The sequence below is a fragment of the Mauremys reevesii genome, linkage group 3 (assembly GCF_016161935.1).
Source record: "Mauremys reevesii isolate NIE-2019 linkage group 3, ASM1616193v1, whole genome shotgun sequence".
Lineage (NCBI taxonomy): Eukaryota > Metazoa > Chordata > Testudines > Geoemydidae > Mauremys > Mauremys reevesii.
This window is the reverse complement of record NC_052625.1, coordinates 196,199,004-196,271,092: the sequence shown is the minus strand read 5'-3', so window position 1 is coordinate 196,271,092 and position 72,089 is coordinate 196,199,004. Positions and strand designations below refer to the sequence as shown.

Sequence of the window (72,089 nt, the reverse complement as noted above, 5' to 3'; positions counted from 1 at the left end):
GATTTTCCCTTAACATATCTGAAGACTGTTACTCGTAGGTCTTCTTTTCTCAAGATCAAACATACCCAGTTTTTGGTTTGTTTGTTTTTTTACCTTTCCTCTTAGGTCAGGTTTTCTAAACCTTTTATCATTTTGGTTGCTCTCTCCAATTTGTACACATCTTTCTTAAAGTGTGGCATCCAGAATTGGGCATATTCTCCAGCTGCGGTCTCACTAGAGCCAAGTAGAGTGAGACAGTTACATCCTATGTCTTGTGTAGATCACACTCTTGTTAAGGGACCCCAGAAAGATATTATCCGTGTGTGCAACTACATCACATTATTGATTTACATTCAACCGATAACCCCCAGGTCCTTTTCAGCAGTATTACTGTCTATACCTGTGGTCCCCAAACTTTTCACATCAAGCCCCTCCCTTACCCCTATCCATGCCCTGCCCCAAACTGGGGCCAGGAGCGGGTCCAGGACTGGGAGGGAGGGGGAAGTGACAGACAGGAATAAAGAGGGAATGAGTCTGGGGCCTCAGCTGGGAGCAGGTCTGGGGCCAGGGCCAGGAGGCAGGACTGGGGGCAAAGTAGGGCTGGGTGGCACTCCCTCTCCACCCCCACGGGAGCTGGTCTGGGATCTGCTGTGCCCCCATGAACATTCCTCCACACACCCCTAGGGGAGCGTGCTCCACAGTTTGGGGACCATTAGTCAACACAGTTATTCCCCTTTTTCTGATGTGTATTTGATTTGTTCTTCCTAAGTGTAGTACTTTGCGCTTGTCTTTATTGAATTTCATCTTGTTGATTTCAGACCAATTCTCCAATTTGTCATGGTCATTTTTAATTCTAATCCTGTCCTCCAAAGTGCTAACAGATTGGTGTCATTGGCAAAGTTTATAAGCATACTCTTCACTCCATTATCCAAGTCATTAATGAAAATGTTGACTAGTACCAGACCCAGGACACAACCCTGAAGGACCCCAATAGACATGTCCTCCCAATTTGACAGCAAACCATTGATAACTATTCTTTGACTATGGTCTTTTGACCAGTCTTGCACCCACCTTATAATAATCTCATCTATAATGTTATGTGGTGCAACAAACATACATTTTACAATTAATAACTGATCATTTGGATAATAATAACTAATACATTCATAAAGAAAGCAGGTCAAAAATTCTCACAGAACAGTTTTCCAATGGAAAATGGAGATTTTCCAAAAATTAAAACGTCATGAGAACAAGTCTGTTCCAAAAAAATTTCAACAGGAAAATATAAAAAATAATAATTTTCACTTTCTTGTTTCATTTATTTTGCTTTGACATTATAGTATTATTAATGTTAACCCTGTAGCATATTTATATTGATTATATTTAATTTTGTAAGTATGATATTCCATATTATATTATCAAATATGTTATATTGTCATGTTTTGACAAAATTGACATGTAATATTTGAAACACTTTGATGTTTCTAAATTTATTTTATTTTTAATTTCCATTCCAGGAGAAAACTCAAAATTTTGACTTTTTGGTCTGATTCAGAATGGAAACCAATTTCAAATTGTTGGAATATCCCATGGGAAGGAAATTTTATTTTCTCACCAACTCTGTTCATATATTGTAAGGCCAGAAGGGACCATTTTGATCATCTAGTCTGAGCTCCTGAATAATGCAGACCATAGAATTCCTCTATATCCACCTAGTAATTCCTGCATTGATCCCAATAACTTGTACATTAGAGCACCTCCCTTAGAACAACATTCAGTCTTGATTTTAAAGGGATGGAGAATCCACCACCCTTGGTAAGATGTTCCAAGGGTTATTAATCCTCTGTTAAAATTTTGCTATTTTTTTCCAGTGTGATTATTTGTTTCTTTGTTTGTTTTGTTTGTTTGTTGGCTTCAACTTCCAGCCACTGGATCTTGCTATACCTTTATGGGCAATATTAAAGAGCCTTCCAGTATCAGATTTCTTCTCCATGGGTAGCCAGCTCCTTATCTAGTATGGATATAAAGTTGCAATATAATACATTCACTAACTTGTTTTGGTTTAAACCCCCTCAAAAAATATTCCCCTAAAAATGGCAACATTTTGTTTTGACATTTTCAAAATGAAACATTTCAATTTTTTATTTGAAAAAAATACCCTTAAAAATGAAAGAAAATGCTTCTTTCATCCAGAAACAATCTTTTAAAATCTTTTCTGTTCACAAAAAAAATCAAAAAATTTCCATTTTGGGTCAACATGAAACAATTCCCCCCACCCAAATTTTCAGTTCATCCAGCAAACCAAAAAATCAGTTATTCACTCCACTCTGCTTTTGAGCTCTGTACTTTTAACAAACTGCTTATTTGTTGTTGATTTTTTAGGTTCCTCTGCTTTGTCTTTTTGACTGTGAGCTCTTCAGGACAGGGATTGCCAGCAAGTGGAGAACTTATTCTAATTGGGTGCCACTGTAATAGTAGTAATTGTTAGATAGATAGATAGATAGATAGATAGATGTGTGTATGGAGATAGAGGTGGTGGATGGTGATAGATGGGGGGGGGCTAATGACCTGATTCTGACCTAACATTAATTGATTTTACCCCAGAGTAACTTAGTCAATGGATCTGCCTTTACATCATTTTGGCAATGTAAAGGGGCCTTACAGTGCGTATGAATGTAATTTGCACTGCCAGAGAGGTGAAAGGGGCCTTAATGTAAATGAAAAGAATCTGGCAAAGCAATTAGACCTGACTTACACATTACATAAGTATAAGTGAAAGGAGAGTCAGACTCCAATTTTTAACGTATGAAACTGTTAAACTAAGGTATTGTTTTTCATGTTCCCCTTTAAATATAACACTGTATCTTCAGTCTCTGACATCCCTTTTATGGCAGAGGCACATCGATGTGAAGCTGCACACAGATGTCTACTGCAGCTAAAGATTAAAAAATGCACATCACACCAAAAAAGAATATGAGGTTAACAATAAAAAACAAAACAAAATTTCACTGTTCTAAAGATCGGTTATTTGCTAACAAAAAAGTCTTTACAAAAGAAATGTATATTATTCTGTTTTACGGCTTCAAGCACTTCAGACAATTAATGCTGATCCCCCCCAAGAAAGAAAGAAAGAAAGAAAGAAAGAACGGTGAGAGGGGAACTGATAGCTAGAGATGATGAAGGAAGAAAATCAGATAGAGATGATGAAGGAAGAAAATCCAAAATAGAACAGAAATGGCTGATTCTCTCTTTGTGACATATTTTCTCTCTCAGCCTTGCATATTTGCATTAAAGTGATTGTGAATAATGTACATTTGACCAGTGCTGTCTGCGGAACTAATGCCTATTAAAGTGATGGGAAGTAGCATATGTTGTGCCTAGGGCAGAGAAAGTCCAATCACCCCCACTGTGTGAGTCTCCAACTAAAATGCAGGACAGCCTGGGTTTTATCCTAAATGAACCCAGCAGGAAGAAACAGGGCATAGTCCCTCATTCTACATTTAAGCTTCTAAACTAAGGTTATAAGAGTTGGCTTCAGAAAAGGGAACTGTAACATCCATCATTTAATTTATACTTGGTGCTAATGTTGCCTTTATCTTATACCTGCTCCATAAATACAAGGGAAACCATTAATGCAGAGAAAGGGGATACATGTATTCAGTTGTTTCAAGAATCGAGATGCATTCACTTTATTGCCACCAAAGCAAAAACCCTCCTCTGCTCCAGTTATTCCTTCATATTTTCTGCCAGTGCACAATTTTGTCAGTAATTGCAAAACGATTTGGGTTTGTGGTTTCACTTTTATGTTCCTGCACTGTACTAGAAATGTTCTGCTATTTGAACAGTTTGGAAAGCTTTTTGAATTCTATTACATAATCTCTCTAACAACCTCCAGCATCAAGTTCAGCTCCAAAGCAGCCTTTCTTCTACCTGTGTGAACTTGATAGCTGGGAAAAAAAGGCAATTATAAAAATGTATGAGAATAACAAATTCAGCTGAACTAAGGAAATAAAAGTTGCCGAATTGTCATGTTTAGATCTGTAGCGATGCCTTTTGCCTCATTAACTGCAGCATTACAAAGGGGGAAAAAAGTGCTGGGACTATTTTTTTTAATACAGCATCCGTCCCACAATTTATTTCTATCACCAGTGAAATAAAACTTACCTTAAATAGAAGCACATCAGTTTGTGATGTAGAAAAACATACTCTCCCAGTAGGCCTGTAGGAACTCCACTGAAGTCAATGGGCCAGAATCTGATCGCACTTTAAAGGTGTAAATCGAGAGATATTCCACTGACTTTAAATCAGTGCATTGAGGGGGAGACTAGAAGCCTTTATTAGATATATTGCAGAAATGGGCTAAGCTGAAAATTTAGGATCTTGAATCCAAGACGTCAAATGCCCCATATTTTGGGGTGGGAATTTCATATCTGAGGTTTTCAATTATCCTTCTACAGAGCCTGATCCGAGGACAGATGAAGTGAGAGTTGGCCCACATAAAATTCAGATACAGGTTTGGAATCTGAAACATAACCCCACTCCCAGTTCCGAAATGTTTAAATCTGGAATGATCGTTTGGGCTCATTTTGAGTGCACTCACTGTACTTAGACAATATAATTTTTTCCTGGTTATTGCTGATGTTATTTCACTTTTAAAAGATAATGGGCAGATAGTAAAAAAAATGCTACAAAATAATTGCAACAAGAATGTAGTCCTATCAGCAGAACTCAGAAATCTGATTATATTTCTATTATTGTTCTTATTGTTGCATAAAAAAATACTGGATAGCTTTAAAGGGATTGTTTTATATATCACTTCTCTTTTTTTCTTTCTTTCTTTCCTCTTGTCAATAATAACATAGGAATTGGAGAAACTTATTATTATTATTACCACTAGGCTTAGAGGCTGCAACTGAGATTGGGGTCCCATTGTATTGGGCACTCTTCAAACACATAGTAATGGACAGTCCCTTCCCCAAAGAGTTTACAATCTAAATAGACAAGAAAAATACCGATCCCCATTTTACAGATAGGTAATTGAGACACACAGAGATTAATTGACTTGCCCAAGGTCACACAGGAAGTGTGTGGCGGAGCAGAGAATGGAAACTGGAACTCTTGAGTCTCAGGCCAATGCCTTAACTACAAGACCACAAGCTGGAGAACAAGGGCTCTATACATAAAACGATGTCTATTCTCACTTTTACATGCTTGCCCACTGCTTCTCACATACCCGCACAGAGACTCATGCCGACACACTATTCGCACTCTACTTTTGCCTGTTGTGGTCTTAATGGCTAATGACGGTATTACACAAGATTCAGATAAGGCCAAACATAGACAGGCGGGTCATAACTAAAGCTGTGTGAAACCAAAATAGTACTTGAAATCAGCTTTGGTTCATGATCAAAATGCACCCATCCATCCATCAGCTAGTAGAGGTTGCTCAATTTTTTCCCCCACCTGCAAAGAGTCAACAGAAGCTTCTTAACATGTGGCAAACCAGAAACTGTATCAAACTTTTGTTGTCAAGGTATTTTGAGTTTGAGCCTGACACACTGGGATAGGTCAAATGATTGGCTCAATCTATACCATGCAATGAGAAGGATCAACCTTGTTCAACAGAAGCCAGAAGTGAATGCATTTCAGTGGAGTTCCTTGGTGCAATGAAAAGTCAATCATACAAAAACCGAACAAATCACATTTGCTTCTAGCCCCTATGTGATTCCCCCAGATTATTGGTAATTGGCTCCTTGCTAATTTGTATTTTGCCTAACATAAACATGTTAATTTTAGATTTTATGTTTTAGATAGTCCCCTAATATCAGAATTCTTTTGTTAATTCAGAAATGAAACCTAGACTCCATGTATCCTTGTTAGGGGTGGAGAACAGTCCTACAATTCTTTCCAGTTATTGGGAATTCTCTCCTTGTTAGTTTCATTTTGCTCCCATGAAATTTACTTCATATCCTTGTTTCACAATGGAAAATTTGTTTCCCTGGTTTAAGAGACTTTTCCGCCTAGATTCATAGAATTTAGGGTCTGATGGGACTGTTATGCTAATGTAGTCTGACAGGCTTCCTAATACAGGCCATAGAATTTCTTCCACCGATTCCTGCATCTAAGACAACAATCATCTATGCTGTGCCTTGTCCCATATCTAGCTCCGTTAAACCAATGTACTGTTGCACCTATATGAATAGCTATGGTCCACGCTTGCTCACAGATTTAAAAACCAAATTCAGCTATGGGGAAAACAAGTTCATTCAAACCCCAAACTTTAATTCTTCAGGATATGCAAGCCTATGCACCGATAGACAAAATATCATGACCCACACTGTGTCACACCACACTTGGAAGGTATGTCACTGTAACTAAAATATTGTTCAAGCATAAGATCCTGGCCCTATTGAAGTCAATGGGGCTTTTGCCATTGACTTCAGTAAGTACCAGGATCTCTTCCCATGTGCTTTAGTACATATACCACTACTTTCCTAAGGAAAAGTACAGATTTTGGGCCAGATCCTCAGTCAATGGAGGTACATTGATTTGCACCATTATGATCTGGCACATGGCCTCTGTTTTGCCCCAGGAAATGCCATTGAAAGAATAAATGGTGACATTGAACAACAGATTTGCGAGGCTACTACGTCAGTCTCAAAATCAGCATCTTCTGCAAAGATGCCAAATCTGGGTAGGACGATGATTGTGCATCGTTACTTTTTTTGTGCTGGTATTTTCAATATGTGTCCATTAAGACTTATGAGTGGATATGTGTCCTGAGTCAGCAAAGACATTACACGCAGCTACCACAGAGCACAGCTGTTCATCGTGATCATTGATAGCCACACATATAACCAGTCCAAAGCTGGATCACTCCTCTAAGGGAACTGCACATCTAGCTATCATTCAAAATCTTCATTCTGATCATTGATAGCTCAGTAACTCCCTGTTTTGCCAACAGGGCTGAAGCATTTACCATTATTCATCACACCAGTTCACTCTTCCCTCCAGTTCTTTTTATTGTGGCACAATACCCAAAACCCATGAATCTTGCAGTCCTAGCAGCCAAGTCTGTAACATTTTGACTATACAAAATCAGAGCTCATAATTCAAGCAAGCAAAACCAATGAAATGGAAAGGGGCATTCTGATTAGAAGCAAAAATAAATTGCTTCAAAGGAGACCTTTTGTTAAGTGAAATGAATATTGGGAAAACCAAGGCATTAGTGGTGATCCATTAATCACCCTGGTCAAATCAGAAAGCATCAATGTATTGATTACATTGTTACAATTGAATTTATTAATTACTTATCTCTTCTTATATATTTAACTGGTTTAGCCTATAGTTGATATTAGCTTTGTGAACAAATGGACACAAATGACTTTGCACCCCACTAAAAATGCCTAAAGCATCCAACCTCCCAGGCAAATATATATTAATTTTAACCATAGGCGCTGTAATTAGGCGTACTGGTGGGGGGGCTGCAGCACCTCCTGGCTTGAAGTAGTTTCCATTATATACAGAGTTTACAGTTTGGTTCAATGGCTCTAAGCACCCCCACTATAAAAATTGTTCCTGCACCCTTGATTTCAACTATTATCTATTTATCTATTTTAGGGTTTTATATGGCTACCTATCACCATCGTATCTGAGCACCTTCTGTGTAAAATTGAGAACAATAGAGAAGTCCCTAATGAACTTCGTGGAGTCTCTGGAACTTGTCTTTTTTCAGGGTAAAAGGTTGGCTTGGTGCAATATTTTTGTTTTTGACTTTTTAAATTAGTAAATTAATTAGCTTTTGTTGTTGTTAATAATACCTAGCTCTTGTATGGTGGTTTTATCCAAATCTCTCAAAATGCTTTACAAAGGAGGTAAATATCATGCTCCTTGTTTTACAAATGGGGAAATTGAGGCACCGGAAAGTGAAAGGATTTTTCCGAAGTCCACCACTAAACCAATGGCAGAGAAAGCAACAGAACCCAGGTTTATTGAGTTCCAGGTCAATGCTCTAGTCACTTGGCAACATTGCCTTGCAGAGTTGTGATAACATATGTCAAGCATTAACCATCTTATTCTTTGTTAACTCCAGAATATTCAATCTTTTTATTGTCTAACATCCTTGTCGCTTAATCTGAACTAAACATAATTATAGATTGTGCACTGGTGATTGTGATATCTGCTGGGAAGTTGGAAGCCACTTGGGGAACAAAATGAAAATTTGCAATATTCTAATGTTACAATATATAGCTCTTTTATAGTTAGTGTAATTATGTCTATTTTTATGTAAGAGACATGTGCTTACTGGGTTTTTTCCAGACGATGTTTTTACTAAAAATGGCCCTGATTTCAATATTTGATATCAGATCTGCTATTTAACATGAAATCATCAAGAGGACATACTCATTTTTAACTTTTGGTTAAACATATCCGAGCAGATTGGGAAGTGTGATTTGCTCCCTGCAAACTGTTTGGATTAGCTGTGCATATCATGTTGCCTTGTGGTTCCTTTCCAGCAAAAGACAGACACATTAGGAAACTGACTCCAGTCACTACCGAATTTCAGTTCCCTCATCTGGGATTCATTTTCAATCTTTTCACCTGATCTGTGTTTACACCCTTTGGAAGCTGAATCCAGATCGGCTATACCACTGGAAGCTTGTGCTGAGCAGACATTATACTCATCCTCCCCTCTTTGCAGTAAGGTAGTGTGATGGGTTGGACCCCACGCCCTCCTCCACACTGAGGGAAGAGGCGAATTTCATAATATATCTTTGGGTCTGTACTCCAAGGGAGGTGGACATCTGGGTACTGGAGCAAGTCCCTTAAGCTGAGTCTTCCCAGAGCTGATCTGCAGCGGGGTGTGGCCCTGGCTGTGTGTGTGCTAGAGGAGGTTTTAAGAGCCTGACTCAGTAAGAACAAGTTAAAGGGGGCCCATGCTGGCAGAACAGATAGACTCAGCGGTATTTCGGCACATCAGGTGGCTTTCCAAGGGGTCCAACCCGTCACAGGTAGAACAGGATGGGTGAGTTGCAATTGAAACACAATTCTCATTCCCCAATATAAGTTTAAGCCAATCCTGCTCACTGACATAGGAAGAAAATTATTATTCTTTGAAGAACGCAGCTTTAGAAGCCAATTTAATAGCCATGAATACCAGAGGATGGAAATATTTATGCATAACTCACTGTTTCTACTTCCAAAACCTCACCGGGGCATATATTTGTACTTCCACACGACCACATCCTGATTGCTCTCTCTTAAAAAGAGCACATACAAAATGTTTCAGCATTAAAGCAAGACACACAGTACGCCGTGGTCCTGAGTCTGAACACTGTCTGTAGCTAGCGCTAAACGAAGAGACCCATTGACAATGCTGCATACTCATCTAGGGGTTTGCTAGAGAGATATGATCTAGTCAAAGTATGGGACCACGAACCATGCACTTCTGAATTTCAGTCTTGATACTGACTTCCTTGGTGGCTTTGGGTAAATAGCTTAGCACTTCAGCCTCATTTTTCCAGCTGTAAACCTTACATACTAAAACCATGTCATGGAATGTTGTGATGCACAGGAATCATGAAGCAGGAATGAACCATTGCCTCATTAATCATAGACTCATTGATGAGACCTCTGGGAGCAGAACCTTCTAGTTTTTCTACCCTCTCCTCTTACCCTCATCCTCTACACGAACCCCATAAGAGTATTACCTAATCTACTCTTGACTATCTTTATTGAAAAGGGCTGGCCAACAATGCATATCCAACAGAAAGCAGATGAACCTTTGTCTGGTTTTACACCTAAACTCAAACCAGAGCTTTATCAAGATTTTGAAATGGTCTTTTACTTCTGGTTGTAAGCTGGGACAGGAACTGAAAATGCTAAAGTATCACAAATAGGATGAAGCTTGTGTCTTTCACCAACAGAAGTTTGTCCAATAAAAGATATTACCTCATCCACCTTATCTTTCTCATTTCCTGAGACCAACGTGGCTACTAGAACATTGCAAACAAAGTTTCACAAGGCAGGCAGCTCCCCTGGCAGGATGAGAACCAGATATGCCAGAAATCTCAGGAAAGAGGCTCTTCTCTCAGGAATTCCAGCCCATTTTTTGTAGACTCCAGGGATGAGATTTCCAAAGCATACATGGCTAAAGTTAGGTCTTAAAACCTTGCATTTTCAAAAGGGGCTAGTGATTTTGCATCGCTCAGTTTTGTGTGACACCTTAAATGGGTCTGATTTTCAGAAGGCAAATGCTCAGCACTTTCTGAAAATCAGGCCCCTCAAAGGTGGGCACCAATAACTTGAGTTACCCAGAATTACTAAGTCACTGTTGAAAATGTAGGCCTACATCCATATTTAAGTACCTATGCTGGAATTTTCAAAGAGACCTAAAGGAGTGGGGTGCTCAACTCTCTTAGAAAGTTTATGGGCCTATAAGCCCCTTTGAAAATCCCTGCCCTAAATAAGTGGCCTGATTTTCAAAAGTGCTGAGCACCCAGCTGCTCCCATTGACGTCAATGTGAATTTAGTGGTGCTCAGTAGCTTTGAAAATCAAGCCATCATTCAAGGGAGGGTGGTCCAGTGATTAAAAGTGCTACCCAGGGAGGTGGAAGACCAGTATTCACTTGCCTGCTCTGTTGTGACTTTGAGCAAGTTCCTCTCATTTTACAAATAGGTAAACTGAGTCAAGGAGTGACTGGGACTTTCCCAGGGCCACAGAATGAGCTGGTGGAAAAGCTGAGAGTTCACAGTCCCCTGATTTACATACAAGAACACACTTATAATAACCTACCAAAATAAATAAAGCATGTGTAGGAATTGTTCCTTCCAATCCCGTTTGCAGTCATAAATGAAACAATCTTCCCTCGTTTCCCTAATGGACATTACTTTGTGTAATACAAGAGAACATAGCATGGCACAACACAGCATAGACTCTACCAAGAAATGAACTACAGTACTATTGGGTTCTCCTACAGCTCTGTGGAGTTTATGATACTGAAACTGATCATCTGCACAATACAGGTTTATGGATTCAGAGATCACTGTAATGATTTGATGTTGTGAGTTACTTGATACTCACAAACTCCATTAAAGCCAACAGGAAAGGCAGACTCTTCAGCCCCAATTCAGCAAGGACTTAAGCATGTACAGAACTTTAAGCATATGCGTAATCCCACTGATGTCAATGGGGCTGCTCACGTGCTTAAATTTACTCATATGATAAGTACTCTGCTGAATCAGTACTTTACAGCCTAGTCCAATGACTGTTAACGTTAATAGGAGTATCTTGTTCCTTCAATAAGTGTAGGAGAAGAAGAATTGTCTAACGGTTAGAAACTAGTTTAGAACTTGGGTTCAATTCCCTACTCTGCCACAGATTTCTTGTGTTATATTGGGCAAGTCACTTATTTCTCTGTGGAAATGGAGATGACAAGACTTCTCTACATCACAGGGGTGTTGAGAGACTAAATACATTCAAGATTGTGAGGTGCTTAGATACTAGTGATGGGAACCATGAAAGCACATTAGACAGACTGGATCAGTCCCTTTATTGTCAGTTCTACCATGTCATATGCTTCTCAAACATAAATAATCATCTTGATTAACAACAGAAAAATATTAATGTGAGAAATACTAACATAAACTCTTATTTTGGACTCCAATAAATCCCAGCTTTTTTATGCCATTTGGATTAAATCAAACACCAAACTAACCTGTGATCTAGCATTGGGAAATTTCCATTCCAAAGAGAGCTTTAGCAATACATGCCAGCAACCTACACTTTGTCCTCAGCTGGAAAGATGTTGGCAGCGGTTCAAAAACGTATGTTAATAAGGATACATATATATATATATATATATATTATACACACACACACACACACATATAAAGCATCCTTATTAAGATATGTTTTGTGTATATGTATGTGTGTGTATATATATGTGTGTGTGTGTATAATATATATATATACACACACACACTGAGTAAATACACACACACAGTAAACCTTATGTGCATCAACACACTTGTTCAAACAGCTTTTCAAATCTGAGTCCCAATCTTCATGAATGAATAAAAAGTTCCAGATGTTAAAATGTCCCAGGACATGCATTTTAACCAACTTTGTTCTGCATTTGTAGCCTGACATGCAAAGGAGGCATATTGATTAGAATTATTGGCATGCTTAGTATTTTAGTTTTACTGCTTCCGACCAAGGGGCATTTGCTCTGAAATGACTAGTCTTTTTGTTATTTATTCCCAATATGGTACTTTCCGGATTTGGTTGCTTTGGAAATTCCCCTTATCTCAGTATCCTGGACATTTTAGAATGGACGACTGTTTTGCAGGTGCAACTACAGAGAATGAGAGAGGGGACGGTGAGTGAATGGGAGAAGGAGAGAAGGGAGAGAGGGGTAGGGCATGTACGGAGAGAGAATGAATGAATAAATGCAAAACATCTGTGAGTTGTAAGACAACAAGGGACAAAATGTGCCCTTTCCTGCATGGGAGCACAAGCTGAGAGTAGGCAAAAGGAGACAACCTTTCTATTTACATCGCTACATACAGATCAGGCACAATACCCCGGTCTTTGTGCTCCTGGGTAAAGGGACTCCATGGATCTATTTACCATTGCCATACATCTAGTGCAGTCATTTACATGGGTGTAAACTCTCTCTTCTCTAGTTAATAAATTTGAATCTCAGTGTCCCCTGTAGCCATTTGCTTTTCTTAACCATGGATATGTGTGCACTGCCAGAAAATCCAAAACCTAAGAGAAGGAGATTACAGAATAATGCAGCAGAAAAGAGAGCCAGTTAAAACCAATGTAACCTGGATGATCTACCTGGGAAGTGTAACAGAAGCCTAGTAGAGTTTGAAGACTGAGATTTTGAGTCTGATCTCACACATACTAACATTAGACCAGTATTACTCCATTGACTTCAGTGCAGTTGTAACGCAGACAGACCCTGGTCATCTGCGGGCGGGATCAAACTGGGGGCCCCTAAAGCTCAGTGCATGAGCCTCTACCGCATGAGCTAAAAGCCACCTGCCTGTTAGCTAAGGCTGTACAGCAGACTCATAATCTCTCTCTAAGTGGTCTTGGTGCCACTAGATGGGACAGAACTCCACACTCGGAAGGTGTGTGGGTTACACAATTACTTCTGATGTACGCCAGAATAAATAAGATCGGATTCAGGGTACAATTTTCAAAAGTACCTAAATGACTTAGAAGCCTATGTCCCAATAATTCTCAACGAGACTCAGGGTATGTCTATGCAGCAAAAGCCATGCAGGGTCTAGCTTCCCTGAGCCAGCCTGAATCCAGCTAGCATGGGGAACCATAGCAATTACGGCAGTGCAGTGTAGGCTTCAGAGCAGCCTAGCAAGCTGTGTATCTACCCAGAGTACATGCCAGACTTCTACTACCTGCACAGAAGACTGCTCTGTCTTCCCTGCTATTGTTACTCACGCTAGCTAGATTCAAGCTGGCTTGGGTAGGCTGGCCTGTGCACGGTTTTTATTGTGTAGACATGCTCTTAGGTCCAGCTTTTTTCAAAGTTATTTAGGTGCCTAAAGATGCACATAGGCACCTAATGGGATTTTCAAAAGCAGGTTAGGAGCCTAAATCCCATTGAAATCAATGGGAGCTAATGTAACTTGCTTAGGTGCTTTTGAAAATCCCATTACACGCCTAGCTGCATCTTTAGGTACCTAAATATCTCTAATAATCTGGACCTAAATGCTTATGTCACTTTTGAAAATGGGATTTAGGCACTTTTGAAAACATTATCCGAAATCCTTTAGTGTCTATATATACATCAGATATTTATAAGGTCATTGCTTTATGAGTTTGAGTAGTGTGGTCACGCAGCAATAATGATCAAAAGAGATGGTGAACCAATCTTCCTCACACAGCCAAGGGACTGCAATCAGTAGGGAACTCAGCCATGTCCCAAAAGTACTGTACAATAGTTGAGTTGCACAGGTCTGCCTCCAGGCTGCCCCTGTCATTTCAAGTCTACCAGATTCCCCTTATGTTCGGCCATCAACTTAATGTACCAAATGGAACATCTCTCTATGTCCAGGAAAGCTACCACTGTATTTTAAAAATTAACCTAGGAAAATGCTGGATAATTTGAACAAAAGCATCAGGCTGACTCTTTTAGGTCAAAGTTATTCAGCATATTGACCCTTCCACAAGCATTTCAAATGAAGAGAAGGTACCTAGCTGCTTGAAATACATTCAAGCCCCTTAAATGCTTTATACAAATGACTTTCCTGTGTACGGCCGGTTTAGGATATTCTTGCTCACACCAAGTAGATGCATTAGAGTCAGTAGGTTAACTCATCCTACTCTATGACAAAAAAGAATCAAACTGTCCCACAGAACATCTTCAGCCCATTGCTGAATACAGAATTGTTATATTTGCTACACTAAACAAAACATAACATTTTCTTGCAATCATAAAACTCTTCATAATTAAAACTGGTTTCTTATTTATATCTATGTAACCCTTCTGCCAGGTGTTGTCAGCAGCAAAAAGGGCCAGGTTCAATTTTCAATGGGTTGCTTCTAAAGACATATTACACCGGCCTGAGCTCATGCCCAGAAACCTGGGAAACTATATACACCACTTGGTGGCAACCTTGATGAGCAATAGTTCCCCACTCTTAAGCACTGAGGCCAAAGACAACTTTATTTAGTGGGGTGGGATACATCGAAATAAACTTGGGGAAACCAATAATTAATAAATTATAGAACATAAGAACGGCCATACTGGGTCAGACCAAAGGTCCATCTAGCCCAGTATCCTGTCTGCCAACAGTGGCCAATGCCAGGTGCCCCAGAGGGAGTGAACCTAACAGGTAATGATCAAGTGATCTCTCTCCTGCCATCCATCCCCACCCTCTGACAAACAGAGGCTAGGGACACCATTCCTTACCCATCCTGGCTAATAGCCATTAATGGACTTAACCTCCATGAATTTATATAGTTCTCTTTTAAACCCTGTTATAGTCCTAGCCTTCACAACTTCCTCAGGCAAAGAGTTCCACAGGTTGACTGTGCGCTGTGTGAAGAAGAACTTCCTTTTATTTATTTTAACAATATTAGGCAATAATCCCATCCCTGAGTGTGTCTTAACAATCGTCCCAACCTCATCCTCCTCTGGCAGTTGTCAGTGACTAAGGCATTCTAGCTCCCTCCCTCCTCCCAAGCTCCCTACTCTCAGTTTGTCCTCTTGGGTTGGTGGAGTCCAAAGAATCTGGCAGGTCAGTGCTGCCTGGACCTCTCTAGAGGCCCCTCCACCTGACTTAGCTGAAGTGATTTCAGCTTTAATTGCTGGTACAGAGGCCCACACCAGAGTACTTTAAGAAAACTGGTGGTGCTTTGTTAGTGGTTTCAGCCCAAGACTCCTCAGCTCTGCACAGTCCATTGCCTTGAAGCTGCCTCAGCTCTGTGCTGTCCATCCCCTCGAAGCCTCCACAGCTCTTTGCTGTCCATTACCTCTGGTCCGAGCCATCCATCGCCTCAAAGCCTCCTCAGCTCTGCACCATCCATCAACTCGAAGCATCCTCAGCTCTGCACTGTCCATCACCTCAAAGCCTCCTTAGCTCTGCACTGTACATCACCTCAAAGCCTCCTCAGCTCTGTGGCATCCATCAACTTGAAGCATCCTCAGCTCTGCACTGTCTGCCACCCCAAAGTTGCCTCAGGTCTGGGCCATCCATAGCTTCAAAGCCGCCTCAGTTCTGTGCCATCCATTGCCTTGAAGCCTCCTCAGCTTTGCACCATCTGTCACCTTGAAGCCTCCTCAGCTCTTTGCCATCCATCGCCTTCAAGCCTCCTCTGTTCTGGGCCCCGTCATCTTGAAACCTCCTCAGCTCTGCGCCATCCGTCACCTTGAAATCACCTCAGGTATGGGCCATCCATAGATTCAAAGCCACCTCAGCTCTGCACTGTCTGCTGCCTTGAAACTGCCCCAGCACTGTGGCATCCATCACCTTGAAACCACCTAAGCTCTGCACCATCCATCATCTCAAAGTTGCTTCAGCTCTGTGCTGTCTGCTGCTTTGAAGCTGCCTCAGCATTTCATTGTCTGTCTTTTCAAAGCTGCCTCAGCTCTGCTCTCTAAAGAGCAATCAGTGATATCTAGGACCCCTTTACAGACCCCTTAGCACCAGAGAGGTACTTCCAGCAGAAGGTAGGAGTTTCTTTCCCCTGTCTCTCTCCTTTTATCCCTGTCCAGGATACCTTACCCAGCTGTGCCTGAATATGGTCTCTGTCAGGGACCCCCAGGCATAGTTGATGTAGATCTCATGTTCCTTTATTTACCAGCAAGGTCAATAGCATTATATTGCTCCCAAATGCAAAACTTAACTGTATTTTAACCAGACACCCTTAACCAACCACATAATAGAAATGAAAATGAGGCCTGGCCCATTCAGTCAGTTTCTGTGGCTCACCAACAGATGCTGGCAGAGAGCTCCCTCCCTTATGGAGATCTCAAGTGACTCTGGGCCACTCCTCTCTCATTTCACCAACACATGGCAATAGTTATCTCCCAACTCTGTAGGGCTTCAGGGCTTACACCAATGTGATGGAAAGATGTATTCTGATGAGATCTCTGGGCTTTTAACTGTGAATTGTATTTAATCAAAAATATCAATCATCATCATCATCGTATTTAAAATTATTGTTGTTATTATTATTAATTCATTATTTTGTAGCACCCAAAAACGTGATAGGTGCAGGACAGGACACATTGAAAAACATTGTCCCTCATGCAAAAAATCTTAGATGTATGTTACACAATATAGTTGTATGTTACTCAATTAATAAGCGTAACAAATGAGAAAGCCTAAATGGCCCCCTCAAGGATTGAAATCACAACCCTGGGTTTAGCAGGCCAATGAGGGGAGGGATAGCTCAATGAAATGAGAAAGTGAGGAAGATGAATATAATAGCAATGTGAGTTTGAGTTTGGTTGTTCAATTCATTCAGCTTATTGTTCATTAGATAGATAGATGATAGATAGATAGATAGATAATTCAAATTAAACTCTTTGCTATTTTGTTTTATAAATGTCCAGATCTTCAGTTACTCTTCATTACCTATTGCCAGTGGACTGTCATCTGCCTGGCTGGAATAAACAGCTTTGTTCAGCATTTGATACCAATGACAAAACTCCAGACAAAGAAAAATGTATTGCCATAATAATATGGGATGCAGTTATTTGCAGTGAAATGTATTACCAGATAAATACACAGCTTGGATATTAAACGGATTAGACTTTCATGTCATTTAAAGAAAGAAAACTATTTTGTAATATGAAAATTATTTGTATATCTCTGATCTCACCTGGTGCATTTTCCCTCCTATTCTGCTGATAATTTCAACACATTTTTCATGAAGAGCAATTCCAGACTCCATTATTGTTCCAAGGTCTGATATTCTCACAGGAAATGAAAAACTGCCAAACCTTCCTTCCTGCTCATAAAGGCCTGGAAGAGGTGGATAAGACCAGAGAATCTTCTGACTCACGGAACATTTTATTTATTTATTTATTCACTTATTTATTTAGATAAATCCCCTTGGCAGGAAGGACAAAACAAATATTTCAAACTCAGTTCCAAATATCTTCTTTGGAATGTTTGCCTCATAATTACAGAGCTGCTGCCAAATAGCACACTGAGAGACATGTAGAATAATTTGGTATTAAAAGACATGGAGAGGGAGGTGGTGGCTCGGATTTGAAAAAAAGCAAAAGTACTACATATAACATCCTTACTGGCAGTCACAGCAGAGAGTCCAATGATTTATTAGGATTCTGGAGCCACACAGATCTAAAACACTTTCCGTCATGGAAGTGCTGCCACCTCTGGGGTGGAAAATCACAGCTGTTGAATGGGACACAACAGCAACATAAGACATTTTAGGAGATAAAGTGTTGAATAAATTCCTTAGCCAATTGAAACTGCATAGAGAATGTAGGTAATATGGAACAGCCTTAGTAAGAATTTGGCCAGGACACAGGGGTTAACATCTATATTTGTATGCAAAGGGTCATGGAATTCTGATGGCTATGAAGAGCAATAGTCTCTCTTTTACATCTCATCTGAAGCCCCTCCAGCAACAGTGACCCCTAACACCATGTCAGTATGTTGGTCCAGTACAGAATTAAAGGGGAAAGAGCATCATCTACTGAGTCACCAGCAGCACTTCCCAGTAAGCCACTGTCAGACACCTCCACTCTTCAGGGAAGGCCACATCCAGAGCAGAACTTTGCGGTTTAAGCTGATCTTTACTGCCTACTGTTACCTGGGTTTCCGAAAGTCCCATCCAGTTATTGACCTGGTCCAACGCTACTCAGGCTCATAGAGATGATAAGATCACAGCCCTAGATAACATGAGACTTCCAGGGAGGGAAACAACTCAGGGGGAGAAAATAGACATGTGGGGCTCAGGGAAAATTTACAGCACTCATCCATTCTAGATATAAATTTGCTTGCACTCTCAACTGTCTTGTGGATCAGCTGTTCTATGACCCTCTAGGTGAAGAATTTCTACAGGCTGAAATTGTTGATGGGCCTTGCTCATTTTTAATGTCAATCCCATCCCTAGGAATGTGGGTGAGGCTCCAACTGAATAAGAGGTTCTTGGCCTCCCATGTAGTCGGAAGCTGAAACACGTATTTCACCTTATGTAAGAGCTACACTCACCATCCCTTCTTTCGTACCAGGAATAAGAAGAGCAAACTGCAAAGACCTAAACCCTCTAAGGGTTCTCAAGACCCCAATTGCAGCAAATATACATTATCATTTCTTGGAAGCCGGGCCACCTAGGGCTCAATCCAAGGCCCTTTGAAGTTAATTGGTCAGGCCCCAAAAAGAAGCAAGATTCCATAAATCTGGATACGCCATCGTTCTCTGGGTGCTACAGTGCAGACCTCCAGAGCGGTGCTCTGCGTGGGACAGTGACAAAAATCTTTGTTGCTGGTACAGCAGAGTGAAGGAATATGGCACAGTGCATAGCCAATAGTCCCAAACCTTGCATAGCACGAAGTGCAGCAGACTCGCTGTGTCCTTTTCTTGCACATGGAGAGAGATTCAATCCCTCTCAATAGTGATGTAATTTGTACTTGCAAAGCCCTTGTTATACACAGGCCTTCTGTGGGGAGAACGAGGATTTGGTCCAGTTATTTCCAAGCAACTCCTATTCATTTGTGCACATATCACAAGGAAAATGATACTCCAGTTATGGCACTAAAGCCACATTCCTATGACAAGCTATGAAAGAGCTGCACTGAATGTGAGCCATTCTAATCTGTTGCAATGCATGCTTCTACATGAAAAATAATAGGAGCCTGCTCTATGACAATATAACACAATAACGTGAATCAATTATTTTACAATGATAGCACCAAAGGAATCAAGGCCAGATACTGCTCCCATTGAAATCAATTAGAGTTTTGCTATTGATTGCAGTGAGCACTGGATCAGACCCTGTAACAACTTTGATTATTTTAGCAACCAAGAGTGTGTTTCTAAATGGATTATTCATTTAACAACATCTTTTCTCTTTCATTTACATTCCAGATACACAAAAATTGCTGCGCTGATGTTTATAGGGGAAAAAATAACTGATGTTAACAGTTTATTTCAGTATAAAGAAAATTAGGATTCGTCTCTGGAATCATATTAGTTAGGGATAAATGGGGTACAGTAATTCTTATTGTGTGGCCATAAAACAGACCACACCTGCTTTCAATTTCAAGAAGTATTAAACAGCACTTTAAAAATGTTTGCCTGGCTCCTGACACCTGTAGTGCTTTAGGATGTAGCTAGTGAGGGGTGCACAGGATCTCCTCTCATTCAGTTCAAGCTAAGAAGATGACCATTTGAGGGAATGGCTTTGGGGATAGACAGAAGTATGAAGACCGGGCATTGCTGGCTGTGGATGTCTGTGTGAGCGCAGTGCCTGACAGTGGATGGTCACTTGACATCAGCAGCACAATGTGAGAGGCAGCCCAGGTTGGTGGGTTTGGAGGGATCAGCAGTCCCATAGTCCAGGTTGCACCCTGGGGATCCCGTCACAACCATGTTCTCTTTACAGATCAGGCCTGATCCTGGAAGATGCTGACTTTTTTTCAATTCTCATCAAAGTCAGTACAAGCGGAGGGTGTTCAGCACCTTGCAGGAGGCACTCACAGCACCTTGCAGACTCAGGCCCCACATATATAGGCCTGGATTGTGACATTTAGGCATAGCCATGAGTAAGGGAGTTCTGATGCCTCCTGAGATATTTGGTGTGCAGATTGCACCCACCTTTGCAAACTGCTTCTTCAGAGTGTACCTCCATGTCCTCCTCTCCACCCCTCTTGAAATAATGTGGGACCCCAGGGATGCACTGATGGAGAAAGCTCTGCAGATCCCATGAGCAGGGGCTGTAGTCGTAACCAGCTTTGGCGGAGGGTGCACAAGTGGGAGAAGGCAATGTTGTAACAGACCGTTGTATCTATGGTATATGATATAATATCTACATATGATAATTTGTCTAAGTGAAATTTAACATAGGATATAAACAATACAGTTTGATCCCTTCCTAGAACAGGGCTCACATTTTGTTATCTAATTACAACAGGGGTAGCAGATACTGGCATTGCATACAAGGCAGGTACTGACCTTCCTGCAATTCCCTGAGCTGCTGTTACTCTCCTGCTATGTCCTCTTGAGTTTCCAACTTAGATTCTCAAATAAATAAAAGTCACAACAGCCACAGGCCAGCAATACATTTCTTTTTAATTCTTATTTTTTTCTTCAACTCATAAAGCCATAAGATACCTGCTACAATCCCTTAAATATTTAGGATTGATTGTCATGGCAGACAAGTCATTCAATGGAAAACCACAGAGAATATCAATAGGTGGTATCTTCCTTGCTACTAAAAGGAATAGTTTTTTTCTATCATTTTTTCTATCTATCTATTGCATCCATTCAGTAAAATGCTATTAAACTCCATGGGATTATTCATTTGCTTAAAATTAGGTATGTACCTTGCTGAATTAGGGTCTGTGTAGTTGTTTACCTCGCACCATCACCAAAGCATGGGAATGCTTAGAACTAAAAAATTCAGGTAGGCTACCTTGAAGTGTCTCTTGGAGACCGATAACTACAACTGCAAATGCTGGGGAGGCCTTCTGGTAGGCATAAAGGTCATAGACAGTTATCTTAAGAAAATGAAATGTAAACACGCATTATAAGTCCTTAACTTTTGCACTAAGCAAGAGCTGAACCAAACAGCTTTTCTCACCCCAACAGATGGTACAAGCAGCTTACAGTTCTTCAGTACACAAACTGGACCCTTTTCCAGCCTGGAACCAAACTCCTGCAGTTCAAAGTCTTTTTCTTCCAGACCGTCTTCCAGGTGTTGAGATGGGAGGAAGAGAGGCCAAGTGATGATGTCACTCTCCCTTTTATACTTTCTTCCAGGAGTGTGAAAAAACTCCCCCCTAAATGACGTAAGTGACACCGACAGAAGCATAGGTGTGGACAGTGCTATGTCAATGGGAAATGCTCTCCCACCAACATAGCTACCATCACTTATTGGGGGTGGTTTAACTATGTTAATATGAGAGTTCTCCTCCATCAGCTACACAGGAGATCTTACAGATGAGCAGCTGCATTGGTATAGCTGTGCTGCTGTAAGGTATCTAGTGTAGATCTAGCCTAAATCCACTCCTATGGTGTACATGCCTTCTCCGAGAAATCTCTGGGATAGTGGATTGTGTGTTGATGAGTCATTAATGGCTGTCTGCCTATTGATGGCTGTTCCTTTGTTTTACCTGAAAAGCTTGTGGGTGTTCTCAACCTCACAACATATTTCAGTGACATATACAGCAATACTTCATAACTACACATATAATGATAGCACATACAGTGAACAGGATATTAATGTTCAACAGACTGAGACTTTTAAAATGATACCTCACAAGGTATACATTGTACAAAGTATATCATAATGATGTGACAGTGGTGAATATGGAGGTTCCAGGGGGCTACTTTGAGGTACAGAGTGTAACAATGGTACAAAATCTTCAGTTGATTCCATTAGTGAAGAGGATGCCAGAATGCAAAAGATGCTTCGTCTTGACCTGTCAGGCTGATTCATCCCATGAAGGTGCTGTAGCTCCTGCTAAAAACTGATCCGCATGTCCTGTGTGTTTAATACTGAACTTGTCTCAGCAATGTTCACAGTGGGAACCCCTTGTAACATGATTATAAGTTAGTCCTGGTCCTGATTCATAAATGCGACTCATATCTACGCTTGGCCTACCTGTGTCCATTGTTCTTGAACTTGTGTCATCCTCAAAGATTTCAGCAAGTCAAAACAGGTAATCAGCTGCTCTCTGACCATTACAGGTGCTGGAGACTTCTTTGTAGTGTCACAATTACCAGCTATGTTTCAGTATAATGATAAGAAATGATCCAGGTGTCTGTGATTATGTTATGTATCTTATTAACTATGCAAGCCTTTTTTTACTGTTTAAATAAATCTTTGTGCTAAACGGTTAGTAGCTGACTGGTACCACACTGCACTGATAGGATACACACCATTCATCATCATTAAAGTTCTGATGGACTCATCAGAAAGAAGCTAAGATCTATTGTCTTTGGTTGTCAGTTCTGATAAATCATGATGGCTAAACTTCTCATGCAGTTTCTGGATAACACATCACACTGATCTGTTGACTCTTCTGAGTACATGTCTATGACCATCAAGATCCTTTGAAAAGGCTAACAAAATCCATTTTGAAGGCACTGCTTGGGATTCTCAGGCTCTGACCACAGATGCAGTCATGCCCATTAAATAATATTCCTTACACTGAGATAGAGTGACAAACTTTTGTCTTCTCTTCACTATCTTTGGGAAATGTCACCCATAGAGGCACCTCACTGCAGTGTCCAGCATGAGGTTGTTCCAGCATCTGTTGTTTTAAATGTGGTGGAATAATAACTTGAAGATCCCCATAATAGACACCCTTATGTCTGAAATAACACAATGTAACTGGACTTCTGAGTTTCCTAGGGTTTCTCCATCTCTAAAAATTGTCATCAGATTGGATATACCCTTGAATATTTTCTTACTTGTGAAGCTTTCACATTGTCTGTTCTCCAAACAGGATGACAGCTAGCTAAATCTTCAGGGGCTTGAATGGCAAAGCTGATGTCAATGACATCATGTAGAAATCAGCCTCACAACCTCTGTTAAGCTCAGAACTTAAATGGTCTGAAATTCACATCAGTGGCAGGATAGCAGCAAGCCCCCTTTTTTTAATAAGTTTTTACCTGCCAAGCATGGAAACTTAGGATGACATCCTGGCCCCACAGAAGACAATAGTAAAACTTCTATTGTCATCACTGAGGACAGGACTTCATCTTTAACTGCTGCCTTCTCATAATTTTTAAGGTAGACTAGGAAGGTGGAGTAAAAATGTAACTGAAGGGTTACACTTAAGTAGATGGGGGAAAGAAAGAAAGAAAGAAAGAAAGAAAGAAAGAAAGAAAGAAAGAAAGAAAGAAAGAAGAGGAAATGAAAAAAGGGAATGAAAGGAGGGAAAGAGTGAAGGGGAAAATGGACAAAGAAAAGAAAGGAATAGAAGATCAAAATGTTACTAAGCATGCATTTAATTTATTCACTTTTCTACATTTAATTGCAAATTACTGATCGAAGAAGTGGGAGGATCTAACTGTGACAGGTCTGGGAAGGGCAAGACATTTTTTTCAGTAAATTACAGACCTGTTTATCTCTACTTTTCCCTAGATTGAGCCTGCACCCAAATGTTTATTTTTAGACAATATTTGTGTGGTATGCAGAATACTATATTGTTCTTCAAAAATACTAGGTATTAGCCATTAGTTAGTTAATGTTTGAGTATGCCAAGTTCCATATAAAGGTTAAGTATTATTGTTATTATCATGTGAAAACTGCTGCTCCATGGATCTTCTAACTTAAATGGGAAGCATGTTATGGCTTAGATTACATACATGCATAACTTTGATCACCGGAGTAGTCCAAGTGAAGTCAAATGTGCTGAATGTTGTGCATTTGTGTAAGTGCTTTGCAAAACTGTGTCCTACAATTTCAATGTACAGATATGAATCAGGTGTTCTGCCCTATTCTGCACAAAACATGCTCACATTTTGGTCTTCAGGAGAGCAGAGAACTTTTTCTGGAGTCTGCGGCTGCTTCTGCTGCTGCCACTCTTGTTCAGATGCTGAGAGTCTTGTCTGATATTACTGCTGTTGGCACAAAGAATGCATGACCTAAGAAGGACATTGTCAAACCTTCCTTTCATCCCATCATAAGAAAGATCAGAAGAAAGCTTAGTTTTGACCTCTTGTGTACAGTAATCTGACTAGTCTCACCATAGCTTCCAGAAATTTTAAATAAATGGCTGGTTAACCCCAGTAATATCCCTCTTCCTGTTCACTTTATGGAAAGATCTTGGTGTCAGGAAATATAAAGCTCTCAACACCTTTACCACAACTAGGATTATAGCCCCCCAGGACGATGCTTTTCCAACTGTATTTCATATGTGTGGTGCAAACCACAGTCAACCTCATCAACAAATCTGCAGCAGACTTAACTCCAGGCTTGCCAGGGAGAACATCAGTGATTCTATTCATGAGGTTGGTCTGGAACTGAAACTACTTTCCCCAAGCATGTTAGTTATAATCAGGTCATTTCCCTTTGAAACCTTTATAGAAATCTGCAGTGATTCATTCTTCAAGACTGATGTCTGAAGGACCCAATCGTACACCTCTGATGTCAGTAGGAACTGTGCCACTGGCTTGAATTGGTGCAGGATCAGAGAATCAGTGGTTTTATATCCCCAGCTCTAGTTAAAAATCCATGGAAGTTGTAGGCACTCAACCCTAGACACTAATAATTGGGTCTACTGAAGCAGGCATTATGTGTCCAACATATGTAAAATGCTCTACAGCTTTTTCTGCCAGGTTCAGAGGTACCATAGGCCACTGAGGATTTTAGCTGCTGCTGCTTGCTGCTACTCTTCATAGCATTGTGTTTCCAAACTGATAGCAAACATCCCTATTTTAGGAAATGGCCCCTCTTTAAACCATAGCACCTGTCACAGTGCCTTTTTCTGCTTACTTCACATTTCCTTATGCCTGTGCTCAGCTCTGCAGATGATTCAAAACCAAAAAGGCATCTAGGGAGCTATAAATAGCAGAGTGCAACACAAGTACAATAGGAGAGCACACACACATCCTTATCTATTAGGATAACTACTATCCTACTTTGGGGGTCAGAGAAATGAGCTCCTCTGGGCATCAGGCCCAAAGTATGCACCTAATACTTTGGTACAGAAACCTCTCTGAACTCAGGGTTACACAGATAAATCTTATGACATTTGGACATCCCCAGATTTGTGCACTGTGACATGGGGGTGATGCTGAATTCTGGATCCAGATCGGTATTGTTCAGCTTGGGCCTCTACTTAGTATTGAATTAGGTGTCATAAACAGGGCCTCGCAGGGGGGAAAGGAGGCACGTGGGGCATTTGCCCCAGGCCCTGGGCCCCGCAGAGGCCCCGCGAGCCCTGGCCCGGCGGCGGTCCGGGTCTTCAGTGGCATTTCGGTGGTGGGGGGCCCTTCAGTGCTGCCGAAGACACAGAGCAACTGAAGGGCCCCCCGCCACCGAAATGCCGCCGAAGACCTGGGCTGCCGGGTGAGTACAAGCACCGCAGCTCCCCCACTTTGCCCCAGGCCCCCTGAATCCTCTGGGTGGCCCTGGTCATAAATGAAATTCTCATACATGCCTTACTTCAAGCAGAATAGGATACTGCAGAGATGGTATAAAAGTCTTGAATACTTATAAATCTGCTTGTAAAATGATAATAATATTTAGCTTTTGTATCATGTTGTTTTTGTCTGTAGACCTCAAAGTGATTCCCAAAGGAGGCTATGTATCATTATCCCCATTTCTGGAAGAAGTGAGGGATGAAGGGCTTCCGCAGGCTAGGAGTAGGTGTGGAAATAGATTCCATAACTCCTGACTCCTGCCCTGGGCCCCTACACGACCTTTCTAAGGGCTCGTCTACTCTTGGAAATTTACCAAAATAGCTATTCCAGAATCATTGTTCCTCATTTGGAATACTTATTTCAACATAACGCCCCATGAAGATACTCTTCTTTGGGAATAGGAAGGCCTTTTTTCTGATTTCTGATTCAGACACTCTAATTCCAGAATAAGGGTGTCTACATGGGTGGTGATACCAAAATAACTATCCTGGAATAGCTATTTTGGTATATTTCCAAGTGTAAATAAACCTTAAGGTATATGAAAAGAAATGTGCGTACATCTCTGTGTGAGGCAGTACTAAGAACTCCAAAAAATAAGGAACTTCAGTGTATTGGCAATAAGAATGAGCTCAATATGCAGGCACACAAACCACTCGGGCTGAGCAAATAATTTGTAGCAAAGAAGAATTATTTGATTAATTTACCTTCTTTTTATGTTCATGAATGGTCTTCAGGGTTACAAATTATTCATTATTTGAAATTATTTGACAAATAATTTCTATGAATAAACCTTAGTCCGGAGATAATCCAGGAGCAGTTCATTGTATTTCATATTTGAAATTCGAGCTGTGCTGGTTAGTTTTGGTTGGAGACACCTCATGCTAAAATAAATTTGTTAGTCTTTAAGGTGCCACAAGTACTCCTGTTCTTTTTGCGGATACAGACTAACACGGCTGCTACTCTGAACAGTGTATTTGTTGTTATTTCTGTTCCCTGATTGGAAGATTGTAACTTTTAAGTGGGGCCGGTGCAAGGACGTTTCGTGCCCTAGGCAAAACTTCCACCTTGCACCCCTCCCCCCCTGCCCTGTGGCAGCTCCCCGCACTGAGGTGCCCCCCCCACGGCAGCTCCACTCCCCCGCCCGGGGAGCCATGCGGCACCTCCCCACCCCAGCTCACCTTTCCTCCACGTCCTCCCTGAGCACACTGCCACCGCTCTAATTCTCCCCCCCTCCCAGGCTTGCGGTGCCAAACAGCTGATTGGCGCTACAAGCCTGGGAGGCGGGAGAAGTGGAGCAGCGACCACGCGCTCGGGGAGGAACCACTGTAAAAAAAAATTGGGGGCACCACTTTTTGGCACCCCCAAATCTTGGTGCCCTGGGCAACCGCCTAGTTCACCTTAATGGTAGCACCGGCCCTGCTTTTAGGATATGTCTACAATGCAAGTGAAAGTGTGGCTGTAGTACAGGCAGGTGCTAGCTTTAATCTAGCTAACTGGGGTAACTGTATTAGTGTAGACATGGTACCATGGGCTTCTGTACAGGCTAGCAACCAAAGTGTGTACCCAGGATCCCAGTAGGCTTGTACTCTGGATGCTAATCCATGGTGAAGACCACACCACCATGTCTGCATTGTTATGTGTGCTAGCTAGCTTGAAGCTACCACATGCTACAACCACACGTTCACTTGCAGCGTAGACGTACCCTTACTAACAAGGTTCAGATGCAAGTACCCATTGTTAAGAGTTGAAAATGCACTTGCCACAAATGTCCTGTAGCAGTCACTTGAAATTCTGTTTCCACAAACATTCCTGTAGAAAATGTGCTGTCTATGCTGATGGGAAACTAACACAATGGGAGTATGAACACAGCAAAAGTACGTTAAGTGTTTCATTTGTGCAAACAGGCAATATTTGGGGAGTAGCCCAACCCTAATCACAACTGGTTTCACTAATATATGTTCAATTTGAGCCTGATTTTTTCAACTTTTTCTCAAGGTGCTAAGCACTTACCGATACATCTACCCCCACTAAAGTCAATCAGACTATTTCTTACTATGCTCACCAACATCAGGGTTGTACAATCGAACACTTCATTGCAGAAACCCACAGTTGAACTTTGGTTGTGTTTATACACACACATATCACACACATATCAGCTACAGAGACATCAATTGGCAGTCACTCTGTCACGGCCATATCGCTGTACCCACATTCATAACAATCATTCCACCATACGTCTATTCAGTCACATACACATTCAGCCTCCTACTCTCACCTTCAATTACAATCATCCCTTCTTACCACCATTAACATATACTCACTCAGACACTTTCACATTCAGTTACATACCCACTCCCCAACACTCACAATCAGTTATACTCACAAAGCTACACCCACACCTAATTAAAATCACACCCTCACACTCCCATTCAGTTATACTACCAATACTACACCCACACTTAATTACAATCACATTCAATTAAACCAGCAATTCTGCACCTACAGTGTAATCCTTCCCTCACATTCACATCCACTTACAGTCAATAGCCCTCACTGGATGCACATGCCTGCTTGTCATATTCAGGAACACACAGGAAAAGCCAGACCTTCCTCTATAATTTTGACCACACAGAAAATAAAGCAAACACAGTGGGCTACCAGTAATCATGGAGGGCGACTGTCCCCAGGCAATGCCTTCCTCACAGCAAAATACCCCCTGGGGTGTGTTACCTTCCTATACTGCTAGATACTACTATCAGCACTTAGATACTGCTACTGCTAGTAATATTAATTGTAATAAATGAATAATTTCAGTATGATGGCAACTAGCCAAGATCAGGGTTCCATTATGCTAGGTACTGTACAAACACAGTAAGACGGTCCCTTCCCTGAAGAACTATAAACTAAATAGACAAGACAGACAAAGCTTAGGGAAAAAGGCCCCTTATCACCACAGCACATGAGCCTCTCACAACCATGAATGAGTTTTTCAGCACAATATGCCTTTGGGGAAAAGAAGTATTCTTATTCCCATTTCATAGATGAGGAACCTGGCCACAGAGAGAGCGTGATTTGCCCAAGATCACACAGGAGGTTTGTGGTGGAGTGGGGAATTGGATCCTGATCTTCTTAGTCCCAGTCCAGCACCTTGACCATAACCATAAGACTACCCAAGAGACTATCTCTTCCCTTTCTTGAACCCACAATTTTGCTCTTGAAAGGCCTTGGGCCTAGACAGCTTCTGTTAATTTCAATGGCAATTTTCCCTGGTCCTACAAAACTTATTCTGGCAAAATTCAACACCAGCAGGCTAACCTCTGGGATATTAGACCTGTTTACAGTCTAGGCCAAAAGTCAGAGGAAGGGTTATCTGCACTGATGACATTTAAATCCATGAACTTGCACAGTGATGTAGAATATTATGGATGGAGTGGACCAAATCAGAAAAATAGGAATTATGCACAAACACACGCTTGAATTTTCACCCGTGCTTAGAACTAAGTTTGATCTGAGCCATTTATTTATTTATTTTTGCAGTTCTTTAAGCTCCTTCCACCCACAGTTTTCCTGTTCCATTGCTCTTCCAGCTTCCAGCCTGGAAGTAGAAGCCCCTGAAATCTGGCAAGACTTCCTGCTCTTGAGAGATTTCTACACACATTTTGATTCAGAGAGATAAGCAAAGCTCTGCATAAATAGCCAAATTTCCAGTTGCTTATTCAGATGGACCCTCTGATCCTTTTCAAGTAGCATTGGGGAAAAAAATAAAAAGCTACTTTTACCCAAACAGTTTTTGCTGCAGTGATATTTATTGTTTTATATTTCTAAATTTAGAATATTTCTACAACTTGTTCCTTGCAGTGGGCTGGATCCATCAGTCCTTATTCCAATAGAAATCCCATTGAAATTCATAGTAGTTCTGCTTGAGAATAGGCTGAAGGATTTGGCCAAGTCTATGACTATATGCCTGCTGCCACAGCAGAAGACACGTGGCCTATTCAGAGATGCCTTTACTGAATGCCAGGCCACAAATAAAGAGAGACATGTGGTGCAGGGTAAAATTAACCACTGTTTTATTAAATAGCCAATTGCGCCAAAACAACCAAACCTAAATCAGTTGGGACGTCTTTGTTGATCCTGACCAGGATTGACATGTGATGATAACTTACACTGGTTCCTGCAATTACCACTCCACACCCAACCATCCTACCTCCTGAATCCCCACTCTATGCATGGAGGAGGAGAAAGAGGAGAAAGAGCCTCTCCTCCTACATCCCAGTCAGGACCCTCAACCAATGCCTGAGCCAAAAGTGGTATCACAAGGGGGCAGGGCAAAGAGTGGTGTGCCTAGTAAAGTCAACAGCAAGGGTCAGCAGCAAGAGAGCCAGATTCACTCTGCTGTTACTTTGTTAATTTCAGTGGAATTATACCAGTGTAGAAAGACCAAAGAGAGTCTTTACTGTAGAATGACCAAAGGGAATATTTTAGTATCCTCATCACAAAATGTGATCTTCTTCTATTTTAAAGGGCTTTGGGGTGCTTGGTGTGGGTGACTTGTTTTTGTTGTGCTTATTCCAGGCTTGCTCTCGTGAATATTTCAGTTGCAAGTATTAAATGACCCACTCCAGCATTCTGGCTTCAGCCAAAACTCTCTTTGACCTTATAACCCTTTCTTATGCAAAAAAATAATAATAAAACAAACAAACAAACAAAAAAAACCTTTCCATCTAAATTTTCAATTGTGACTAGTGATTTTTAGTGCCTCCGTGTTGGGGAATCCCACATATCAGACATCTGAAAGGAGCCTGATTTTGTTTTCAGAAGTGCAAAGTGCCCAACCGTTCAAAGTCAGGCCCCTGTCAGATATCAGGAGTTGGCCATCCCCAAAATGGAAGGACCCCAATTCACTAGCAACTTTTGCAAATATAGACTTAGCCTAATCCTATTAAACTGCTTAGGGCTGCTGGTGTATATGAGGTTGCAGGATCACGAGCAAAACTTGGAGTCTTAGGTGCGCAAGGGATGCAAAATTGGAATCAGAAAGGAACCAGCTAGTGAGCTTATGATAATGTATGTTATTGTTGGTATTAATCATTTATTGTTGTTGTTGTTGTTATATTTTATTATAAAACAATGTGGGATCTAAATGTCTGTGTTCACAGCCAGAATAAAAAATGCAAAGCCTGGGCCACCTCGCCTTTAATTTTCTAACTGCTGTTTTGTAAGGCTGTGTCATGCTTCTCAGTTCAAACACGCTTTGGCTCTTTATTATTCATGGACCTTTTTCTCAGTCAGTGGTGTTGAATAATAAAACAGCCCAGGATCAAATGGGCCAATTCTCCACGCCTGACACCAACTGCTACTGTTCGCTGGGCTCTGCCAAGCGTTGCCTCTGATAATGAGTGGGATTTGGTTAAACAGTAAATTAATGAATAATGAAATATCCAGGTTGATCAGTTAGAGAGCACGCTTGCTTTGCCCCTGGCGAAACGCTCGGGGCAGAAATTACTCTCAAACGGCACTTGCCTGTCTGCTGGTCTGAGTAACTATTTTACGGCCTATTGCTTGACAGAATGCTGGGGAGAGGGAAGGGGAGGTTGGAGGGTATGAAAAGGGAAGGGGGAGGGAAGCGGGCAGGACAACCTAGTTATCACCTTGCTAAATAATGTATATAAGGAACGATTTACAAATATGATTCTGAACGTCAAACAGTGGGAGAGTTTAAAAATACAGCTAAGGGTAGCAAAGAGTCGGCGCTAAATGATGTTGATTTAGTTGGGGATTGGTCCTGCTTTGAGCAGGGGGTTGGACTAGATGACCTCCTGAGGTCCCTTCCAACCCCGATATTCTATGATTCTATATAGCTAGATACAGAGGGAGGGTGGAAATTAGAGCCCTCCTTATAGCAAACCCATTTGTTTCAGGCAGCAACTTTGCTAGGAGCAGAGCTGCACTATCCCTGCAATGGTCATGTGTGCACAGTGCAGATTCCTTGGGGCTTTCACTCGAAAAGGTGATTCCCTGTATCCAAATAGGGCCATCGCTGGAGCCAGTGGGAGCTTTGGCATTCACTTCATTGGGTGTAGGATCGGGCCCAATGGACACCTTTCACTGATTGGCTACACATTTTCTACAGCACGTGCAGTACATACCTCACCCCATGGACACAGAATTCTTTGTCCCTCCCCTCCTGAGTGAAGTTGCTGGATATAAAACCCCAAGCCCTAAGTGCAATACTGAAGGGATGTACTGCACAATGACATAGATGTGAGTTTACATTAGACAAGACTTCTCTTATTGAATAGCACTGTTATAGCCTATCCCCCCACCCCACCCCCCATTCAGCTTTCAGCTGAGTGGGAGAGCCCCTTGTTCGATGATTATACTACAGATTATAGCATCCCATAGATGTTCAAGGACCGCGGGCACATGAAAGAAACTAAGAATGACTCTAGCAAAGCGCATGGAACGTGGCAACCTATTTGGTATAAACAGAAAGCAAGAAACTAACCCAGAAGTGAGAAAATAACTCTTTAGGCTTCATTTTCTACTCTGGAAAAGACAAGTAGCAGTAAAATACTCCCCACGGGTCAATAAGACACGTACCTACACAGATACACAGAACCGTTACTTACCTCTAGCTACAAGAAAAAGCGTGGAATTCTCACATTTAAATGCTTCAGAACTACGCCCTAGCAGAGATAGGGACTGTTACTTTCCCGAAATCATTAGAACATACTTTTAATTAGAGCATATTTTAAACAGAAGGGGAGGTCGATCAACCCAACCCCACCCTTTGTTATTCTTCTAATCTTCAAACTTTGGAAGCAAGTCCTAACTTCAACAAGCTAGGGGGAGAAAGTGAACGAGCAGCGCGTATAAAATACAGCCTAGAGTTCGGTGCTCGGTTCCCTTGGGGTGTCTGATGTCACGGGGAGGGTATCACGGAAAGTTAAGGTTTAAATAAGCATTAGGAACTTTAAAAAGAAGGCGGCACATTCCATCTCTCCACAAACATCAGTGAAGGGGTAGAACCTGCAGACTTTACTTGAATAATTGGGTTCTATATAACCAACGGGATGTGAATCAATTTGACTGGACCAATCTGAGTTTCTCTCCATGTATATGTATTTGTATGTTTGAGTATATATGTTCATCTAGAAATACACATGCACACTAGATAGCTAGCTAATGTCACAAGCAAACTTAAAATCTGTGTTTATTATAACTGCGCACGTCATACGCCAACAAGGATCTGAAAAATTGTGTCATCAAAAGTCAACGTTTCTAATACATAAATAATCATTTTTAGAACATTTCTCTTTTTCCCTCTTACTTATATTGTTCCAATTATAAATAGTAAACTGGTGTTAAACCGGCCTATTTACATGAAGGACATGTGCCAGGCACCCTTTCCTAAAAGTTAGTTTTGTTTTATCAAGCAATTCCTCCCCCCTTCCATTATAATTAGCCATTGTATCATTATTCTATCATGTTTAATACACAGCCGGGCATGTTCCTTTCCCACCACCTAAATAGAACGAACTCTGGAATCAAACATTAACATCCGAGTCAAGGCGAGATCAATAATTATCCTCATCCTCATTGCTGCTCTCTGCTTTTAGCCTATTTTGAACCCGGAACGACAGTCCTTGCGCCTGTAAACCTCGCACTGATGTCAATAGGAGGATGCATTTAAGTCAATGAAAGTTCTGCTGGCACGAGGACAGCAGCTTAAGGGTCTTTGGGTACGTCTACACTACGGGACTATTCCGAATTTGCATAAACCGGTTTTGTAAAACAGATTTTATAAAATCGAGTGCGCGCGGCCACACTAAACACATTAAATCGGTGGTGTGCGTCCATGGTCAGCTAGCGTCGATTTCTGGAGCGTTGCACTGTGGGTAGCTATTCAGCTATCCCATAGTTCCGCCTCCTCCCCCCCCCTTGGAACTTCGGGTTGAGATCCCAGTGCCTGATGGGGCAAAAATCATTGTCGCTGGTGGTTCTGGGTAAATGTCAGTCACTCCTTTCGCCTGGGAAAGCAACGGCAGACGCCTTTTTTCCCTGGATTGCCCTGGCAGATGCCATAGCATGGCAACCATGGAGCTTGTTTTGCCGTTTGTGACTCTCACCGTATGTGTACTAGATGCCGCTCACAGAGGCGATTCAGCAGCGCTACACAGAAGCATGCTTTTGCTTTTGCATGACAGCAGAGATGGTTACTAGCCATATTGCACCATCCAAACCCTTCCATAAATTGGAACTGAGGATGATCATGGCTACCAGTCCTTTTGTACCATTTGCTGCTAGTGCCCCTGGTCAATCAGCCAGGGGTGCAAAAGCAAGAGTGGTTGCTAGCCATATTGCACCTTCCATCGTTTTGTACCATTGGCTGCATAGTGCCCCTGGCCGATCAGCCAGGGGGAATGACTCCCTGAGTCAATCCCTCCTTTTTGGTATCTAAAAATAGAATCTGTGCTGCCTAATATAGGCAAGTGTGCTAGAGAACCACCTGCTCTGTGTCAGAGCCCGCAGAAATTAATAAAGAATGCAGGAATAAGACACACTGACTTGTTAGTGAGAAATGAGTGGAAGGCAGCCTCCAGCTGCTATGATAGTCCAGACAGGACATTAAGCAGTGTGTAGGAGAGAAGCCCAGCATCCCACTGCTAGTCCAGGGGCAACTGAATCTTTTCTTTACACATGAAGGGTGGGGGCTGATGGAGCTCAGCCCCCTGTTGCTATAATGAGGATGGTTACCAGCCATATTGCACCATCCATCCACCAGAAAAAATTAGGGCCAATAGGCTGATGACGAGGACGGTTACCAGTCCTTTTGTCCCATCAGCTGAAGCTGATCATGAGGATGGATTTCCAGCTTTTTGCATGATCAGCTGATGCTGATGATGAGGATGGATTTCCATCATATTGTACCATCAGCCGCCCATGGCGGGGGGGGGAGCAAGGATGTTGGTGTTGACTGCTGCACTATCGCGTCTCTCTGCAGCATTCAGTAAAGATAGGGTGACATGTAAAAGAGTCAGAGGATTGTTTTACCTTTCGCTTCTGGGGGTGGGGGGGGGGGGTGGTAGATTGCCCAAGCTATGCCTGACCCGCGGGCACTGTGTTTGACCCTAGAAGCATTTGGAGCTCAGCCAAGAATGCAAATAATTTTCAGAGGCTGCAGGAACTGTGGGATAGCTTCAGTCCTCCAGTCCATGAGCGTCCATTTGATTCTTTGGCTTTCCGTTACACTTGTCACGCTGCAGTGCGCTGAGTCCCTGCTATGGCGTCTGTCTGGAGATTTTTAAAAAAGGATTCTGAATTTCATCTTCTGTACGGGGCGCTGATAGAACGGATTTGCCTGCCCTTACAGCGATCACATCCGCATGGTCCATGCGGGAGCTCTTTAGTTTGATTCGCCACCCGTGCTGATCGGAGCTCCACGCTGGGCAAACAGGAAATATTCAAAAGTTCGCGGGCTTTTCCTGTTTACCTGACCACTGCATCCGAGTTCAGATTGCGGTCCAGAGCGGTCAGTGGTGCACTGTGGATAGTAATCCGATATGTTAATACCGATACTGGCGTTACTCCTCTCGTTAGGGAGGAGTACAGAAACCGGTTTAAAGAGCCATTAAAATCGATATAAGGTGCCTCCTAGTGTGGACGGTTTTGGCGTTAAATCGGTTTTAAGCTCCTAAAACCGATTTAAACGCCTAGTGTAGACCAGGGCTTTGTGACTGGACTAAGAACAACTGAGAGCTGTACACATGGGTGATTCCATTAAGCAAATATAAAGTAACTGATTTTCTAAAAATGTATTTTGTAGATATTCAGATTTCTCCCTCCCCCGGCACGCACGCACACACACACACACAAACACACTACTCGTGCTATCATTTTAACCGAGGCAATACTCCCAAATAAAACTGTGAAAGTAACGGAAATTATAGAGGATGCTCTGTGTCACTCTGACTTATCCAGTGTACACTCATATGGAAATATCAAAACACTCAGACATTTTAAATGTCCCATTATATTGAGCATTTGTCTGTTCCTGTATTTAAACTGATATCAGTAATAAATAACAATAGCAATACATTATAATATTAGAATATAATTCAGAACGGATTCCCAATCATGCACACGACGTATTCCTACCTTTTGAAAGGCAACAAAGGTAAAACTTCATACATCACTCAACACTACAGATAAGACTTTGCTTAATCTATGTTTTGTGGTTGCTTTTTCAAGTCTTGTAAAGAATGTAATTCCCTTCTTTAAATTAATGGATATATTTGACTGTGTCTATTTGATCTCTCCTGGTGGGAATAGAAACCCAGCAGTGCAAGTGTGAAATACGTCTAGCTGAGAATTTTGGGGAGCAAAAATAATGATATCCAATGCCATTTGATAGAGAGATTGAATGGCCACTACAAAGTCCATTCTGTCATGAGTACCTTCCATTGTGTTAAGAAACGGTCACTCTTAATTGATGATCAACAGAAGGATTTTATATGTGACACTCAAGAGACGACATTTACAAATAGAGGGACAATCCTGCTCCCATCGAAATCAAAGGGAACTTTGCCATAGCTTCAAATGGTCGCTGGAACAGGCCCATAATCGTGTGTGTGTGTGTTTCATATGAAATTTGAAGACATGAAAGGGCGTCAGAAGTGTTATCATTTACTTAGTGCAGCATTACATTTAGCAGCTTCTGCCTCGGGTACATATGTAAATAAAGAAAACTCTACTGCACATAGCAGAGCAATATTTGCAGTCACTTTGCCTTTTAACAATGAAGTCTGAAGCTAAGAGTTTCAAAAGGAAGGGCAAAATAAACTGCTTCTCTACTTCTTCATAACGCTTGTTAGTTTCTGATGGGGTCATTTTGCATAATGCAGAATTTGGAGGAGGAACAACAAATAAATTGTATTTATGTGAAACAATCTGGTCTGAAATGTCCTCAATTCTAGACATATCTAATCTATCTATTAATAAGAGAGAGAGAGAGAGAGAGAGAGAGAGAGAGAGAGAGAGAGAAATTCGATGAATAGATTGGTAGTCTGGAAAGACATTTGACTACTTTCATCACAGGGACAGCGGAGATGAGATCTGGTTTAAACGTGGGGCACTCTGTGTAGGTGGGGCAAAAAGGAGTTCACCCCAAAGGTATGAAAGACAAAACTGATGTTTACGACTTTATAAATCAATATGAAGTTGTGTAATAGAAAATAGACCTAGCAAGAGTTTAGAACAGAGACTGAGGCAAAACAGAAAAACGAAAAGGGACTCTCCGGTCATGACTAAAAGAGCAGATTATAAAGGAACAGGCTGGTAGGAAGTTTTACAACGACGCTTTAATGGTGGCGGTGTGTATTTTTAATGATAGATAGATAGATAGATAGATAGATAGATAGATAGATAGATAGATAGATAGATAGATATCCGGGGCCTGATCCGGATGGATTGAAGCCCCTGGAAAAAGTACAGTGAGAGCAGGACTGATCCCTAGGATTGTTTTGCTTCGCGCTATTGCATTCCCACAGCAAGTCCCAATTTACTTAACTAACTAATTCATTAATTAATAATGATAAATGTGATTCTAAAAGATGATGGACGGAAGTTACTATTTCGTTCATAAAACTGAGATTACAGCAACGTTACAGAGCCCGATCCTGTCGTTTTTAGGGCAAACGCCCCACTGTCACTGATACCCTGGGAAACTTCCCAGCCCCCCTGTTAGGGTGTTTTAACGGCAGGTAGGAGCAGGCCACTGGATTTCCAAAGAGATGGTGAGTTTTCCTGGTTCGTTACAAAAGACTTGTTACGTCATTGTCGCAGGGTCACAGAGGGACTTCCTGGTCCTCTCCCCTCCCATCCCCCCATCTTTCAATGGGAGTCCGGGGGCCTCCTAGCGCTGTTTTAATTATTTCATGACAATAGAAAACGCTTTGGAAATAAACGCAAGTATCTAACGTTATCTGAGCAATTCCAGGGAGGATCATTAATCCTGTCCCTGTCCAGGGCTGGCTAAAACCCTCTAGATGGTTTTTAATAGATTTTTTGGTTGTTTTTTACTAACCACTGCAAGCAGTAGATGGGTCCCGGCCCGCCTACAGGGGCGTTAATTGCCAGGATCTGAGAGTCGCTATCCCCCTTGTGTTTTCTTTCCTGCTTTAGTTTAGGGCTATGTTGCTTCACCCACTGTACATGGATCTTTAAAATACTTCGATGTGCGCATTTTTATACTACGGGCGAGCCTTTCCCAGAGACACGAAAGTAGGTCACAGTTGACTCCAGCCCTTCTTTGGCTGATGCAAACGGCGCCTAGAATTCTTCTTTGTAAAACAGACTTGGTTTTTTTTTCTTATCATGTGTAATAAATTATTTCTATTCGTGGAGTCAAATCGGTGGGAATTTGTGTTGCTCTATAGAAATGTAAAGCAAAAAAACTTCCAACCAATCCCCTGACATCCCCCTGCCTTTCACTAACAGGAAAATAAAACCAGCTAGGATGTGCATTCAGTCTACACTGGGACAAATAGGTCACTAATTATGCAGATTTCTTGGACCGTCAATGTTCCATATTTGTCTAGACACATGCGTATATTAGTTCTAAGAGGGGAGGGTCCGGACAAAGGCTGATGGCATTGGCAGGGGCTAACCTGGTAGCTCTCCCATTTCTAATTTACATTTAGCAGTATTCTGATATCATTTCCAACATTAACCTTCAGTGTAAATCCGGAGTCATTCCAGTGTCACTCCAGATTTATATTGGTGCAAATGAAATCAGGATCCGTCCCTATGTTCCTAATAAGTGTCACTTCCAACACAAAATAAGGTTTGCTTGGGAATTCTTTTTGCTGGGATCTCATTCCTGGTGCTGCAGTTATACAAAAGGAGGGTGTAGCTAATTCTGCCTTGTAAATATCAACACCAAGCTTGATCCATTGGACATATAAATAGAGCAGAAATATCTATCCATCGATCCATCCATCCACACACATACAACTGGAACGGGTACAGTGTTACAGCAGTGATGATCTCAGACGAAATGTTTCCTGTTGTTCCAGTGTTATACTAATACAGAGTACTTTGTTTTACTAGCTCATACTTGGGCTTGAGAAGATTTACCACTAATCTAACTAGTACAGGCAAAATTAAACAAAAGATCACGTTAACATGGCATGAGGTTTATTATGTCTGTTTAGAAAGAGGAGGAAAAGATGGCAAAATTATAGACACCTCTGAATCAGACAAAAATAAAATGCCAACGTTTCTGAGAAGCAATATTTATTGTCATTTTTTTTAATGTAGAGACATATCCTAATTTTCCCAAAGCCCAGATTGGGAAAATAAAGACTTCTTGGCGTTATAAGTAAATCCGTCTGCAGAACTGAAGCAGCACCAACATTCAAAAAAACTGAAGAGGAAAATACAACAAAACACGACAATTTTTATTCTTCTTATTATTTATGTAAATCAGGTCATCACTGGACAAGAAACCAATTTCTACCCATTACCATAACAGCTTGTCTATAAAGAACAGAAAAAAAATTCAGATAGGATACTATCTAGTGTCAAGCGGTTTTTTTCTTTCGTTTTTTTTTCTTTTTTCTTTTTTTCTTTTTTTGTTTTTAAATCCCCCACCCATTCACAGAGGTATAGATTCACAGATAAATAACTCAAAACTACTTGCTCGCCATATTTACACATTCCCGTTAAATTAAGCATAAATAAATATGTACAAACTTAACATTGAATGCCCCTCCACATTTCTTTTTTTTTTTTTAGGAAGAGTCGCTCAACTGATATTTCTCACTATTCACGGTGATCCAAAAAGGAATCCGTTTTGGCATAGAAAGGAGGGTAGTATCAGTTCCCACGTTTTCAGTTTTTATTTTCATTTTTATGGTTATTTTTTTTTTATTTGTATAACATGTAGGCATACTTTGGCACACAAGGGGTTACGATAGATAGGCTCTTCTGTACCGTCAGATATTTCTAAAATGTGGGGGGTTTTTAATACTGTTTTCTTTTACATTGGTATAAGAAAATAGGGAAAAAAATATTAGTGTCCTTTTAAGTCAGAAGGGGTATTTTGTTGGATAACAGGGTAACAGAAAACTACTTTTTCAGTAGCTCTGGCGATCTTTAGGACCTGAAATGAGCACTACTGGATCGAAGCAAGCTAGTTTTTTCCCCCCTAATTAGCAAAAGATTAAAATGGTACAAAATAAGAATCTAAGCAAAGCTTTTCAGAAAACATTAGCAGGGTAACTTTTAGTCTTAACAGCTCTGTCGTTTTCAAATTCGTGAGCATATTTCGGGGCTTCAGAACTAAAAATAAACAAGCTCGAGGTATTTTGTTATAGACTTTGTTCAAGATACAAGACGGTAATTATTTAACTATATAGACGCACAGGTACATTTATTTGCCTGACGAATCTCTGGTCATGGACCCCATTGCGCTATCAGATTTCGGTTCAATAGAGACTTCTGGTGACATGATATGGCCCAATATTAATTAAATACCCAGGTTTCTCCCCCCCCCCATCCTTAGGGGGTCCCCAGACATGACCTACATGACATGAACTAGCCTCCGGATTCTTTTATATCTCGTGTTAATACCAAGGTGGCTTATCAGAAACTCTGCAGATTGCACAGGAGCTGAGTTGTTCAGCGTGGGATATACACGTATATATTAAACAAATCGTTTAAGGGTGAAATTAAATGTACAGTAACCCACCTGTTTGGTTTGAAAACAAACTTTCCAAGGTCTCTCCTTAAACATTTCCCTTGAGTTAAAAGCAAAGCTGTCATGTTAATCCTCCTGCTTATTGATTTATGATCCCGAGGAAACCAAATCTTTTAATAACTCAATTATCAGATCAACGTCAAAGGTGCCTAGTCTGGGGAAGTGCAAACAGACTGGGTAATGCCTTGCAATTAAGTTATACTTTAGTGATAGTTTGAGAGCAGGAGGCCGAATTATGCGTTTAGCGGGATAAATTGTTCAACAAAGTTATAATAATCAGTAATGGACGCCTGCTACCAGTTGCCAAATATTAGATTAGGGGGGAATCAATTAGGTTTTAAACCCATGCCATGTTTTTTGCAATTTAGAAATGTCCACGAGCTTTCTCTCATTACCGGGATGAGGGGGTGGGGAAATACTCCACTGAAATCAATGGGTTGTTTGCCCGAGCAAAGACAGAGCGGGTTGTTGCTGACTCTTTCTACCCCCTAGATATGTTTAATTGGAGACTAATCCAAAATCTGTTGAATTAAACTCCTGTTGACTTCACTGGGGTTGGAGCAAATCTTACGGGACCGATCCTGCTCCCACCAAACTCAAAGGGAGTTTTACCATTGATTTCAGCAAGGGCGAGATTGGGCTCCTAGGGTGTGCTTCTAATGTATCTGCTCCGAAATTCTTGCAAATGGCGTACACTTTTCAGATATGCTACAACGTAGAGAAGTTGAACTGTAAACTCTTTGGGGCAGGAACTGTGTCTTCACATGTATTTGTACAGCTTGGGATCTGGTGGGGTTTGGGGCTTCTGGGAGCTATTTCATAAATATTAAGCAATGATAATATAATGTGTTCAATACAACAACGCCTTTTGTGGTCAATAAACCCACTTCGGCTGCTGCGCCTTGGACAGTTTTTAGCTATGCCTGTTTGGCACATTGTAAATGCTCTTTACATGGACCAGCTTCTGCTGCATGCAGTAGTTGCTGATTGGTTTCCAGAAACACAATTGTCTCTAACTGCCAGAAAAATGCCTTGCAAGAAATGTTGTGATTAATTTCCACTCAAGTGTTCCCCCCACCCCCCATCACAGAGGTGGAGGGTAGGCTGTCTTGTAAGGAGACTGAATTATGATGTCCATAGGCTAAAGCCCGCTGACTTCTCTTACAGGAGTGTCCTGGTGAAATTAAGGGGACTGCTGGGAAGGATTTGGTCCCAGCTGTTCGGATGCTGTGTGAACAATCAGAACCAAAGATCTCAGTGACCTGGCTCTGCCTATCAGCCATAGCTGGAAACTCCTAGATCCTAATCCTGTCTCTGATTTGCTGAGAGCCTTTGGACAAGACACTTAACCTTTCCGAGCCTCGGTTTACCCTTTCTGTAGAATGGGGATAATAATGTTTGTCGCCTGAGATTTAAATTAGGGTTGAATTAGGGGCTAAATTGTACTGGGTTAATATTCCCATTGGCTGGAATGGGGATATCCTGTAAATTAAGGTCAGTAGGGTTTGTTTTATGCATGCTCAAGTCCCTGGTTTGAAACGCAAGGTAAATTTCTCCTCTTACTGCTTGAAGATAATCCTCTATATTTACCGTAGCAAGGGTAGGAAAGCCAAAGAGGATATCAAATGTAAGTATTTAGGAAGTGTGGTATTCGTAGCTAAGCATGTGAGGATGGGTCTGGGAAGCGAAAGGCATGTTCATTTTGTTTTAAGAAATAATTGTTGGGGAAATGGAGAAAGGGGCAATAGTTTTACACGAAATTCATTTCCTCCCCTTGCAGTTATTTAGAAAATAAAGACCACGTCCAGAGGTTTGACTTTCTTCTCTTTGGGATTTCAGACCTGCCTGAGACATAATGAATTCAGTATCTGATCTTAAGTTGAAACGGAGAGTGAAATTCTGGCCCCATTGAAGTCAATGGGAGCTTTGCCATTATCTTAAATGGAGCCAGGATTTCACCCAGCGACAGTAGCTTTTCTGACATGTGAAAGGATTCCTTAATGCATGAATCTCTACCCCACTGAATAAATACAATTATCCAAGACTGAACAGTCCAAGCTGAAATTCATCTCCTTAAGCATAAGTATTATTTCCCATAGAAGGGCATTTCTTTAAAATGTATATTAGTCATAAAACATCATGTAATGCACCCAATTACTGCAAAACAAAACAAACAAACGAAACCCACAACACCGGTGCTATTTTTTTCCTCCTGCTGAATTTGTTCTAAAACAAGAGTCACAGAGACATCTTAATAACTTTCTAGAGAGAAATAGATTTCCTCAGAGTGAGACAGTCATTCAGGACATTCGCCTGCAATCCCACCCCGCCCCTAGTATACACCCACACGATTGCATTTAGCAACTGCTTTCGCTTTGTGTATCAAACACTAATGCTCAAGCAAGTGTTTGCACCAACCCTTCGACAAAACGGCATTCTTCTTCTTAATATTACATCTCGATTTCAGTTATTTTTAATCTGGTTTCAATTATTCCCTTTGAGCTTCTTTAAAGAAGTACACCTGCAGAATTCTGAAACCACTGGCTTTGATTTAAGAAAAAAAAGTATTAGAATTGTGGATTATTTTTCTCTGTACCTGATATATTGTGTAGGGAGCTCTAGTCCTCTTTGAAGAAGCTCATAAGCCAAGCGGGCAAAGCTTTGGGAAACAGAAGAAAATAAAATAGTGCATACTCCTGAGAAGGAATTACATACTCAATTTTTGTTACTAGCACTTCTTTTTTTAAAAAAAAAATGAGTAGATCTCTCTCAATACACCCGCACTATTAGAACAAATTAAATATAGAGACATTGGCATTGTTGGTAATATGAACCCTTTAGAGGAAATTAGGATACCTTAAATATAAGATTAGGAGTTTTTAAAACAGCATTAACATCTTACTGGACCTTATTTTCAAATTTTGCACCCTAAGAGCCATCAATGCTAAATACCAAATTATACATATATAGCTGTAAACACTGGTAATCTAAACAGAAGGTCTGTCTAGACCAGGAAAAAAGGGTGCCTTTTAAAAATTGAGTTAGTGAACTGGATTGAGCTAACATGACTTGAAACACCCAATGTACTGTAATTAATGTAGACACTGTAATTAATGTAGAAACAGTTTAATACATTTACAATTCTATTAGCAAGTCATATTGTAGCCTTTGCTACCCAAACCAGCCCCTTTTCTAGTCTAGATAGATCCAGAGGAGCAAGATAAGATGAGGGCAGGGATGGAAGTGAGGGGTGCTGATGCTAGGAATGGAAATGTCCCAGATAACATTACTGGAAGATTTTTTTTGTTTTCCCCAGTGTAGACACAGGACATTGTTTGATTGAAAAAAAAAGATAGACTGTACATCTGAGCCCAAACAAGAAACCAACGCACTGACACCAAAGTGTTTCTCTGATTTCTTCCAATAAGTTATTCGTTTCTTCCTTTTATTATTATTATTATTATTATTTTATTTTGCCCCCTCCCCCCAAAAAAATCATTAAAAAAGTGAGAACAGAAGTGGAAAAATCCTGGTGGTTGTCTTCAAATGTTCCGTGTAAGAGACATTGAGCCACTGTTCTTGCTCCATTGTGCGCCTCTGATCTTAAGTTATTGTCTTTCTTTTTATTATTATTTTTGTCCTACCTAATATAATTCTTCCAAATCCCAATTCAATATTTTAAAGCTAAAATTAAAACTGTTTTGTTTGTTTTAAAAGATTCTCTCTCTCTCTCTCTCTCTTTCTTTCTTTTATTTATTTATTTTTCTCCTTTTTTCATTTTCTGTGTTTCTCTTCCTTGTCTCCAGTTTTACTACCTGGTCCTTCCCCAGATGTGTGCCTGTTAGCAGTGTTGTTGTTCAAGAACATCTTGTCCATGCCTTTGAGAGCTTCAGTCAGGTAGTTTTGGAGGGCTGTGAGGGCAGCACAGATGGCTGGGGCCCCAAAGCCATGGGTGATGAGGCTGAAGTGAGTCAAGCAGCTCTGAATGCCTGGTTCCAAAATAGGGCTGGGCCTGCTGTTGCCAATGGGTGTCCTGTCCTGGGCCAAGAGATCCGTGAATTCTTTACAAAGTTGCCTGCAAGGGTAGTGAAGAGAAGAGGAGAGAGAGGGCCCAGAGTAGTCAGAGTCACTTCACTTCACTTTGATTAACACTTTGTACACAGCCTGAGACTTCCAAGGTGTTTGACATGCATTAAGTAACAAAGACAGGCAGCTGCCCCTCTCATTCCACCTTCCCCCAACCACACACACACACACACACACACTAGGAAAATGTATTATAGTCATTTTACACATAAATAAATTAGAGTGCAAGGAGGCTCAGGGCCAGGCCCAAAGCATATTGAAGTCAATGAAAGACTCAAACAAAGGCACCGCAATAAGTAGCGAGGTTGGATACAGAACTCAGCCCTCCTTACTCCCACCTTCCCTCCAACAACAAACAGAAGGATCCTGATTTTGTGATCTGATGCTGCACTCCTTACCCCTCCACAACGCCCCATTGTCCAAGGGAGCAGGAGGGCCTCAAGAATAGGCCCTTGCCCAGCTACTTCCTTAGAGTGTTTGATCAGCAAAGAGAAGAAGGATTCCTAGTAGAGTTCATCCTACTCTTTCAATTACACCTCCTCTTCTCTGACCTAGAGACTTGGGCCCGAAAGATGCTTCTGAAATGTCATCTCTCTTTTCTTAAAATGTGTTATTTAGTCTAGTTTTTGCCTTTAGAATTAGCCAGATTGCCCGAAATGAGAGATAGAAAACTGCTATCTGGAGCTTTACCCTGGTATTAATAATTATGTTATTATTTATCAGATGCTTGTTATTGTTATTATTTTCTCAGAGATGAATGCTACCTGGCCTTCATTCAAAGGCAATACCACCACTAGCCTGTAAATGACTCATTGGGATGACTGCTAAGTAGGATTGCTGAATACCAAATGTAGTCAAGTCTTTCTCTTCCCATGAATCCTGAATGAACTCTTCCCATGGGGGCGGGGAGGGGTTGTTCAATGATGTAAGCCAAGCGTTGCAACAGTGATTAGAGAGTTTGGGTGCCTCTGTTTTCAGAGAGCCCCGAACACTCCCCTTCCGGACACCAGGCCCCTTTAGGGTGTCTCAAGTCGAGCACCCCCCAACCTGAGACCCCAACATCGCTTTTGAAAACCTTGGCCGGTCATGTCCACACAATCGCTCCTAGTCTGTAGATGCTTCCAGGCCGTCTTGCACATGGGCAGCATTGTACAGATTCGGTGCCGAGTAGGGGGTATTGGATACAATACAATTAGGGGTGGGGGTGGGGGGGCGGGAGTCCCCATGATCATCTTACTCGGGCTCGTTCCCTTTAAAATCAGGTCTCGTTGTATCGGCCACTCCTGGGATCGGTCCCGCTCTTCTTTCCAGCCCGCCCGCGCGGCGTTTGCTTGCAAAAGCTCGGGAGCCCTGCAGGCGAGCCCCGCCGCGCGCCCCGCGAGCGAAACGGGAGCGCTAGCCACCAGGTACGGTTTTGCTGGTGCAGCAAACGGGAGGTAAGATCTAAGCGACAGCCATTGCCCGGGGCGATGAAGAGACACCAGTGGCGGGTTGCTGCTCTACTCTGGCCGGGATGAAAAGAACACAAAGCACCTTTTGGGGAGCACCGCTTCAGAGCTGGAGGGTTGACGTCTGGTGCTTGTTTATCTTGAAAACAGCTCGTTTGCCACTCCCACTGAACATTGAATCCTTCCCTTTTCATTTGGTGGCTTTCTATGGCTAAACGTCCCTTCACCCCACTCACAAGGCCCCCAGTGAAACAGGTGCATCATCCCAGGGCGAAATAGAAGCCCAGAGGGGAAATGATACCCCCGCCCCCTCAAATAATAGCAACATCGAGGTAGGAGAGGAGAGTTCATCTGTGATCCTCTGAAATTCCCCGGGGATTAAAGAGTTCAGAGGGTGGGGAAAGATAAAAGTCTTATCCACTAGGAAAGTGCAAAAGAGGAAACTTTGAGTTTGCAGAGCAAGCGGTAATGAGTCAAACCCTTTAAAGCTTGAAAGAGCAAGGCAGGGTCTGCGAGCAATTAAAGTTCTGGGACATTAATATCTTTTGACCCCGCGGAAAAGGGCAATCAAATTCCAATCGCGTCTAAAAAAACATCTGGACAAATCTGAGCAAACGATTTTCCACGCCTCCATATATTTCTTTAAATTGCGCTCTCAGCGGAGCAAGCGACGTCCCAGAGCACTACATAGCTTGGGTCTTGCCTGCGAGAGAGTTAACATACGGGACACACCCAGAGCTCACCACCGAAAACCTGATCTGGCCTTAAAACACCAAACCAGATAGCGGGAGAACCAACGACAGGAGTCAATAAAAACCCAATAGAAAAGCTCCTGTAACAGTTCCACAGACCTAGCTGTAGTGGCAGGTTTACAAGGTCCCCTCCTCTGCAGCTGCAGCGGCACATTTCTCAAGGCGATTAACGCTCCACACTTTGGGGAGGGGAGATTGTAAATTATTTGGTCGGGGTCTTTGATAGATAAGGCTGCCCGCTCTTGAAGTCAAGGTGAGGTTTTTTTCCTTTGACTTCAGTGGGAGTGGAGGCAAGGCCTAGCCACTCCTACACAGAGAGAAGCATGAAATACACAAATAGAGAAAGAGAGGAATGCACACCCCAAACCAAACAACAGGAGAGAGAGAGAGATGCAAACTCATACACAAGGAAGGAAAGAAACACGGAGACTCAAAACAGGCGGGGGAGGAGAAATGGGGGAAGGGGAGAGAAATAGGCACACACATGGGGACACGTGCACACTCCCACAGAACGAAAGTCAAACCCCGGTGTGTTTCATGCGCACACAGCTCCCAGGACGCTGTTACAGCTCCAAGGATCCGCACGGACCCGTAGTGTTACAAGGCCACGCAATCAGACCCAGGGACAGGGAGACACCCAGAGCACAGCCCTTCCCACACGCACCTACCGCGCCATGAGGGAGATCGGGGCAAAGCCTATTGGAGAAAGCGCTGCTGGGCCGGCTCCTTTGCAGAGCGCCAGCGAGAATGGCCGCGTGGAGGAGAACGAATGGCAAACTCTCCACGTGGCCGCCCTTGAAAGCAAAGCGGGCGGTGGGCTCGTCCTACTCACTTTGTAGCCAGGAGCATGTTCTTCCTGGAGTGGAGATCGCTGGGGTCCGTGTGCTGTCGGTTCAGGTACTCGGAAACAGCTTTGGCTGGAAACTCCGTTTCACAGATGTATCCAAAATCCCGAGCTAAGTGAACAGCTTCACCTGAAGGGAGATGAACAGCCTTTGATCATCACTCACAGGCCAGCAGGGTTGTTCAGTGAGGAGGCTAACCAGACAATGGTTCAACCGAGCCGGCTGGAATATACTGAACCACGTTATTGCTGGTGGCACTGGTCAGGCTTTGAAAAGATCAGCTCAATTCGGCACCGGAGAGGCACAACCCCAACTGAATTCAATGACAAAGACGGTTCCAAGGGTGTAGGAGCCCAGCCTCTTTCTGCCCAGTTTTTGGTGGAAGGAGCCTTCACATGGCATGTATCGTCTTAGCTCTATTGACTTCAGTTGAGTTTGGTGATTTACACTGGTTACGGTACTAGGCCCACGGGCAGAAAGAAAGTGTGTTATTAATACATAGATAATACAGACTTTCAAGTGTGTGAAAACAAAAGAGACGTCCTGAGAGGTAAATGGACCCGGACTTTAAATGTGCAGAATAGGTTTGTATTTTCATAGACCAGAAAAGTGTCTCAAAAGCTCTACCACAGAATATCATATCCCGTGTGTGTGTGTGTGTTACACATCATTATAGCCACATCTGGAAAACAAAGCAGCCAAGTGCATTGTATCCAATGGAAAGTGCAGTTTTGCATAGATCTGATCACAATGCAACAGAAACTACCCATTCTACCCTCACCCTACCAAAAAAAAAATCCCATTGAAGGGGGACCTTTCATATGAAAAATAATTATTCTAACTATAATTCTAATTGGCATTTCCTCTGCCTGCCTGGTTTCAGGTTTCTACCCTCCAGAGGTTCGTGTCATCAAACTCCTACTGATGTACTTTTCACCACAAGAAGACGACGATACAGTAGCTGAAGAAAGAGGGGGAAAAAACAGACTCTGGGGGGATTCCATCAGATTATTGCTCAACCCCTCTAGAATAAAGCATTAAACTCTTTAAAGCATCGCCTGGAGGACCACGAGGAAGATTTCTAACACGCAAACCAGCTATGTCTAATAATTCTAGTACCACGTTATTTTTAACGATCAGGACTTACTTTAAAACGTCATTTAGGAAAAAAAAAACCCTTCTCAATAATCACCAAAAAGATGAATCACACTGTCCGCCAAATGCTAGAATTTCAGTGGATGGTTATTCCCGCCCCCCACCCCCCGCCCCCGCACACACACTAAATTATGTGCAGAGACACCATTCTCACTGCTTTTTGTTAATCCTGGCCAGAGATGAGTGAAACATTTATGCTATAGGCAATATAATTTAACAAGAAAAAAATCCTGTTGTCAGAAAACAAGATAAATCTACAGCAGGTGCAACTTTCTATAGGAGAAGGGAAATCTTTTAAGGTGCATTGTTGATTTGTAAGTAAATCAGAGGACAGTAACATAATATATAATGATATAAACGTTGTATAGTTTTATATCCATATATAATGTATGTGCACACACACACACATGGATCTGCACGTACATTTGTGCTATGTGTCAACTTTTAAGATCTTCTGATTTTGCTATTAATGTGAATGCATAGTTTTACACACACATAGATATAGATATGGGGTGTGCTTAGGGTGTGTGTTGGAAACTATGTATTAATTATTATATATGAATATGCATATCAGAGGATGAATGTATTTTTTCACATGGTAAATGTTTATATATAGTGTCTTTAACTATGCATTCATAGTTTGATAGGTATTTTCATGTAATGTACTATGATTACTATGCCGTCAAAATAGAAACAATACTTACAACTAGAACGAATATAGTCTTGATTTTGATTTCACATATGTGTGTAACTATGTATTGCATTTATAATTAAATCAGAAGAATGTAAAAGTTAATATATAGTACAAATCTATAGGCACATGCATATGAGATACGACAGTGTGTGTTATTGTACATACTGAATGTTGCTCGCCTCTTTGTGTATGTATAATATAAATACATATAATTCATAATTACATCACATAATTGTTAGTTATAATTTCTGAAGAACCAATTTGCCCCAGAATAAATATAGTATTTCCTAAAAAAAAAAAAAAAGTGAGAGCCTTGTGGATTCCACATTTCAATGCAGTACCAATATCAGAGCATCACATCAAGTATGGGATAGCGTTTGTTCATTTAAGAGGATGTATAACTCGAGTATTCATTTTTTTCTTTTGTTTCTTTCTTTTATTCCCCCCATCCGGCCCTCCCCTTCATCTTAAAGAAAGGGCTCGCTTGTTTCTTTGTTAAACTTTCACCCTCAGGTAAACTGTACTTATAACTGTTAATTTGTAATAACTTCTTTCCTTTGCTGAAATAAAAAAAAATAGTTCTTTATTATTTTCGTTCAATGGCCGTATTGTAATGTGGATCTGCCATAATTAAGGTTGGAAGTAATGAATTAGCTAAAGTCCTGGACCCAGCACAGACTAGATCATTATTCAAAGGGAACAGCCTGGAAATCCACAAGAGTAGGGAATGGGAATATTTGCATAACTGCAGAGAAAGTTCGATTCTGCAGATCACACTGAGGCAAACCTGCATTCAAGACACCCATTGGAGTTAATGGGAGTTTGATCAGTGACTTCAGCGTGACTTAAATGGAGTCCTTAAAGTCTTAATTTCACCCAGTATTATGCATGTTAAACAGATCTTAATGCCACCGCTGCAACGATTTCCACTTAATCCATGAAACTTTGCAAAATGTCAAACTCCCAAACCAAAAAGACTTCGGAGCAGCCAATGGTGTGAAGCGAGCTTGCAATTCACCGCTTACCTTCCACCAGGGAGGTGAGTAAAGTGACATTTGCGGCCTTACGCCTGCCGGCTGGTAAATTCAAACCGATTTTTTCTAGCCTCTCTCTCAACGATCTCCCTCCATTTTTCGATTTGGCTCTGGAATTGCAAAGAAATTAACATTCTGATTAACCTCGGAATGTCCCTGAAACAAACTTTTAGACTGTGCAATTTAAAGACCACTGGAGCTTGAAGAGGTTTTAACTTGAGGTTAGCAAACTGTATGTGCGCGCGCTTGCTGGTAGAGTTTGCTGAGGTTTGCTTAATTTTTGCCACACACAACTGACTAGGTTTCCCCCCCCCCCCGCCCTTTAACTTACAGAAAACAAATGCATAGAATGAAATAACTTCTGTATAAGCTGCTGTCATGGAAGAAACCAATTTGGTTCCTACAGTATAAGACTAAGACGTATTAGGATACGATTGTATATCTAGGTGGGAAGACAGAAGTATGGGATGAACTGATAGGGTGTACCTAGAGGAAGCATGGAAGAGATACGGGAAATTGATAAGAACCCATAAGGTAGAATTCAATAGATATTATACAGGAAATGTTGAACTATCTATTGGAACAGCTACGTTATATATGGGACATGAATACTTAGTGATAAGAGCATCTAATGGAATCTATATAGGAAATTATTGATAGGGACATTAAAGGAAGACTGTGATATTCATGGGAAATGCAGAGTTATTGTTAGGGCCAGGTATAGTTTTATACAGGTGATTTAAATCCGGGGTGAAATACTGGCTCCATTGAAGTCAATGGGAGTTTTCCCATCGACCTCAGCACGACAGGATTTCACCCCAGATCTTTTATCACTAACAGCTTTTTAAATTGTATATAAGGAATAAGAAAGGAAGTCACATCCTGTAGAGAAAGTCTCCCTACCTAGATTCTGGTCTCTCAGTATTTTGTGCCAAAGTAGATAGGAACCAATGGCACAGTTGCAAGAGAGCAGCCATCTATATTTCACATGCTCTGAAATATAGATATTGAACCAAAAGTTTCTCTAAAGTTTAGACTCAAGATACAAAGTAAAGTCAGCATAGTCCACTGTTTGGGTCCTGGGTCGTCTCCAGAAATCACTGAGGCTCAGTAATGGTGTATGTGTTTAACCTTGCTAGTTATATTTTCTACCTGAAATTTCTCTTGCAGATGTTCTCTTTGCTCCACTTTCTATTACAATGCACAGGCAGATTCGCATCTGTAAGTAAAAAATCTGGCTTATTCTTTCCTAACAATATGTCCACATGTGACACTCTGGGAGAAGGACATGGGCAGACAAATCACGGCAGAGGAATGGGACTTGCCTTGGGAAGGAGGACCAGTAACCTATCTGTATTACAATAAAAGAAATGTTCTTTAAGGTACTGTTTCAGTGCTACCTCACACTAGTCAGGTTAACGTTAATATATATAGAAATATTAATGTATATATTAATATTAACCTGACTGGTGTGAGGTAGCACTGAAACAGTACCTTAAAGAACATATCTATCTATCTTTCTATCTATCTAGTGTGTATGTGTATGTAAAATGGGGATAAATGTTGGGGAAATTGGGGTTAAAATGGAGATTTTATGTATATATGGTGGACATGTCCAGTCATTAGAAAGTACTGGGATAAAAACTGTAACTAAATATCACAAATTGTTGGATATTTATCACCAAATAATCCTTTCAGGGCTTCCCAGTGGAAATGGTCACACACAAGAGGAAATGAAGAATTAATAATCTCTCATCTGCTAGTAGATGTTGGAGTATTGGTAGCTTCTCGTTAGAAAAAGAAAAATAGTCCAAACCTAGAGGAATGGTTCAAAAACTACGGGAGGCTGTTGTTATGGAAAAAATAACACACCAATTATGTACCCAGCAAATTAGACAGAGGACAAATAGCTACTTAGATATTTGGTTACCTTTGGGTCAATATCAGATAAAGTACATTCACCTGAAAAAAAACCCATCACACGTGTCCATTTTTTAAAAAAATGTTAGCATTTAATAGACATGCCTGGTCCTTAAATATGTGTATACAGAGATGTCACTAAATTCAAGAAACTCACTAGAAAGGACATTTTGTAGGTGTAATGATGCTCACTCTGTAACTATATTCTCGCATAATGCCTCTTGAAACAAAAGCTAGCTGTTGCAATGATTGCTTTGTTTCTGATATTTAATTGGCAAGGATTTGTAAACTTCTTAAAACTTCCTAACTAATGCAAATAAATAAATAAAGTTTATTTGTTTTAAATCTCTGCTTCTGTTACAGGCAAAAATCATAGTAGCTAAGCTTTCTTACCTATAACGCCTGTATTCATAGAGAAGACCTTTTATTTAAATAGAAGCCTTCCTCTAAAATGTATGTTTGAATAGATTAATATGTGTATGTAAGAGAGAGAGTTGGGAAGAAAGTAAGTAAATAAGTGTGTGTGTGTGTGTGTGTGTGTGTGTGTGAGTGAGAGAGAGAGAGAGAGAGAGAGAGAGATCCCTTACTGACCTTACTATGAGCTGCCTTCTCAGTCTTGTACACTAACGTAACTTTATGCATTAATTTCCACGTTTTCATGTTGCTGATTATTTTTGCCCTGCCTTGAGTTCTACACACACAACTACAACATAAGAACAACACATATTTGCAAATGCCTTTACCATAGTATAGACTTTAGACAAAATGCTTAGTCTATGTGTGTGTCTACGTAAATACCCACACTCGCTGCAAGCCCTTACCTTCTAAGGACTCCTCCTAAGAGGGATGCATTCAGACACTCTGGAGGCGAGAGGCGTCTTTGAACTTCTCCCACGGTTACTTTATACTTTGAAGTGGAACTGAGCAAGGACAAGCGGCCAGGTACTGAGCAAAACACCTCGCCTGTATTGACTGACATGCCACCCAGGAAGCCATCTTTATTCATCATCAGAGAAGTAACAGATTTTGGAGGAACTGGAACTGGAGAGAGAAAGAAGGGGTGAGCGTGGAGGTATATCACATGATGACACATAAGAGTACAAACTGTCCAGACTGGCTAGTCTGACATCCATAGCACAGCTGAAGAAAAGTCAGTTCATAGGCCCAGAGTTTCCTAGTAGCTACACCAATAAGAGTCACCGTTGCCTTGAGCCTACAGGAAATTGACCTGGACGGGTGATAATGGATACGGTGCAGTGGAGTACAGCTGAGGTATAATGGTTTGACAATTTTTAAAAAAAGATGTATATTATAAATATATTTTAAGTGTATTTCTTCCTAAATTATTTGTTTGTCAGCCTTGCGATGCAGGAGCTATATCTTCTTGTGTAATGGACAGCGCCGGGCACATTGATGGGTTACAAGAATATTAATACTCCTCTTCCTAATACTTCTGTTACTAACAATGATAACAACTAGGAAAAAATCTAATGAAGTCAAAGAAATTACTGGTTTAAGTGAGAATAAGGACTACAAAATTTAGCAAGGAAAAAAGTACGTTATTGTTGTTTTGGGCTTTTAACAAGACAGGGTTGTGCAACATAATTAGCACAATTATTTCCCCCCTAAAAAGGTGCTTTAGAAAATAGTTTGGTATCAGATTGTTTAGGGTATTATATGACAAACAGACAAAAGTGGGACTATTCAGCTTCTAAATAAAGTGGTCTGATTGCAACAACAAAAATACATCAGGGGATTTTTTTAAAAAGTTTTCCCCTTAACTAGTACCAGACAAAGTAGTTAATTTCTCTGAGTAACAAATAAGATTGCTCTAGGAAAAACCGAAGGACTTATACCATTCTAATCCTTATAACACCAAACAGACACAATTAGGAACAAACACTTCTTTTGCTAAACTAAAAATGCAAGCAATTCCCTCCTGGTATGAATTTTGTTTACAAATCAACTTAAATAGCTTGTTCATAATTGTGTGTAACTGTTATGATTTACAGCAGGTGCTCTAATCAATCAACCAATCACTTTAATTTATAGACAGCGTCGCTGCATTTTCCCAGTTGTTTCATTTCTGCACGTAATTGATAACAAACCATACTTAAGGTATGTTTTATGCAGGAGTTAATAAGAGCTGACAGCTGCTACTGCTGCTTCCTTTTGGAATCACTGCAGCCTCATTTCCTTATAGAACGTGTATTCCTAAATTCTAGATTTGCTGGTGGTAGTCTAGGGGGCATATTTTACAGAGAAGACTAATTGATTACACACACCCTGTACAATTCTCCTTTGCAATATCGCATTGCCAGTCAATCAATTGCAAAACCAATTTTGCAAGTAATAGGTTCTACTACACAAATATGCCGGCTACTTAGGTCCTTATAATACATGCCAGTTAGATCATAAAACCCTATCTATTTGCAACATGTCTGGAGAATCAACCCATTGGAGTTGGGGGACTATTTAAACCGTCTGGGGCTGCTGAACAATAAGATCGGGTAGCCTAATACCGTAACAAGTGCTATCAACTGGGCAACTGCCAATTTTATAACCTCGGTGTATGGAATAGACACAACAGGGTTTCGCTGTTTTTATTATAAATGATTTCCTACCGCCAGGCCAGACTCCCACAATAAAAGCTCTGTAACAGCGCAAACCCAAAACGCATGTAGATTTCATACATACAGATTGCTTCAAATAGACTGCGCATAGTCTCTAATGTAAACAACTTATTTTGATGCATCCGAGGAAGTGGTTATTCACCCACAAAAGCTCATGCTCCAATACGTCTGTTAGTCTACAAGGTGCCACAGGACTCTTTGCTGTTTTTACAGATCCAGACTAACACGACTACCCCTCTGAAACTTATTTTGAGTGGCTTTACTGAGGGGGGATCAGAAACGGAACGGATTCCCATTTTGTATTATCTTGACTAAGACTATGTATACAGGTTCGGAAGGACGTTTCCAGCTTCTCAACTCTAGCTCGTCAAAAAACTTGAAATTGGCACAAAACCAGTTATAAAAGGGGGACAGAGGCCCGATGCGGTTTTTCCATTGCTATTAATAGGAATGTTGTCATTGACTCAATGGATCAGTCAGACCCTTTGGTTTTAGGATGCTTTAAGCGTATGTTAAAAAAAAAAACCCTCTCCCCTCTGCGCTACATTTTTCAGTAAGATATTTTGCAGAGTCACTCAAGTGCTCCCATCAAGACACAATCGGGTTGTTTTGAAAATAAATGAACATACACACGCTGTGAAATCACTAATCCTTTAAAGGACCACTAACAACTGAGATCATTTCACTCTGCAATTTTCTCCACGCCAACAAACACACACAAAGGTTTTGATACACCTTTCCAGTACCTATATTTAGTGACTAGTTTATCAGGTCACTGTCCAGTGAACTGAGAAATTAAACAAGAGACAACAGTCCTAAGAAAATTTGATCTTCGTCTAAACTCACCACAGAGAGAGCTGAACGCATGATATGTTTAAACATCTCTCTCCCAATTTGCGTTGCCCTTTTTGGAGCATTTGTTACACTAGTTTACCTTTGAAATACGGATGTAATATATTCAATATTTTGTTTCATGCAAATTAATTTTGGTAGGCAAGTTAGTCCTCTTTCCTGCTATGCTTTGCAAACTTCTGCGATTGTTCTTAATAATAACTATACAAAAGGGACTAGGTATACATCAAAATCACTTGAGTATAATAATTCTAAACACATTTAGGAGTCTTACAAGCCTGTGCAAGCATATCTATTGCGATTTCATAGCTTCAGAGATATGTATTCTAATCTATACTCTATCTTTCGTAAATTACCTGCCACTCCTAAAAAAAAGTGAGTTTGCCATGGAATGGATTAATTATCTCTCTCTATCATGACAAAGATATTAGAACTATTACCAGAGATAATATAATTTTGAGATTTTAGAGGCTGTGTGTAAAATGTCGGCTAATGCATTTATTTAAACAGTTATACACTGTATTCCCTGGCGTATTTTTACCTACATCGATGTGTTTTCCAAATCTGCTTTTATGCCTCATAATAATTGTCCATAGAAGGACACACCACATGCACACACAAGTTTCTGCCTACTTCTTGCATGTTTTGCTTTGTCCCATTTATGCTGATCTTGTTGTCACTTTCACAAAATTTTTCTCCCAAACTCTTTTGTGTGTGTCTCCTTTCCCATTGTCCCTCAAAACCTCCCCTCCAGCTTTGAAAAAAAAATGTGATTTTCCTGGTCCTTTCGGCCTCATTGTCATTTCCCCTTCCATTTCTCTTCAGCTTATCAATAAACCGAGAGAGCAACAGTAGCCGCTTGATTTGTTAGTAATTATGAGCATACTGTTCCTGCAAACGGAATCTCTAGATGAGTGAGAACGCTTTAAAACGACAGCAGGAAATGGTAAGGAAATGGAGCATGGCAAAACTCAGCGTGAAGCTTTCAGTTCTTTACATGTTTACAATTTTCTGTGCATACATTAAGGCTCAGTCTTTTTTCATTTCTCTGTTGGGTTGCTCTACACAACTGCGTGGCAATGCAAAAGTAGCATTTCTCTCTCTCTCTCTCTCTCTCTCTCTCTCTCACACACACACACACACACACACACACACACAGAGAGATTAAATTAATAAATGGGATGCAAGTACTCGACATTATTCCAGCACCTTCGTTATACTGCAAGACAAAAACATGGTTTAAAGAAATATTGGTGGTTAATCATCTGCACTGGGCAAAAAATAATAGTATTGTACCCATTTGTTGTCTACAGATCTCTGTAAGTATTAACTGGATTTGGAATTAGCCTTCATTAGAAATGTTTATGACCATCAAAACAGTCAATGATTTGGCAGTGGGTGATTTGGTTTGACTTTGTAGGTAAACCTAGAAACCCGAGAATACATAATACCCCCTGACACTGAGCCTCGATCCTTATTTTTTAAAAAATCTATCTACCTATCGTGTCTTCTTGAGCTGATGCCAAGAGTTCGATTCCACCACCACTCCTTGCATTTGAAGCGAGGAATTAATTTAAGAGTGAAATCTATTACCCCGAAATTGTTTCCCATTAAAGTAAACGCGATAATGAAATACAGTTGGTGTTCCAGGAAAAGAACCAAAAATAAATAAATAAACCTAGGCAAATTCTCTACATTACATTTCAACCGATTCGCAACTCGATCACCTGAAAAGCTGTAACCAGATATCGTGGTTTTTAGTTAATCATTTATTGCTGGTCACTTCAGGAAGCAGGAGAGAAAAAAAAATCTTATCCTGTTTTATCGAGGGAGTGACTTTTTTAAAGTGTTAAGAGGCTCCTTTTGTGTGATTCGGGAGTGGGAGGGGGGAATTAGAGTTTATTTGCACTATGTTAACATATTGAGCTTAAAATAGAGTTTGATGCTACTGTGTGTGTGTGTGTGCGTGTGTGCGCACAGACAACGTATATAAATAGTTTGAAGTAAATACATCAGGATACTTTTAAGGTCACTGACTATGTCCCCAAAGTCACAACAATTGAACTTTGGACTCAGTCCACGCGAGATTTTGAAAGAGGACAATTTATTTTGTCATAGATCATGCCAACCAAATTACAGCTGAGCTGTTGACAAGGGGACCCGCCACGGCCTTCCTTACACGCCGAAAACCTCCCCTTGATTTCAGCAGGAACCTGGGTGACAGTGAATGTGAGGCTAAACCCAGATAATATGTAGCTGCTAACTCCTTAAACCTGAGATAAATCTAATATTAATACTCTTGATGATCATCATCAGAGTCATTTATCTAGGCTTCCTCCCTTTCCTTTCCTCTCCACCACGCCAATCTTAATGGAACTAAGAGTTAAGAATGATTTTTTAATGTCTTGTTGGATTTTTAGACTGTTAATGTACCGCATCCTTCTCATTATTACTTTATTGATTGCTCATTGACCAGACCCCTTCAAACCGTATTAGCCACCCTCTGCCAGTTTAGATTAGGAGAGTTTAAAAAGCACCTTTCATTATTTCGCCACCCCTCCCATCACCACCGCAGTAGAGTAGAGGCTTGGCAGCTTAATGCGCTCTCTAATGGGGCAGCTAAGAGACGAGGGGCCACGGTCCCTGCCTATTGCATTAATAGCTCAAAGGGGGCTAATACAGAAAATTAGCCTTAAACGAGCTCTGGAGATCTCCAAATGAAAGAGCCATTTATCACGCTGGCTACCTTCACTCCACTCGTTTGCTCTCTCTACTGGGAACAACTCATTTCCTCTTAACTAAATTACTTCAGAAATGTCAAGTAAGCCCAGATAGCAAACATAACAAGAGAGTGTGTGTATATAATCTATTGTGTGGGATCAACACGGATGATCAATTGAACAGTTCAAGATGATGACGATTATAGTATTTTTACAAGGGTTTCTTAAAATTTTAGGCAAGCTTTCTGAAGCTGTAGATAGATAGATAGATAGATAGATAGATAGATAGATGATAATCATCATTACCTCCACGACACTCAAAGATCATAAAAATGTAGGCACTTATATCCGAGAGGATGGATGAGATATTTGTGTTAATAATTTACTTCTATATCCTATCTCTCACACTACATTTTTATGAGAACGTTTTTAACAGGTAAACTAGCTTCTTTTGAAACAGGCAAATCCGTCAACTCTCCTGTCCAGATTTCATTTATCATTAAGTGTACTTTACTGGTAATAGTCAAGAAGAAAATCTATCTATCTATCATCTGCCAGCAAGAATGATCTGCGGGTCTTTGATAACTTATTCTTATTTCAAAGTACATTCCTATGGCTGCAAAGTGCTGAGACCACAGCAAAATTCATACTGCACCCTTTCTATTTTGCACCTTCTATCGGTCTGATCCAACATCGTCAGCCAAAGATATGACCCCATGTGTCTCTTCCCTTCTACCAGTGTTCAAAGAAAACCTAAACTCACAACATTAGACTAAAAGTTCAATAAAGCACAGCATTAATTCGGGGGGGGGGGACGGGGGAGAGAATAACATTCCTATGCCTTTTAACACATCTACGAGAAAATGTCGGTATCTTTTTTACTGATATGATTTAAAAAGTGCGTATCTATACGTTTAAATATAGATATTATAATTCTAAGTGTCTTCTGATATAGACTAGGGTTAAGCATACACCTGTGGTTGTGGGTATATTCAGATGTGTGCACACATTCACATGCATACTAGAATTATCAGCATCTTCTGATCTCTCTCTCTCTCTCTCTTTCTAATATAATTGTAAGTATCCTTAGACGTGCTTAACTGCTTGACACTGACTATCTTTATAGCCACAATCACTGTGTATTGACACCAAATGTTCCTGCTACCCTTTTCATTTGGAAAAAAAACAACAGACTGTTTTGACGAGTGGTCACATACAATACATGGCAGTGTTCTGCACATAACAAAATGCAAAATGTGCGTACGAGGCAACGAAAATACGAAGGCAGATCAACGTTAAAAAGAAGGCTCTCAGCCACAAATCAACCGCCAATTAATCAAGAAGGCCCAAGAGAAAACATTGCGTATGAGCTAGAGAGAAAGAGAGAGCTAGATATAGACAGAGCATACATTCGCAAACCGATATGTTACACACCTAAACCCATAGGCTGGTAATCCATGCGAACTGAAAAGCGCAGAACAGTTCTTTTTCTTAAAGTAAGACAATTCACTGTTTCCCACAAAACCCTACGTTTCTCCACCACCCGCCATAAATCATGTTGTCAAAAGAGCTTCAGGTTTTCATCCACCCTTCCCCAAAGTTATGCTTGCTCGAATTTACATAATTGCATTTTTAAAGGAAACAAACGATCGAAATACCTCACCCTGCCTTGAATTCTTATTCCAGCAACCCCCTTACGTTCTTTTCTTAATATTCTAGAAACTCATCCCTATTAAAGTATCGGTTTCATGTGCATGAGATGAAGAATAAACCACTGCAGATAAGTGCTGATGATAGTAAACATAAGGGCCAGCATTGCTAAGCCTCAGCTCTAGTATTTAAAACTGAATCTAGAAATAGAAATTCCTTGGATAATTAAAGATAGCTCTCCCTAAATGTGCAGTGTGAGAGCTGTTTAATGTCTATGAGCATAACCCATACTAATCGCCATGCATCTTCAAGTGACTGTCAGAGAAATGTAAAAAAAATTAAGCAGCTGCAACACGCCCAAAATGAGTTATTGTAATTACATTTAATTAGTTTAATTAGTTAATTATTTTGCTTACAGCTGTACAAGAGACTGCAAACATTTGTTAATATCACATTCCCTTTAACAGTATGGGGTGATTCTGCAGTTACACTAAATCATGTATGCATATGCAGAATGATTTTTAAAATGGGCATATTGGAGGGGGAGGTTGTATTTCCATAAGCATGTGTTTCTTCTCTTCCCCCCCCCCAACACATTTGGCACGATTGGAAAACGCATAAAAGCCACAAATGGAATCAAACAATCCACACAGTGCAGATCAAGAACTACTAGAGGTGAAAAGTTAAGGTATATCTGTGAAAACTATTTTATAATAGGTGGTGCCATTTTTACACCAATATCAAAATAGGAATTGCTGGAAAATTCAAAACTTGATGGCTATTCACTTATTTTAAATCAGTTGGCAGCAATTAAAAGAAATATTTAAGATAAAATGTAATTATCTAACTCCTAGACAAGAAAATACTCGTTCTCTTTACCTCCTCTTTCCTCGTTTCATCTATCTATCTATCTATCTATCTATCTATCTATCTATCTATCTATCTATCTATCTATCTATCTATCTATCTATCTCCCTCGCGTGTCTATTTTCCGGGTAAACTAATTGTCTCAAAGTAAAATCATATCAGGAAGACATTGCTACACAGTATAAGTTTGTCAAGCTTGTTGGAATAATCCATACCTTTTTTAATGACAGACTGGTCCAATAGGTTCATACCGCTGTTATTGGCATCTTCAACTGACTGTGAATATAAAAACATCACTATTCAAATTGACTGGATATTAAAGAATGGCGTACATAAATCATGTCATTCCAAACTGGAGTTACTGTTATTTCCATTTATATTAATTCACTGGGGGAAGAAAGGTTTATTAGTAGTAGTATTATTATTCCTCCAAATGGACATGGAAATGAAATTGTTCCAAATTATATGGTATTATAATAAAAAAGAGGTGTGAAGCATGTGGGGTGCAATAGTATTTTTGTTATCTTATAAAACATAGATATTACATAATCTTTTTTGCATTCAATAAAGCTTTATATTTCTTTCTTTGAAATTTTGGCAATTTGGTAACATCTCCAAGATCTAGTATCTAAATGAACACGATTAAGGACAACTTATTTTATTATTATTATTATTATTATTATTATTATTTTATTTTATTATTATTAACCCTGCCATTTAACTCACAGGCCATTTACTTTTTATATAGGAAGGTTTACATTATAGACTGTAATTAAAGTTTGAGCAATTCAGAGTGGAGTGCAACACCCACATAGTATAGGAAACAAACAGAGATTAACCGCTTGCACGGTTTGGTTACAAGTTAGAAGTAAGTGTGAGAGAGAGAGACAGAGAGAGAGAGACAGAGACAGAGACAGAGAGAGAGAGAGATGAGGGAAGGGAATTACACAGAGACGAAATATAAGAGCAATTAAATTGATTGCCTAGAAAAGTCACTCAATCTCTCTCCTCAACCTGTCTACTTTCACCCTGGTTAGAAGCACACCTGTTATTATGGCATTAACTTCTTTAGCAGGAAAACAAACAAAGACGGTTACACTGTAGCAGGGGCAAATGTTAAGTTTTATTTCTTAATATAAGTTGCCTGATATAGACTACCCTCATCAATGAGCAGCAACAACAACCATCACAGAGAACAGAGGTGACTAAAGAACCATTTCTAATAGATTTCAATAAGTGGTTCCGTTTTGTGGTCAGTTCTAAACTGCGGCTGTAGATAGATAGATAGATACATTAGATGATGGCTTTAAAGGTTGTTGTTTTTTTTTCTTTCCCAGAGACACATTAAACATCGTTAAGTCATGGAATTTTCCTCTTATTCTAACTTTATCTTTCCAAGTAGTGTCTTAGTTTATCATAATCCAGTCCTTATATCTTTCTATTCTCAGGAGACCCCAGCTAAAGTGGGAAATTAGTTAGGATACAATTATATTTCCAACAGCACATCCAAAGTGTGATGGAACAATAAACAATATTTCCTTGGATTCCTTTCCCTCTTGACCCCAGCCTCCCCGTTGACCCCCTCTCCCTTTTGTCTTTTCTTTAACTCCTCTTTAATCAATAGGCCCCATACCTACAGAGTATCACAGAAAACAAGAGGGGAAAGATCAAACACAATGATAAGGTCTTTTCTTTTTCTTCTCTCCTTTAGCAGCTTCTACACTGTCTTCAACGAGACAGAGGAAGATGAACAAATGGTGCAGCCTGGTGGAGAGCATCATTTTGCAACACGATGCTATAAAAATGGAGGCAAATATGAAGCGCCATCTTTCTTTCTTTTTTTTTTAACCTCACCTTATCTCAATATTGCCCGGCTATGTCTATGTCTACCTATGTGTGTGTGGATGCACTCCACTCGCTTCATCAGCAACGTGGGTTAGTTGTTACAGTTAATGAGAAGACTCTTGTCTGATTTTCTATCTAATTACGCCCTCCTGCTGGGTTTTTGTACAGGATATTCGCGCAGCATGCTGGCAGTTAATAGTCACAGAGAGGATCGTAAAGATTTAATTAGGACTGCATGCGGAAACGTGGAAAAACAACTCAGACTTTTAATTACTAGACTTCTTTAGTTAAAAGTGATACCAGGGGTTACTTTATAAGAGACTCGGGTGTTTTGGTGCAACTTAACTTTCAGTCTCCCTAGCTTGCCTACACAGGAGGAGATGGGGGGGGGCGATGGAGGAAGGGCAGGAGTAGAGCTTGTAATGGGGGAGGTGATGAGTTTCCAGCATAAATTTAGCAAATCTGGAGATTTATTTTTGCAAATAAACTTGATCGCACTGATCCGTTCTAAACACGATCTCCATACCCAGCAGCTATAAAATAATATCACTAAAATAAAACCAATAGAGTTCGTCATTTATTTTGCAAACTCTGAATGTGTGATCGTGTGTGTGTGTGTGTGTGTGTGTGTGTGAGAGAGAGAGAGAGAGAGATGGTTGCATTTCTTCCCTGTAGCTTTGGCTATAATAATGAATGAAGGTATAAAAGGTGCAGATCCCCTAATCAACGAGGAATAAGGATGAAATTGAAATGGCTATTTTATTTTTTTTTCTACCTAGGGGAGGCATATTTGTTTTCCATGTGAAGATCCCTTTTTTCTCTGTGCATATTTGTCGGTTGAAAATTGCAGATGGAAAACTAATTCGTCGCAAAGGACAGCATTGTGCTTACAATAACAGAACCCTACGTTACAACCACTTAATTATGTTCCTGGACAAGGGATTACACATAGCCTGGAACTGGGTTTATATCATATCCTCGATTTTTTTCTCTCTCTCTCTGCCAACCAAACACATACTTATGAAATCTATTTAATCAGATGGTATAAGAAAAAAAACTTTACTCAAAAAGTAAAACTTTATGAGCAAAAAAACCCTTGACTAATATGCCTCAAGGAAACTTTTTTCCCCATAAGGCATAGAAAGTAGGTTTATTTATTGGCTATATAGGATTTGTTTTACCTGTCCTAGAAAAAGTCCATATTAAGAATAACATATTAAGAAAACCGCCAACTTAACCTGGCTCGCAAACACAGAGGGAAAATAATACAAAATGCCTGTCAATAAATACAATCCTGGCACCACCTCTGTGCCTATTTATGCTAACTTGCTGATGAACACTTCCATCTTCATAAATTATCCCTTGGAATATTTTGTTATTCAGATTGAGATCCAACCTTTCAAAATAAGTACCTGCCTCATTCTCCCAGTGCTCTATCCTGTCTAAACATTGTGTCCAGAGAGAGATTCCTGCACGAAAACACCCTGTCTGCAACGCCCCTTTAGCTATTTAGATCAGCAGTTAAACACAGGCTAAACTAGCTCCTTCCTACCGTAGGCTCTGGATATACTTTTGTGTAGAAAATGACGATGCGACATGCACCTTATTTTTATTCAATACCTTGCGCCTTATTGACTCGGCGGGGAGTTTAATAGAAGGATTCGTTTTGCTTTCAAAATATCTGAATGCGAATAACTGTATCCAGTCCCTACCTGTCTATAAGAGAAGCAGCACGAGTGTACCAGCAGTTTTCTTTTGGCGTTGTAAATGTCAATGCACTAATATTTTCTATATCGTTTCGGTTCTAGATATAGAGAGATAAGGGATCCTAGTCTGTTGTCCTTATGCAGACAAAACTCCCATTGCCAGTTTTGCCTGAATAAGGAATGTAGGATGAACCCCATAAAGCCTGTTCCTATAGCTCAGGGAGTCCGCGTACGTTTTACAGATAAAGTTTTAAATCCGTGCAATCCAATGCTCCGATTGCCATTGAGTTCAGAGGGAGCAGTAAACAAACACCAGGGAAAGCCTTTCCCCTGATCATCGCAAACACTAACGCACCAAGGTACAGGGGCGTGCGAGTCTTTAAAGTGACACCCAAGCAAATCAATTTTGCAATTCTCCCCTTCCAGTGATTGTATTTTCAGCAGTCTTGAATTTTTAAAGCTGAGCAATAATAGGTCTTCTGGCTAATAAACGAATTCCTCCTCATGCCTGCTTGGTACTTGTATGCTGAACTGGGTCAAAGCCCAATTCATTTTAGTGAGTTCTTTAGTCTCCTTTTTGCAGATCCCTCCCTTGCTATTTTTAAAAAATCTAACCAAGACTTTTAAATATCTGCAACGGCGACAAAAAAAAGCAGGAAAAACATCACGATCAGCAGAAAACAGCAACCCTCGTGTAAAATTTGGGCCGAAAATCATGCATCCACCTACTATGGGAGCTGTGCCTTAGTAAGATCCATTTTGGGTGAAATTGTTATGGGGCTTTTGTTTTAAGGAAATAACCCGTGATGACTTTGGCTTGAGGAGTGAGAGAGCTAGGAAATATTGTACCCCCAGGCCTATGAAACTCCATTGTTTCCCAAAGGATGGAACAGAACAATGATATATGTTGTTGAGAGAGAGAGAGAGAATATATATATATATACACATATACACATACACACTAAACATTTAAAAACAGTGCCTCGTGCAATCGTTTTATATATCATTGATCCTATACACAGGGTTTTTTTTCCTAACTGGGAGTATTTTTTTAAAAAAAATTGTTATTCTGAAAGATCTCACTGAAATCCCAAAACTGCAAAAAGCTGGTTGGGAGGCCCATATTTCACATGGCTTAATATCTGAAATAAGAAAAGCTTCCATAAACTTTATTCCTTTTCAAAATGCCTAGATTATTCCGAAACGCCTGTTTCCTTTCTTTCTTTCTTTCTTTCTTTCTTTCTTTCTTTCTTTCTTTCTTTCTTTCTTTCTTTCTTTCTTTCTTTCTTTCTTTCTTTCTTCATTATTGTAGCTTTCATCTTGTTAATGTATTGGGAGGTGAAAGAAAGAAAGATTATTTTTAAGAAAAATACTGGAAAATACAAGTAGGGAACGATCCTGAAGAGGCGGGGGGAGGGTTACCTAATAGGTCTTTCCGTTGTCTAATTGCTATGATTCATAATTGATCATTGTGTTGACTATGTGTCTCCCAGCTGCTAAGATTTCTTCAGGCTCCCTGGCAGTAGCGAGGGAAGGAGCAGGACCGCCTTACCTGCACGTCCTCCATTCCTGGGTGTCCGATGCCATGCAGAGAAAGGCTGTCTCCCATGCCGGAATCCAGGCCATGGTGTGCCGAGTGAAGGAGAACATCTGGCCGCCTCACTGAGTGGTAGTCCCGCCTGGGGTCCAGTCCCGAGAGCTGAGGCAAGGCGGCCCGAGGCTGTGGCAGCAGTGAGCCGGCTTCTGATCCCACCTCTTGCCTCTGCCTTTGTCCCCAAGGGTGCTGCTGGGGCTGATGCAAGGGGTTTAGGGAGTAAGGGTCATTGACATGGGAGTACGGGTCCTGGCTTTGGTGGTAAGGAAGAGGCTGGTAGGGGGGTGGGAAGTAAGGCGGCTGGAAATCCGAGGACGGGGTGTGAGACAGCGGCGGCGCGCTGGAATAGGGTCCCTGGGAGACAGAGCCCAGCTGGGACAATCTGGAGCTGTGGCTGGGGACTCCATCATGCCGGTCCTAAAAACAAAAAAAAAACGGGAAAGGAATAAAAAAAAGGAAAGAAAAAAAGAGGAAATGAAAAACAAATCACACCGCAAGAGAAAATAAAATACGCACTTAAATGCACCCCTTAAATCCCCCGGACTTGAATAGTCCAGCATTTCCCGTCCTGATCATGTAAGTTTCCAGGAACAGGCGAGAAGCGGGAGGTGGGAGAGAAATATACTAAAATGTCTTAATTAAAAATGTAGGAGTGGTGCACTCTATGTATGTACAGTTTGTGGGGCTTTGATCCATCCTCTGGCTGCCTAGCATCCCTCCAAACCACAGCATATAAAGTGTTCAAACATCTATTCACTCCCCTTCGCCACTAAACTCCGGTTTAAAAAATAAATAAATCACCCACTCATTCTGCCTGGGAAGGTCAGAAGAAACGCGGTAATAGTCCGATGACAAGGAGAGAGGGTGAAAATAAAATGGTAAATGTGTCTTTATGTAAAGTCAAGCCTCTGGTTTTTTTTAAATAAATACATATATATATATATATAAATAAACAACAAATCCAGCCACTGTGATTTCTGAGGCAACTTCGAATGTATGTTATCCCTTTCAAATATTATACTCCAAAGGGAGGGGGGATGGAGCATTAAAATTGTAATTAAAAGTCTTGCTGTGTGTATTGGGGGAGGGAGGAATATGAAAGTCTTCCGAGAAAGTGTGGGAGAGGAGTTTTTCCCAACTCCATCCTAGCTGAGGCTGCAAGGCTAAAGTAAACAAGAAAACATCTAGTCCACAGAGTGTTCTCCAAATCCCCACCAGCGATGGCAAAAAAAAAAAAAAAAAAAAAAAAAAAAGTTTTCCTCTCCCCCCCCAGCTCAAACCAAGAACACACAATGCAAAAAGGAGAAGCAGCTGCAAGCCTCCTCCAATTATTGTGCTAAATTACCAAGCCAAAGGCGTTCAAGAGAGAGAGAGAGGGGGAGAGGGAGCGAGAGAGAGAGAGAAAGAGAGAGAGAGAGAGAGAGAACATGCAATTCTGGTACAACATGGATCCAAACTCACCATGGCGGAATAGGTGTGGACTAACATCTGGAAATAAAAAAAAGTCTTGTAACAGCTACAAATAAAAGAGTGGTGCTGATAATAATAATAGTAATAATAGGAGAAAAATATCAAGGAGCTCGGCAAAGGGACGTGTTGGACACAGGAGAACAGCTTGAGGTATTTCCAAGTCTAGCCATAAAAAATCATCATAAAAAAATTAGCCAGTGCGCCTCCCCCCCCCCCGCAAAAAAAAAAAAGAGCTTGGAAACCTATGTAGACATCTATGATTTCCCCCCTCCCCTCTGGGTTTTTTGTTTATTTATTTATTTATTTTCCCCTTTGAGCTTCCAGATGCAATCCTCTCCAACCCAAGGCTAGGCTGAGACTGCTCCGATGCCCCTTCCTCCCTGTCCTCCTCTACACCGCCTCATAATAATTGATATTCATGACTATTAATATTACACGACTACTTTAAAGGGAGAATGCAGGACCAAATGGAGCGTGAAGCTTGCAGCCAGCTCGAGAGCTCCCCTACCATTGTAAATGACGTTCATTCAGTGGAGAATTACTAGATGTAATCAGACGAGGGGGGCTGGCAGAAGCCGAGTTGGGGGAGAGAGGGAGAAGGTACGGGGCGTGGGGGGAGGGGGAAAGTTTAGCAAGGAAAAGACATAACTTCAATTAACTCAGGCAGAGGAAGAAGTGTAAACTAGACACTGCTGGTTGGAAGCAAGGAAGTGCTATGGAGCAATGCTAGAGGCCAAGAAAAAATCGTATTTCCTTCTTTTACATGTAATTATGCATCCAAATAGGAGAATGTGGTTGTTCTTGGTGCTTTTTTGTGTACACACACACACACACACACACACACACACACATAACGGGGGGTGGGGAAGTTTTCCTGATCCTCTCTTGAAAATGAATAAATAAACTATTCAGCCCCTATAATTTGTCTGTTTACAGCGGCAATTAAGCACGTTGACTGAAAGTTACAGATTGCAGTTATTTGTAAAAGCAAAATATCTCAAACGTACAAATAAATCAGTGTTAAGTCGGGTTCCATTTCATTCTCCATGCTAATTTGCCCCCTAACTATGCCAAAAATGCGCCCAGTTTTCACCCAGATGTAAAATTTATGCAGTGAATTTTAAAGGATACTAAATTTATAGTTTCTAGGCAAAGCCAGAGGCGATAGAAAACCCTTTTGATGTTTCAAGAACCCGTTCGACTGGCCTGCCTGCCATTTCTGTTAAAGTTCAACTTACGTTCCCTCCTACAGAGACCCACACTTCCCACAGCAAGTTCGTCTCCCACTTTTGTTTTAAGACCAAATCAATTTAAGTAGATAGGAGGTTTTTAGACCATACTATTAATTATAAATCAGAGAGAGAGACAGAGAGACAGAGACAGAGAGAATGAGACAGATTTTAAAAAAAAACCCTGGAAAGATTCTATCTATCTATCTATCTATCTATCTATCTATCTATCTATCTATCTATCTATCTATCTATCTATCCCTAGGGAAAGTTGGGTATTTTTTTCTTAACTCTAGGCATTACAGAATCACTTCCCAAGCACCACAAAGTTAGACTATATCATGTTTCAAGACAAAACACAAACAAAATGTACCCCACTGCTAAATTCCCTGTCTCCAAGATGAAATAAACTTACAAGTATAAATAAAATATAAAGCAGGCAAATAGCCTTAAAAGCGTCCTCTGGAAAAAAAAAAGAATCCAGAGACATATCTACCTCTGAATGGTTGTTATTGTGAAGGGCAGATCATGGCTTTCCACTTGATCAGTATTTGGAAAGGACCCGCACTTAAGGAAAAGCAGGAGTGGAATATGGGGTTGTCCGAAGGGGACAGAGCCGTCGTGCCTGCGCCGATACTAATTCTGCATATGCTGGATTTTGCGAGCGTTCAGCTGATAATTAGCCTGACGGGAGCTTTTGAGAGTTGAGACATTCCTTCTATCGGGAAGACGGCTCCCCGCTAGGATCATAGGACTGCTTTTAGAGAGCACACACTGAATCGTATTCACTACTACGATTTTACTCTCAGGCATGAGGCACTTTGATAAGCTTTGTACATTTTATCTCGATCACTTCATTTTATGAAACGCTTCCTACAGATTAACATGTCCCTTCAAGTGATCTTTCTTTCTTTCTTTCTTTCTTTCTTTCTTTCTTTCTTTCTTTCTTTTTCTCCTTCAGATCTCTGGATTAAATATTAACTCACTTCCAGAATTAAGTCCTTAAAGGCTCTGACTTTTGACCAGCCAGCCCATGACATGGTATCCACTCCACAGACTGCAGGGAACAGGGCTCCTTCTTTTGGACAAACACACGCCATACAGATTTTACTGCTAAAACAATCAATCGGCACCATATCCTGCCGTTTGGAACGAGTTATGTTATGGCAACAAACTCCACTGTACTGAAATCGAAGGGGGACCCTTCTTAAAATCTCCTTAGCAAAAGTGCTGCTCGCATTTGCAAAGTGCCCCCAAAATAAAAATAATAATAATAAAATAAAATAAAAGCGAGAGGGACGATACAGACGTCTTTTCCTTAAAAGTCTTTTTCCTTTCTGCGAAAATGCAGTCGCTGATTAAGTTAAAAGAACCAGATGGACTGAGCATACTTTACAAAAAAATATCCAGGTCATGAAGCAGTAGAAAATTAGCAAATGTTTTACATTTTTGCTTTTGAGCCTCAAAAATCAAAGCCTTCTGAATAATCCATACAACTTTCACTGTTCTCTGACTATATCTGTGTAGCTGTCTCTGACTATATATGTGTCTATGTGTGTATAGATACTGATGTATCTATATCTATATCTATGTATATATTTCAGTGTATTTATAAAAAATCATGCAGATGTATCTTATAAGGAAGGCACAACAAGAAAAACAACAACCTCAAGTTGCTCTAAGATTGGGGCTGAAAATAGGGGAGAAAAAACCAACCCAGAAATGGATTAAATCGTAGGATTACAAGATTGTGTTTCCTTTCTTAAGCTTTTTTTTCTTGACATTTGTCCGTGTTTAATCGAATTATGTTGAATTCGAGATCTAAAAATCAAACTTTTGCGTTTAAGTTGCCTTATTCCAACTCCCAGATCATTTCGTCGATGTTTTAAATCTCATCAAACAGCTTTAAAAAAAAGTTAAGGACTCGTCTTGCTGAAGAGAAAAAAAGCAAATAAATAAGCCTATGAACATTTATTCTGGGTTTCCTGAATGTATATGTGTGTTATCTATATAGCTTTCCATATGTATGTACCTATCTATATATGTATTGTATAAACGTACATATAAACATGGAGATGTATATTTATATACTGTATACATATACTCTCTCACACACATGCATATTATATACTCACCTCATAGATATCTTCATACTTGACATTTTCAACCAGTTTCCAGAGCATGATGGCAGGCTGTTCTCTAGGAGGTGAGTGCATTCATGTGAAGAGCAGATGTCTGGATTCTCAGTACTTCTCTGTCTGTAATGATCCATCTATAATTGGAAATGGGGGACAGACAGCAAATCCGACGTTCCTCTTCCATCGCAACTTATATCTGTTGTCTGAAACAATAGGCTGCAGAAGTAAACCTCAATCGGATAGTAAAAACATTATTGGTTATATATATGCACACACAGACTTCATATATAGAGAGAGAATCTCACAACTTTACATATCCAGGCATATATAGATATAGATATAGATATAGTCGGATATGTACATGTAAACATACAAATACATGCATTCAAATATAGATAGATGCATTCATATGTATAGCTCACATTGTGTGCCTATATATACATATATATATATATATATATCTACACTTACATGAACACACATATTCATATATTGTGATACTCAACGACACACACAAGTTTATCGTTGTGTGTATCACCATATATGAATATGTGTGTGTATATACACACACATATATACACTTATTAATATCCACTCTTCTCTCCGCTGTATGTGTTTATACACAGCAGACAGAATAGCGGATATTTGTCTATCCTTATTTCTATTAAAATGCAGGCTATTTTGCCTCTATACGAAACGATTCATCATTTGCAATGAGATATTATGTTTCCCTCCACATACTATGCTTTTATGTCCAGGTCCAGAAATTCTCTCTCATATGCAGTAAAACACGAAAGCAGAGACAGGGACATTAAAGCGGAAGGAGCGAATCTAAAGTAAAAGCTTTTCATCTGGAATCCTTATACTCATGGCTTGAG

At 40.6% G+C, this 72,089-nt stretch overlaps 1 protein-coding gene across 3 annotated transcripts; it reads right to left on the bottom strand.

Annotated features, from left to right (window-relative positions):
• Positions 1-39,183: 39,183 nt before the first annotated feature.
• Positions 39,184-71,387, bottom strand: TFAP2B (transcription factor AP-2 beta). Of its 3 annotated transcripts, XM_039528328.1 has the most exons (10): positions 71,209-71,387; positions 67,836-67,862; positions 66,333-66,791; positions 61,445-61,505; positions 53,329-53,548; positions 50,579-50,697; positions 47,692-47,833; positions 44,389-44,648; positions 43,170-43,232; positions 39,184-39,238 (listed from the first exon to the last, which is right to left on the bottom strand). In XM_039528328.1, the coding sequence occupies exons 1-9, from the start codon at positions 71,287-71,289 to the stop codon at positions 43,192-43,194; spliced, it is 1,410 nt and encodes a 469-aa protein (XP_039384262.1). In that variant the 5' UTR covers positions 71,290-71,387; the 3' UTR covers positions 39,184-39,238; positions 43,170-43,191. The 3 variants fall into 3 exon arrangements, with proteins under 3 accessions (XP_039384262.1, XP_039384261.1, XP_039384263.1); XM_039528327.1 differs by lacking the exon at positions 39,184-39,238 and having other exon boundaries at positions 42,980-43,232; XM_039528329.1 differs by lacking the exons at positions 39,184-39,238; positions 43,170-43,232; positions 67,836-67,862 and having other exon boundaries at positions 43,600-44,648.
• Positions 71,388-72,089: the final 702 nt, after the last annotated feature.

Coding starts and splice junctions, on each gene's coding strand:
- TFAP2B (XM_039528328.1), bottom strand. CDS start 71,289: ATGCACTCACCTCCTAGAGAACAGCCTGCCATCATGCTCTGGAAACTG. Junction 67,863..71,208: donor AGTATGAAGATATCTATGAG/GTGAGTATATAA, acceptor TTTTATTTCCAG/ATGTTAGTCCACACCTATTC. Junction 53,549..61,444: donor CCAGTCTGTCATTAAAAAAG/GTATGGATTATT, acceptor TTCTCTCTCCAG/TTCCAGTTCCTCCAAAATCT.